This window comes from Eleutherodactylus coqui, chromosome 2 (genome assembly GCF_035609145.1).
Source record: "Eleutherodactylus coqui strain aEleCoq1 chromosome 2, aEleCoq1.hap1, whole genome shotgun sequence".
NCBI classification, from domain to species: domain Eukaryota; kingdom Metazoa; phylum Chordata; class Amphibia; order Anura; family Eleutherodactylidae; genus Eleutherodactylus; species Eleutherodactylus coqui.
The window spans coordinates 265,891,629-265,958,379 of NC_089838.1; the positions used below are offsets into that span (position 1 = coordinate 265,891,629).

The following is a 66,751-nucleotide window of genomic DNA, read 5'->3' on the forward strand; positions in this document are numbered from 1 at the left end:
GAGTGTTGCCATCCCTTTGAGTGGGAGAGGCTGTAAGTTGAGAGAGACCAAGGGAGGAGGTGAGCGATAGAAGCTGAGAGGCAGATGGGGAGTTTGAATCATTAGTGGGGATGTTAAAATCACCTAAGATGAGGGTTGGAATTTCACTGGATAGGAAGTGGGGGAGCCAGGCAGCAAAGTGGTCCAAAAACAGGTGAAGAGCACCTGGGGGGTGATAGATAACTGCTACTCACATGGACAGCGGTTGGAAAAGTGAGTGAGAGTACAGGAGGGATGACCTGGTAGGTACAGTTCGGGGAGAGAAGAGCACCTACTCCTCCGCTACACCTGTCATCTGGTCTCGGAGTATGGGACAACTGCAGGCCATTGTAAGACAGTGCAGCAGGGGAGGCCGTGTCAGACTGCTGTATCCACATTTCTGTGAGAGCTAGCAGATTTAAAGATTTAGCGGTAAAAAGTTGTGGATGGTGGGGAGTTTATTACATGCTGACTGGCAGTTCCAGAGCGCACATTTAACGGAGTCAGGGAAGGGTATGCATGGGCTAGCAGTTGGGCTTGGGGATTTTATTAGTGAGTCAGGTAGGGGGTGATAGCTAGGAGCAGTGGAGGGTGGGCCAGGATTGGAAGAGATATCCCCAGCAGCTAATAGCAGCAGGATAGAGAGGGTTAGGAGATTTATGAGGATAACTGTTATGTTTGTTAGTGGCATTGGGGTTTGAGGCTAAGAAAGAAGGTAAAGAGTGCATGCGAGCTGTGCATAGGTGAGGACAGGAGAGAGGGGCTAATGTGAATAGAGCGCCCCAGAGGTTGGCACTTGAAAGAAGATCTGAAACTGAGAGCAAGGATGAGAACAGAGGTGATAGCATTAGCAATAGCTTTAAAGTGTAAAGCATTTAGGCAGAGTTTGTGACCTACCTGTCTCCTACCCTGTTGAATTGCCATGGTCAAACTGCATCATACTTCATCCAGCCATACTTAATACAGCTTATATTCGCTTGGCATGCTTGCTTACACTGATATTATAGTGAAAGTTAAAAGGTACAACTAGGAAACATCTGGGAGTGGCTAATCAGGTTCCAATTGACTAGCCAGCTGACTTTAGCATTGCAAACCTAATGACCAAAAGGAAGGGGGGTGGGGGAGTGAAATTTATTGCTCTCCTTAGATAAGGAAAGCATCTCACAAGGATGGGTGAACGATGCCATTTAGGGGAGGTGGATGGCAGAAATTACTAAAAGTAAAGTTTCATTTAGCCACAAATGAATGTACCGATGCAAACAGATGAAATGCAAAATACACAATTCACAGCAAGCAAGCAGCACAGATGATTTATGCGAAGGGAGACAGCAGAGGGAGTTCAGCTTAAAAACATTTCATATTACCATGCTGGCCACACTGCCACCATATTTCACTACACTCCTCCACTGGAGGCGAAGACACCTGAAATTAACAAAATGACATGGTCTAAGACTCCAATTCATCTGCAGCCACCCCTAGCCAAAAAAGAAAACTTCCACAAGAGTTAACCAGACTAAAAATTTTATTACAGGAGAAAGCAACAACATAAGAAACCCTGAAGCGTGAACAAACATAAAAAAGCAAAACTTTGCTTACATTAACTGCGTATAAATACCAAAAGAAAAGGCACAAAAAACCACCTAGCTCTCGCGACCATGACCATAGGGATACGGGGGAATGCCGGGACATCTGCTTATGCAGGCTTAAGTTTGGTTGCCTTGCCCTGTTGGCCCCTCGGCCCAGCAACACTGGGGGAAGGGGGGGTACCAGCCATAACCCACCTCTGGAGGATCGTGACCATAATGGCGTTGGGTGGGTGGGCGATGATAAACAACACACCTGGAGGGTCAGGGAGAGACATTCTGGTAATGTTGCCCCTCAGTTCCCTGCTGGCTGGCAAAATGCTCTTCTTGATGGGTTGTCACCCGAGAGGCAGTGGGGCTCGGGTGCTGGCCATGGGCCTGCAGGGGGCTGTAGTCACCTGAGCCAGTCACACAACTATAATAGGCCACTGGAGGCTGGGCGCACCCATGAAGCCTTGGGGGTAAGGCAAGGGCAATGTTGCCCTGTGCCTTGACCGGCGGAGAGGTGTTGGTGCACAGGTTGCAGGAGGAAAAAAAATACCCAAGGTGGGGGGCCCTGACTCCTGTGGGGGAAGTTGTGTTACTACAAGAATGCTGGGTTGACTGGTTGGTAAGGCTGAATCGTCCACAGCCATGAGGGCCTGTCCTTCGGGTGTCTGGTCTGAGGCCCCCTCCTGAAATAAATCCACCCCTTGTTGGCTTAAAAATGTCACCAAAAATGGGGACAGGTCAGGCATGAGTGGATTGCTGTGACTGGCTAGAGCAGCAGCAGATGGCAGCAAGGTGGAATAGGTGGCCCTCTCCCTGAAGCGCCGCTAGGCGTGGAGACTCCAGTGGGTCAGTAGCCAAAAACACTCCTCTGTTGGCTCTGGGCCCAAAACAGACCCAAAAAGAGTCTCCATGGCCACCTTCATTCTTGGGATGAAGTGGGTGGGGAGTGCACGACAGCTTGGGTCGAGGGAACTGCAATACAGCTCCGACCAGTCAACCTCTATCTCTGCCTCTCAGGAAACCAAGGACAGCTTGGTCAACCCAAGAGCAGGGAGAAAGGTGGGCCGAAGGGGATCGATTGCCCCTAAGGGGGAGGGCCCTGTTCATACTCATCCTGCACAGGGCTAGCTTGCCCCTCCTCCACTCCCTGCTCCGACAAGAATCCAGCGAATGGTGAAAAGGTTAATGCAGTTTCCCTGCCTGCTGGTCCCAGGCTGTTTTTCCAAAAGCTCGTGCTCCCGGTGGACGTCCTCCAGTGCAGGAAAACTGGTACAGCTCCTATGGGGGATAAGAAAAATGTGATTACAAACCAGATAGACCTCTTGAGGGACAACCACAAATATGCATAAGGCCAGCAAAGGCATCAAAATCTACAAGGTTAAATCTCTCTGTACAGGCCTAGGGGGTCTGAAACGGGGGTTATATGGTGTTGCTTAAACGCTGGCCACATCCAGGCAAAAAAAATTTGATTGGCCTGAGGAAGGCTGGGAGAAAAGCACCACAACCACACGCACTGTTGCAGGAGGACACGTTTAGGGTCTGCAAAGGGCAAAAGAGATTAATGCCAGGGTGAGGCAGACCATAGAAAAGTAGACTATGCCATAGGCAGATGAATTAGGGCAATACCATTGTGACACCATTAAACAGTTCCATGTCCCAACCAGTAAAAAAGTGTGTCTTTTTTAAATATGGCTGTGTTTCTGTAAAAAAAAAAAAGATCTAAGCCCCATGTTGGTGCTTTGTGTCCCCCCTCCCCCCCCCCCTTCCCCCTTCTGCTTGGGAACAAGTTTAAAATTTCCTGACTCTGCACACCCCTTTTAGCAAATCTATATTAAAAAGGTAGGGGAAAAGGGTCATCCAAATGCGTACAAAATATAGTCGCTGCTCTTGACTTTACAAACTAGGGGCCACTGCGACAAACGCGGCAACTCTGGCCTGAGAGCAACAGACATTTTTGAGGGAAAAGACACCCTCCACTATACTTACGGGGGCAACTCCATCATAATGTCCAGAAAGCCCAGCAAAGGAAAGTATTTATATGGCTTTTTGGGCTGCTGTCCGGGTGGCATGGGTCGCATATACTCCCACCAATACTGGTCCCTCGCTGACTTCCAGTTCCACTGGACTCCCTCAACTAGAGATTTATGATACCCAACAACAGCAACACACCCAAAATAAAGAGGGGGAAAAAATACAATATTACATCACAACATCCAATGCAAAATGGGGCCTACAATTTCAGGCCATAAGTTGCAAAATACTGGAAAGACGCCACCACACACTGCATGGCCTTATTTATTCCACAGAGGGAATAAATTGCAAAAGTGCTTAGTGGGGACCATAAAAGGAGCAGTGCAATGCACAAACACACACACTAGGATACCTGCTATTATATTGGCAAACGCATCCACACAAGGGTCATGCCTAATCAATTTTGGAGTATCTCACAGTAAACTTTAACAAGCTGGGCACGTGCCAACAAGCAACACCACATTATGTGAAACAGAAGGCAAAAAAAACACCTACCAAAATCTGAACGCTCCTGAGATGATGCCAAACGCCACTGGCTAGCGTGCACCTGCGGCGCAACTTCACGCCATAATGCCTCCTTGCAAGCGGTGTTCTTATACCCTCTGTTTCTGGTATCCCAGAGAGCGAGCCTGGCTTCCATGGCTGGAATTGTCCTATTCAGGAGGAAGAGAGGATGAAAAACAAGCAGCCATACACTCCACAAACATGCAGGCAAGTTGGTGAGGACCTGGAGGAGGTATTTCCAGCAGCCCTTTAATTGTGTGTGCCCACAAAGGCATAGCTGTGTGCATATTTAGTGACTCATTAGCTTCACTACAGCAACCGCTGCGCGGGGGGGAACTAACACCTCTGGGAGATAAGGAGCGAGCAATTTGGAGAAGAGCGGCTAGCTATTTGGAACAGCGATAAAAAGACGTTAACATACTGCGCCTACTGTTTCGCAGATTCTCTAGCAAAGCAAGTGCTGCCTTGTATGGGCATCCTTCTAGACAGCGAAAAAACACCTGTCATTAGAGCTGCTCTGATAGGAGTCTATGGTAGCCACCTGTGTATATCGGACAAAACATACTTTCCTACCTTTTTGCCCAACATCTATACGTCGGACGTATTACCATCGCATATGTTCTATTTTCAGCAAGTCGCCATTTTTAGGCACCGTATAATCACCCATGTGAATGAATGCATTGAAAAACACTGCCTCAGATGGTCGCGTATATACGGTCGGGCATAAAAACGCGCCGTATATTCGCTTGTGTAAATAAGCCCCAACGCCCAGTAAAATATTTGCACAATCCAAGAAACACTGAGGAATTTTTGCAGAATTTTCTCTTGAGTCTAACACCAATACTAATATACAAAGTAAGTAGTGCAGGAATAAGATCCCTCAATAATAGATGTTGGGAGATAATAAAGTGTGAAAGACAGGAGACAACTTTTTTCAACTTTTACTCAAGGAATTCAAAATAACATAAATCAGCCAACACTCGATAAAATCCCAGGCCTGTTTTGGCCTCTTTATGCCAGTAGCACTTGGCCATTTGGGGAACAGTCACTTAGTGCAACAATATTCAATGCCATTCCTCTCTAGCAGGAGGAGCACAATATTTGTTACATAGGTTGTATAATGCAGTGATTCTCAGGATGACAGTTTCAATATCCCAATTTCCCCTCTCTTGTGCTACAGCTAGTAATTTGGTGCCTGGTCGGTGGTCTCCTTCCATCCCCACTGTCACAGATCTGTTGCCCTCAGCCCTGGTCATATGCTCAACAAATATGGCCTCTCAGCTGTCACAGAACCATTGTTGCTCATAGCATGCATATCACCCACTTTTGCACCACTTGTATGAAAGCGAGATGATTAGCGTACATTCAAGATGCCTCCAGAGCCACCCATCCTGGACTTTGAGGGGATGTTCGGGACTTTTACAGACTTTCACTATTGATGATGTATCCTTAGGATAGGTCACCAATATTTGGTTGGTGAGGATCTGCCTTTCAGGATCCCCAGGCCCACTCTCACTGCGAACCGCATTAGAAGTAAATAGTGCTGTACATATTGCAGCAGTCCAGTTTGGTACTAGAGGCACAGTTCCCATTGAATTCAATCGGAGCTGTGCCTGTAGTACCAAATCAGGCCCCTGCAATGTTGACAACATTATTTCCTTTCAGTGCTGTCTGCACTGATGGTGGTCCTGGGGATCAGCGGGGATCTCCAGCGATGGACCTTCGCCAACCAACTATTGATGACCTATCCCCGAGGTAGCTTATTAATAGTAAAAGTCTGTAGGTAAAGGTAAAGTCCCCTGGTGCAAGCACTGAGTCATAACTGACTCCTAGGGTGACATCACATCGCAACACTTTCTTGGCAGACTGTCTTTGCAGGATGATTTGTCATTGATTTTTCCAGTCATCTTTTACCTCTCAGCAAGTTGGGGATTCCTTTACCGACCTGTGAAGGATGGAAGGCTTAGTCAATCTTGAGCCAGCTACCTCAACCATGTGGTGATTGACCCCAAAACCTTCAGGCCGTGAGCAATAGCTTAGGACTGAATTTCTGCTGCCTTAACACTTTGCACCCGTGAAAAAACACTCCTGTCACAGCCTTATACGTCTTGTCAACTTAAGGCTCTTTTGTCAACAACCACCACTCTTTGGGTGGAAAACCACCTCCATGTATACGCTATCCACAGGCCCACATGAACATTGTGCAACAGACATTTTCCTTCAAACCCTATCTGCAAAACTAAAACATTCACAAAGCAAAGTATGGCAACAGAACATACACAATTTCGATTAATAGATGGGGGTTACTTCACTCCTTACAAGATTACAACATAAGAAAATTGACAGCAGATAAAGACCACATGGTCCATTTATTTATTTCTTAGGATAGATCTAATCTTATCCCAGGCATGCTTGAATTCCTATAATGTTGATTTTCCAACACCATTTACTGGATGTTTGTTCCAAACATCTACTGCTTTTTCAGTAAAATATTTCCTGATATTGCTTCAGATTTTTTTCCCCAGTTAATCTTAGGTTATGCTCCCTTGTTCTCGTGTTTAGCTTCCTAATAAAACGCTTCTCTCCTGAACTTTATATATATCTTTGACATATACTAAGGTTTACACCATGTACCCTCTCTTCCATCTTTCCTCCTGTAACATATATAAAGGTTTCCATCATGTCCTCCTCTCCCTTCTCTTTTCCTGTAATATATATAAAGGTTTCCATCATGCCCCCCTCTCCCTTCTCTCCTCCTGTAACATATATAAAGGTTTCCATCATGCCCCCCTCTCCCTTCCTCCCTCCTGTAACATATAAAGGTTTCTATCATGCCCTCCCTCTCTCTACTCTCTTTCAGTTATATATATATATAGGTTTCTACCACATCCCCACCCTTTATTCACTCCTCCTGTAACATATATAACAATTTCCATCATGTTCCTCTCTCCATTCCTACCTTCTGTTTACATATATAAAGGTATCCATCATGTTCACCTTTCCCCTTTCTCCTCCTGCAAGATATATATAAAGGTCTACATTATGTCTTACCTCTCCTTTCTTCCTTCGTGTAACATATTTAAAGGTTTCCTAAATGTCCTCCCTCTTTTTCCTCCTGTAACCAACATAAAGCTTTCCATCATGTCCTTCTCTCCCCCTGTAACATATATAAATGTTTCCATCATGTCCTTCTCCCCCTTCTCTCTTCCTGTAACATATATAAATGTTTCCATCATGTCCTTCTCCCCCTTCTCTCCTCCTGTAACATATATAAAGGTTTCCATCATGTGTCCCTCTCCCTTTTCTCCTCCTGTAACATATATAAAGGTTTCCATCATGTGTCCCTCTCCCTTCTCTCCTCCTGTAACATATATAAAGGTTACCATCATGTGTCCCTCTCCCTTCTCTCCTCCTGTAACATATATAAAGGTTACCATCATGTGTCCCTCTCCCTTCTCTCCTCCTGTAACATATATAAAGGTTTCCATCATGTGTCCCTCTCCCTTCTCTCCTCCTGTAACATATATAAAGGTTTCCATCATGTGTCCCTCTCCTTTCTCTCCTCCTGTAACACATATAAAGGTTTCCATCATGTGTCCCTCTCCCTTCTCTCCTCCTGTAACATATATAAAGGTTTCCATCATGTGTCCCTCTCCCTTCTCTCCTCCTGTAACATATATAAAGGTTTCCATCATGTGTTCCTCTCCCTTCTCTCCTCCTGTAATGTATTTAACAGTTTCTATCATGTTCCTCTCTCCGTTACTTCCTCCTGTAACATATATAAAGGTTTTCTTCATGTTATATATACACACACACACATTTCCATTTTTTCCTGCAGGCTGGTCACTAAATCTGTAACGGACACACTACTGCTGACGGGTGTAGCAATTTGGAGTGCAGAGACAATAATCATACCTAGACTCTTAAACTTAAAGGCTTCTCTGCAACATAGACAATACTGTTCTAAATGGCACTTGTTAGGTGGGGGCTTTGTTATAGACTTTCCACTGAGGCTTGAATTTAGGCCTCGCTCTGATCATTGAATCTGTTATAAAGGTGTAAAGGTAAGTACCGTTTTGCTTTATTGTTGATGCCATGTTTATTGTGTTATGATAACTGTGGCTTTAAGAGAGTGCAGGAATGAGAACCAGTTCCCTGAGCGGGAAAGCTACCCCCAGTTGCTGCAGCTATGCTGTAGTGAGCGGAGCTGGGGATACTCTCCTGGATGGTACTGCAGTGCACATCAACAGCCCTATGGGCACTGACTCCTCATCAGGAAGGAAGGATTCGGGCAGAAACCAAGCTCCAGAGAGACAATTGCCGCCTCCTCCCTCTCACCGGTCCCGGAGACCCGGAACAGCCAAAGACTTATATTCCCAATGACCAAGCAAACACTGCAGTTGATCCTGCTAAATTGACCTAGGAAACCCGATAAATGAGTGGAGACTCTTGAATTATTACCGCTGTAGCTGCTTCCTCGCACTCGGTTATACGCGCAAAGACTCATCAGCCTGGGAAATTAGATTTTAGAACCGCCATCTGTTTACATTTTGTTTATTAAAGCTAAGAAAGCAAAGATGTCTGCTCCGGAGCCATATGTAAGTTATACCCAGAGTTTCCATGTTGTAGCGACTACTAGAATTTATTTCCTAACAGTGTCCTTTCCTGAACCAGTATGATCGGAGCTAGGACACGAATCCTTGTTGGAAGCCCTGCAACAAGAGCATTATGGTGGCCTCAAAGGTGCTGGCCTGACACTACTGATCAGAGAGTACAGCCTTCTGGGTACTTATCATACCAAACCTGTCCTTGTTTACCAGGGAGATCCCGAACCAGATACCCGGGCGCCTTCACAAAGGCATTATGGCTGATTTTCATTTTGACATCTGAAAAATAAGTATCAGCTAATTATGCTTATTTTTATCTCTGTCCTTCTTTTCTATGTCCACAGTATGGTGCATGTGCTTACTGCAGAGTCATCCTACTATATGTATAGCTTGCAGAAATACTAGATTTGCAACTCTATTGCATATCCACTACATCCTTTGCAGGCCTTCAGAATAAACATATTGGCACAACTGCAAAGTCATATGCTTGCATCACTATCGATTCAATATGCAGTAATTGCACACCATAGCATACTTACAGATTCGCTGTCACTATACTACATTTGAAGCTGGCATAATCACTATTTGCAGCTCTGCATAATCACTGCATTTTATTTGCAGACCTGCAGATTTATGGTATTAACAAGACTGCAAAGATATTACCCTTTAATATCCTAGCCGCATTGTAGCCCACTATGCAAATAGCCCTACAGAATCTCCATAGTATGCTTGCAGCTCAGTTGAAACAATGTATTTGGCAGAACTACAAAGTCATTTATTCATGTATCCCACAGAATCGGGTTTATAGTCTTCAGATTCATTACAGTATATATTTGTGCCACAAGAATTTTAATAGTTTGCTACCGTCCAAATCATTGCAACATGATTTTGTGTTTGCAGCTCACAAAAGCAAAGGATTATTGACTGCCCAACACCGATTTGGTTTTAAATGTCAAATGTATCAGGTGACAAAACTGACAGATTATAATAATCTCTATCATCCCAGATACAGGTGACGCCTACAGGTGTTGCTCTTGTGCTGTTCCTCCCACTGTGGTGGCACGGGTATACACTGACACTTCCTTCCTGGACCAGAACCGTAGCCATAACTTCTCAACCCCCACCCCCCACCCATAATTTGTTGGAGAGTTTTTAAAAGTTTTGCTAAACTCTTCTGATATGCATTAAATGACTTCCTTATTGCAGTACTGGCTGTGGAAAGAAAAGGTTAAACGCAGTAGAGCGGCTTCCTGCCTGATCAGTATGGATGCAGAGTGACATCACAATTCAGCCAGCAAAGGATGGGAATAATGAGGAGGAGGGGAGGCAGCGCAGTGTTTGGAAGCAGCCACCACGCACAGAGATCTGCAGTCAGAACCCAGCAGCTCAGGCGCCTGGTCCCCCTGCTCTGACACAGCTCTGTATGACTGTCACCAAGGTAAGTTGAGCCAATGCTGATGTATGCGGAAGATGGAGAAGGAAAAGGAGGGGGAGAGACAGAGACAAAAATAATACATACAGGGAGGTGCGTGTCAGCATCCTCTCCATCTGGAAAGATTAAAAGCTTTTTACCTAAATGAATTTACAATCTCTGGGGTAAATATGTGTTTAATGGGGCAGTAAAGTACATTACATGGGATGTGGGAAGTCATCGAGGTTATATCCATGGACTTTTGAGACTGCAGAAAGCTTATGCAGCTCTATGATCCCACCGCGCACAACCATGCGACAGAGTACCCAACAATCAGCCAGTAATCTCTTGGATCCGAACCAAGCAGAGGATTAATCAGGGAATATCACATAATGCTGCTCTGCATGTAGTGGTGTCTTATAGGCTCCCCCCTCTGTTAATCTTTAGGCATCTGTAGGGAGAACACATGGAAATCTAACCTAACCATTTGTGCAACCTGCTGCTTAAAGCTTTGTGACGGGGCGTGGGTGAAGAATTGCTGAATTTCACGAGGAGGGGGAATAGTTGGGTTTTGAGTGGCGCAGCAGATTGTAGCGAATATGTCTTAAGAGTGTAATGAAATGGTGTTTATAGATGTAGCAATTGTTAGCATGATTGGTACATTCTGAAAACATTGTAGTTGAGTTGTCGGAATGCATTAAATATCAAGTTAATATTTGCTATATCTGTAGATATGTCTTTGAAAACAGTACAGTTGAAAGCTGGTAAAACTAGTTGTAATAGGATGTGATGGATCTTGATATGTTGATGTTTAAGTAATAAATATACTAATTGAGATACTGGCACATGATTGCGAATAGAGGAGTGGACAACAAAGGAGAGTTGGAAGATACAATGATAAAAACGTAGATGAATGCAAAGAAAAATAGTTGTGGGCACTCTGGTGCATTTAGGAGATCTCAACTTTGTTGGCCGGTAGAGCTATAGAGAAGCAAAAGTCATATTGACTCGTCTACGCAATGTGAGAAATAATATGAAGTCTAGTGTCCGAGAAGTTAGATACCAGAATTAGGGAGGAGTATAACATAGGCTTTGGTTATTCCATTTCAGAGTCGAGTCACATTATTATGACCACCAGCTAATATCCAGAATAACCACTGTGTGACGCACAGACAGCACTAGACAGGCTGGAATTGACTATAAGGTGCTGGTAGGTTGTCTCAGGTATCTGGAGCCATGCTGACTGCAGTGCATACCAAAGTTGCTGCAGGGTACGTGGGGGGAGGATCCATAGAATGAACACGACATCAAGGTGGTCCCACAGATTCTCAATTGAGTTCAAGTCTGGGGAATTAGGGAGCCAGAGAAGTACTTGGAAGTGTTGGTTGTGCTCTTCCAACCAACCACTGTCGGACATTTCTTGCCGTAGGACATGCTGCATTGTCTTACTGGAAGATTACATCTACACCATGGAAGACAAAGCAGTGTATACGAGTGTACATGATCTGCAAGGATGGATTCATTCATCCAAAACAGTTCAGAGTGCCTTCTACATGGATGATGGGCCCAGAGACTGCCACGAAAAAAGTCTGCAGACCATAACACTTCGGCAACCAGCTTGTGTTCTTCTAGCAATGGTTACAAGGTGCTTGGTGCTGACTCGCCAAAGTCTATCCATTCAGTGAAGCAGAAAACATGACTCATTAGAGAAGGCAACCCTTTACCAATCAGCGGTGGTCCAATTCCGATACAGCCATGTAAATTGAAGCCTTTTCTTCCGATGCAACTTTGTTAGCAGTGACCATCAGTCTGCTTTGCAGCTCCATACACAGTAGAGTTCGCTGAACTGTTTTAAATACGTCTGGTTAATTTTCATGGTGAGCTACCCTACTGTAGCGTATCAGTCAGCCCTTGCGCACCTTCGTAGCCAACGTTCACTCCTCACATCAATGGCGCACGGTGCTCCGCAGTCTTCTTGTTGGTTATTTCCAATGGTGTCATTTGTCCATTTCACCACAGCAGCACATGAACAGTTCACAAACTGCGCTGTTTGAGAAATACCATCAACCTTTGCCCAATAGTCAATAATCATCCCTTTTTGCAACTCTGATAAATCACCCCTTTTACCCATCACAATGACAAGTAATATGTGAGCAGAAAGCCTATTGCACACCTTATATACCCACCAAGCCAGCCCATGATACGTCACTTTCTTCATGGGCCACGTGCTACCAATATCGAAAGTAAGAGGTGGTCATAATAATGTGACTCGACTTTGTAGTTGTATAAGCTAAACAAAGAAGATTGCTGTAGCTTTAAATAAACTAGACCACTTGTGTTTGGTGGATGTTCTGGATGAAGAGAACTACCAGGGAGAAAAGGGTGAATGTAGTGGGAGGAAAGAGTAGGAAGTGTAATGGAGTTGTATAGAGTGATGAGCTTGATCTGTGATATATGGTTGTGTTGAGAGGATAAATGAGCTTGGTCACAAAGATGTACCATAATGCATACTTGGATAGTGTAGAGAAGAACTGAGTAAATTGTTCAACTTGATGTCCTCCAGGTATTTCGGACCCCCCCCCCCCCCCCACATAGGATAAACATAGGATAAATGAAATGATCCCCACCCACTGCATGTGTATCTGAGATAGAGAAATGAGTTTGTGAGCTCCATTGGGGACAAGAACTGATATGCAATGATCTGTATACAGCACAGCGATATATGTTGGCACTATGCAAACAATGGTAATAAAGACAGTGGCTGGTATAGAAAGGTATGGATCAATAGAGTGGAAAATTCAGCTGAGCCACCGAAAACACAGCAGATGGCTGAGCTAGTTTTGGAAAGAACAGCTGATTCAAGGAAATATGGATGGATTGGTAAGGGAAGCTTACTGATGTATTAACGCTAGTGTAAGAACAGACAGGGAATGATGGGTCTAGAAGACGTGACTGTATAGTATATAGGAAAGGGGGAAAGTATCAGCAATTCTTTTGAAAGTAGAAGATAAGAGATTGTTGATAAAGCAGAGAACTGATTTATGAAGGTATAGTTGGGTATTGTATAGGTTCAACAATGACATATTATGTTTCAGGAAAGTGATTTAAGTCGAAAAATTTGATTTAGGTATATGGAGTGAGCTGAATCTGAAAAGGCATGGATGAAATGTAAAAAAAATGAGTTAGAAGGAATAGTTGAGGGGAAAACCTAAAGTATGGGCCAGGGCAAAGAAGCAATCTGAATTTTGTAAGAATGCAAGAGAAATGTATGAGATGGCTCACAGATAAGGAATATATAGAGGCAGCTAGAGAGGAAATGCTAAACTAGCTAAAACCTATGTAAACTAAACTACTGCATTTCACAGTAAAGGCTCATTCACATGAATGTATGCAGGTTTCGGTCACGTAAATACGCTGCGTGACCGAAAATTGCAATCCCCTGCGTATTTCAGCCATTTCTGTGGGTTTTTGTGCACGGAAATATGCTGTGTATTTACGGGGTGCAAAAAAATATACAGAAGGGCCCATTGTCTTGCTGCACAGGCAGCCTGCATATTTGCACCGGCCCATTCACTTTAATTGCTTATTTAGGCTTGTAAGGGCTTCTTTAGATGACCGTATGCACGCTTCAGCGCAACGCATTTGCGAAATGAACTAGGTAGATTTGCGTGCATATTGAAACACAGTACTGTACTTTTTGCGAACGCCGGGCCCATTCACATGCGTGTGCAAAACATCACTAATAGCCCTGATTTAAAGGGCTATTTCGCCTAATGAGGTCTAGATGTCTTGTATTTTTCACAGAATTGTGTATTTGTGCACCTGCCATAGACTTCTATGGGGGCCTTTGCTGCACAATACGCTGTACGATTCCCTAGGTTCCATTTTTATGTTCTCGCAAAACATGTTTTTGAGAATAAACTCATTGACATCAATGGGTTCTATTCTCTACACATTACATGCATATACTTTATACACGCAAAAATGCATGCAAATATGGTTGTCTGAAGAAGCCCTAAGGACGGCCTCACACAAGCGTACGTGCAAAAACGTATTTGTGCAGTGAAGGAATCTTTTCTGTGCCCATAGCTGCGCAATTGCTGTGCATATTTGCTCAGGCACTGCTCATTCACACGGGCGGGGAAATCACCCCGCCCTGATTTAAAAGGCTAATTAGCCTAACAAGGTGCTGTTGTTCATGGGTATTTGCAGTATTTTGCGCATACCTGCACGTACATATGTTGACTCCTATGGGGACCTTTGGTGCGCAATAAAATAGAGCATATTGCGGGGTTTTTTGCACAAGTGAAATGTGTGCGCAAAAAAGACCTGTGAGAATGCACCCATCAAAATCAATTAGTTCTATTCGCTGCGTATTGTGCGCACAAAAATTACCCACACAAATACACCCATGTGAGGCCGCCCTAATACTCACCAAAGTAGGACATGCTACATAGTTTTTCACACAACTGAGCATCACGGGAGAATATGAGTGTAAGGGCTTATTTAGACGACCGTATATCAGCTCGGTTTTCACACCGAGCCGATATACGGTGTCCTTGTCTTCAGGGGGAGGGAAGGATGTAAGAGCCAGGAGCAGGAACTGAGCTCCCGGCCCTTACCCGCCCCTCGCCACTATTTGCAATGGGAGGGGTGGGACGGGGGCAGAGCTAAGCGGCGGTACTTAGCTCCGCCCCTGTCTCGCCCCCTCCTATTGCAAATAGTGGCAAGGGGCGGAGAGGGGGCGGGAGCTCAGTTGCTGCTGTGGCTCTTCCATCCTCCTCCCCCTGCAAACAAGGACACCGTACATCGGCCGGGCGTGAAAACCGAGCTGATATACGGTCGTCTGAATATGGCCTAAAATATACACACGTTAAAAACTGCACAAATATGCCAGTGTGAAGGAGCCCGAAGAATTGAAGTGCAACTTCATCTTTGAGCTACATGCTTCACAAAATATATTGTTCTCATAGTAAATTGAGGACCCTCAAACATGCTGACTGTCTGGGGACTCTGCAAGCTAACTACAGGCTGTCGGAAAGCACTGTCAGAAATCTGTAGTCAGCAGGGGGCAAACAGCTGTGTGACTTCTTAATTCCTGTCCTAGCCTCTGTAATGACACATACATCCGATTCTGGAGAAGATTTGTAGATACTAGAATACAAAAAACAGCAATAAAAAATACATCTAAAGAAGCGGGGCTATACTTTATGGAACTTTTTTATAACTTTTAATAAAAGTAATAATACGAAAATAATTCCCCATAAAGTGTTTTGCTCAATGACCATGATGCAATGCAGCAATGTACATAATTTCCTAGCTTGTGTTGACCTCTTACTCTTACAACCCATCTTGACACCATAAAGTACCATAGCATCAACTTTTTCCCTTCTTCAGCAATAAAAAGGAATCTTTCCTGCCTTTACGCCAAAGGCAGATTGGCCATAGACTTTACAGGAAGAAATCCCAGTAGGCTGGTCAAACAGGGGTTGGTGTCAGCACCTGGGAAGATGCCCAAACCTTTGGCACTCTACTGGGCACACTTCAGCTGAATTAGGGTTCATGGAGCTCTTGCTACAGACCTTGCTCTCCTGCTGGCTCAGGAGGTCAAAGGAGCAACTGCAGGCTGGATGCAATGGGGGACCTTTTATTATAGAGAGCAGTGCAGTGTGGCTACATAGCTTTGGAGGTGGTGCTAGCGCCTGTGGCACCATCAGGCGGCATGTCTTCTAATACCCCCCTCTGCTTTCTTTTTGGCGTGATAGACAACTGAGCTGGTGCAATTGTGCACTGTGCTGAGCTCATGCAGCCTAAAGACACAAGCAACAATCGGATGACCTCTCAAAGCACAGATCTAGCACCAAGTAATGCTTATGTTGACCTCCTCTGCTAATAATTTGGACCCACCTACAACATGAGACTTCTTTCATAGTCATCAAAGAGCAACGGAGACCCGACAGAACTAATAGAAGTGCAAAAATAGTTTTCCCTTTTAAAATATATACTAGGCATAACTTGCTTTGGGCTCCATTGCAAAATCTGTAACAGAGCCCCCAACTGTACTACTGTATGGGGCTTATGGGTCCCTTGAGGTTCCTGGGCCCAGATGCAACCGCATCCTCTGCGTCCCCTATAGTTATGCCCTTGTAAAGTTATGGAAACATATGCATGCAATGTGCGCACTTGTTCCTAATATAAGTACAGCCGTACTATTGCAGTATATACCTGACATATCTTTTTCCTTACAGTACCTATGTCTCCTGGAATACAAGTCTGTATTAAGAGCGTTAATGCATTAACTCTCTGCTGCACTTGCATTAATTACAGTGCTAACAACCTGCCAAAGGCCCTCTAGGTTTCATGATTGCCTAACTAGCAATACTTTCTTAATACCTAACTTGGTATCCATTTGATTACGGACTTGTTCATGCCAATATTGCTGAATGTTTAAACTGAAATGAATAAATTAGTCCTTATGTAGCCATTTAAATAAGGTCGCACAACAACTATGTCCTCACTAGGGGTTACTTGTCACCTTGAACGTTTGTCTCCCCATTGTACTGTATATACATATATTGGAAATGCTGCAGTGAGGAGGTTCTTTATACTGCCAGTCTGCAGCGATCAGGCAGAAAATGTGACATGACGTAGATAGAGTGCTCTGTAAGGTGACATGTGCCTTATTGGTTACCCTATTACCATTATGCGTCCAGTCCTTGGCGGTCATTAACCCTAATTGTATACAAAGACCATCTAATAGTGGTTCGTTTACTGGATGATTTCACTAATGATCAATAAATTGAGTAGCTGTCAATGTCCCAATGACTGTGTTTATTTGACCATGTAAAACCTAAGCAGACAGGAAAAAAGAAGATAGCAGATGTAAGTGGGAGTTAATCATCAGCCATTAACGATCAGGCATCATTAATAATGTATGAGCTGGGCAAATTGCTTATGGAAACATAGATATAGAGCGTTCGGTTATGCCTCTGCCTTTCCGGGTATTGCAAGGTCGTTTCTTAAAGGAGTTAATTGAAGAGCTAAATATATCTTAGCCACAAAAAGGCACATTTGCTAGAAGTATTTGGGTGGAGACTCCTTGGATTGAATACTTAGTGTATGTGTTACAAAGCGAAATATAAATGCAGCTCAATAAATACAGCACACGACATGCATTAATGTCTAGAATGCAGATCTGGGGGGACTACGCTGTAGTGGTGGGGTTTGTAGGGGTTGTTTTCCTCTAATAATCAAGGCTAGATAGGTAGGGACCTACTGCATGTACTTGTACTGATCCTTATTTTCAAGCCATTATCAGGGGTGTAGCTCTAAAGGGGGTAGAAATTGCACCTTCGTCCTGGTACCCGAGGGGGTTTAAAGGCTTCTTTGCCACGTAATCAGACACCGGTATTATAAGTTGCACATGGTAGGTGGGGGCCTGGTACATTACATTATGCTCAAAGCCACAGAACAGATATAAAACTTGTAGAACTGTTTTAACTGTTGTTCATCTATGAGCAATAGGTTGTTTACTGTGAATGGAGGCAAGCGGCCGGATTGATCTCTGGCCCTCTCCACCTCCATTCACTAAACAATTATGACTCTTGTATGAAAGCATAAGAGCGATTATCACCCAGACGATTATTTTCAAGGTTGCTGTGAAGCCTTGTAAATAGTTTTCCAAATCTCTGTATAGATGTACCAGTAGAACTGGCAAGATAACTTGCCATTGAAAAAGTCAATAAGATATGTTCACATTGTCCAGGCTTCATATAGCATTTAAAGGGGTTGTCCCGCGCCGAAACGGCTTTTTTTGTTTTTTTTCAATAGGCCCCCCATTCGGCACGAGACAAACACATGGGATGGGTTAAAAAAAAAAAAAGTTTAGTACTTACCCGAATCCCCGCTCTGCGGCGACTTCTTACTTACCTTACCAAGATGGCCGCCGGGATCTTCACCCACGATGCACCGCGGGTCTTCTCCCATGGTGCACCGTGGGCTCTGTGCGGTCCATTGCCAATTCCAGCCTCCTGATTGGCTGGAATCGGCACACGTAACGGGGCGGAGCTACGTGATGACGCGTAGAAGGGGCGGAGCCAGAACGCCGCTCGTGCTGAGACCCAAGAGAAGGGAGAAGACCCTTCTGCACAAGCGCGTCTAATCGGGAGATTAGACGCTGAAATTAGACGGCACCATGGAGACGGTAACGCCCGCAACGGAGCAGGTAAGTGAATAACTTCTGTATGGCTCATATTTAATGCACGATGTATATTACAAAGTGCATTAATATGGCCATACAGAAGTGCTTACCCCCACTTGCTTTCTTGGGACAACCCCTTTAAGAGTTCCTTACTACTTTATTGTCTGTATTACATGACAACAGGTAGATCCATCTGACCTAAATCATTTTCCATTTGTGCTCTAATTGTGACCTAAACTATTATAAGTCTTCACTAGATGGTAACTAGATTAGACAAAGCCCAATAAAGGTAGACTTATCCTTTAACTGCCTTACCATATATGTTCTTCAGTTGTCACTTCACTGGTATAAATCTTGTTTAGATGTCAATTAAATTCCTTAGGTTGTGTTGCGTCCAAGCCGGAAGCTAAACAATTTGCCAGATCAGACATAATTATTCGTCCAAATGGGATGGATATACACACAATATATTAAACGCAGGAAAAATGCAAAATATAAAAGGGAAATCTGGCCTGAACTATGAATGCGATGAGACCCTATTAAAGCAGAGCATTAGCACTGATGAGGGCAACCTCACATCAGGGACCAGGGCCAGCTCCAGGTTTATATGGGTCCTTGGGTTACAGAGTTTCTGTGGGCCCCTTTGCAATGAGTCATGACACATGAGGCAGTAAATCTGCAACAGTGCATAAGGTACTTTTACTGGTAGATATCAGCTCCTAGAAAGGTGCTTTGCACGTATGTAGTACTTGTATACATGCTGTTTAATAATGTGTTCAAAGATCTTTCCTGTTATAGAAGTCAGGCTTACAGGTCTGTAGTTCCTAGATCCACCTTCTACCCTTTTTTTGAAGATAAGGACAACATTTGTCCTTTTTCCAATCTTCTGGAACTTCTCCTGTTCTCCAGGAATTTTCAAAGATTATGGTGAGTGGTTTAGCAATTACCTCTGCTGCTTCCTTCAGTATGCAGTGATGTAATTCATCTGGACCTGGAGACTTGAATTCATTTAAGTTCCCTTATCTCTGTTTATAGGTAGTCTGCATTATTTTATTCCTGTAATAGCGCAGTGAAAATCAGTTGACGTTACATTTACTTTCTGTGAGAAAACGGATACAATATAGAAATTTAAGTGTTCAGTCTTCTTAACCTTATTTTTAACAGATTTTAACTACTTCATCCTGTACACATCCAATAGGATCTTTGACTTTTCTTTTGCTTTTGACAAACCCACTGAATCCTTTTTTCTTGCTTTTGGCCTCTCTTGCAAGCCTCACTTCGTTATCAGCTTTAGCTATTCTGACACTTGCCCTACAGTTTCTATAGATCTGTCCCCCTCTTTCCATTAGATAAACATTTCTTTTTTCCTTTTTAGTATTTGTTAAAGTTCTGTGTTTATCCATACTGGTCTGGTCTCTTTAAATGCTTCCCATTCTTTCTTCTTTCAGGGATTGTTAAATATTGTTCTTGAGATTCTGATTTTGTAAATTTTCCCTTCCTCCTTGGACATTTCTGTCCTTAAGAACATCCATCAATTGAATCCTCCTTGCCCTCTTTTTGAGTCTATGAAAATCTGCCTTTCTGAGGCCCAACCTTGTTATCCCTAATTCAAGGATAGCGTGATCACTGCCTCCTAAGGTCCCAGCCACCTTTACTATTTCAACCATTTCCTCCCTCTTGGTAAGAATTAGGTCCAAGATAGCAGATCCCCCTGTTTTCTTTTTTACCTTTTGGAAGATAAAGTTGTCAGCAAGAGCAGATAAGAATTTGTTGGACCCATTACTTTTACCTGAGAGAGATTCCCAACAAATGTCTGGATAGTTAAAATCTCCCATGATCACTGTCATACTTTTTTGAGAACTTTGCCACCTGATGTAGAAAGAGTTCATCCATATCTTCTGCTTGTCCAGGCGGCTTATAGCAAATGCATATAATGGTGTCATTTCTGTTGTACTCTCCTTGTATTCTTACCCAAACAATTTCTACAGAACTACCATGCTCTAAAGCTTGAATCTCTGTGGAGATTAATGTTTTCCCAACATACAACGTAATACCTCCTCCCCTTTTATTAGGTCTGTTCTTTATAAATAAGTTGTATTCTTCAAGCTTTGTATTCCAACCATGTGTATCACCCCACAAAGTTTCTGTTATGCCGATGACATATTTTTCTTCCCATCTTAGCTCTTACTCTCCTTGTTTATTTCCCATGCTCTGCACATTTATATAGAAACATTTTAGTTTGTGATCGGTGTCTCTTGCTCCTCTGCTTTCTTTCTGAATTTTTTGTCTTTGTTTTTTCTTTCCAATTCTAATAGTAAGGTCCTTAATTGTATTCATTAGCTGTATATTTTTTCCTGGCCTTTTACTTACCTTCCACTATTGTTCTAGTTTAAAGCTCTCCTGATGAGTGTAGCAAGGCGTCTGACAAATATATGCTTACCTGTCTTTGTAAGGTGCAACCCGTCTCTAACAAGGAGTCCGTCATATAGGTAATTCACTCCATGGTCTAGAAATCTTAATCCTTGTTGATGGCACCATCAACGTAGCCAGTTTTTCACCTCTAGAATCCTTTGTCCATCTTCTTATTCCATGGCCATCCAATGGATGGGAGGACTATCTGTGTTCCTAGTTTTTTCATTTTTCATAGATCTTCAAAGTCTCTACAGATAGTTACTAGGTCTTTTTGTTGCTGTCACTTGGCCCTACATGTATTAGTAGGAATGGGTAGTAGTCTGTAGAACAAAGAGCAAAGTCCTATCTTGATGTTCATCTTTGTTCTCCTGCATGAGGGTCTGGTAGCGGTTCCTGAGCAGTATGGTTACTGATTGCCTCCTGATCCTTCTGCTTTTTTAGGTCACTTGCTTCTATTCCTCTGCTTCTGTGGATACACAAAAAAAATATTTTCTTTCAACATTTTGAAGAGTTACTTCTGCTCTGTCAAGAAAATCCTCATGTTCCTTAATGTGTTTCAATGTATCTATTCTCCCCTGAAGATGTTGCACCTTTTCCTCCAATAGAGAGACAAGCTTACTTTTCTGGCAGGTGAAGTTTAGCTTTTCCTCTGGTAGGTCTGAAAACATATAGCATTCATTTCAGCTCACCATATGGCTCCTCTCCCTTTCCATGTTGCACTTAGTCAGCTGATGACCACTTCTAAACTTCTAATAGTCAAGAGTTTCCCTTAGGTAACCATCTGTCGGTAATCCCTCTACATTGCCTGCCACTGAGGAAGTCCCTAAGGTGTTATCTGTTGGGAATCCTCAATGTTTAACTATCCCTTCCTCTCTCCCCTGCTACAATATCTCATGTGGTGTATGGGCTGATTTTCCAACAGGAAGGTGTTTTTGCCTAGCCAGTCAATCAGCCATAATGGAAGCACATTTATTTTGGGCCCACCTCTACATGAGTGCTGGTTATTTTCCTGCAGGTAAGTACCAGTGGTGATACTTTTTATTGTGGGGTCTATTCACCTTTGCCTAGCTCTGTAATATATATATTATATAATTTTCATCTTCTATATATCCTTCCCTATCCTACAATTAGGGACAGGCTAGGTCTCCTAGGTTTCAGACCCTATTGGGATGATCAACCTGCTTTTAGGCAGGGCCATTAGAGAGAGCATTCCCACTCCTATATTGGTGTTTCCCATGTGTTGGTGCCTTAAATCATTTATATGTTGGTGCATTGCAGACATTAATTGCATTAAGGTTTGGCATGTTGGTGATGTCCGTTAGGGTCGCCATACTTAGGCTATGCCCAAATGTAACAAACCAGTTTTATGTGCTGAGCTCACGGATTAGTCTGCTGGTCAGCTTTCCTTCTATTCTTTCTCCTCCACTCCAAGCTTACTATAATTGACAAGTCTCTCCGTAATTGTGAGTAGGGAGGGAAGTCGGAGACCTGTCAATCATGGTGATCCCTCTTAAACATTACTTTTCTATTAAACCATGATTCAACTCACTTGGGCTCCCTCCATACTACTTAACACCCAATCTTAGCTTTCAGATGTTCAGTCGGCATGGATTAATTATTAATTAGAATTATTGTGAAAGTGGTAACAGCTGTGACCTAAATTTAACAAAGCCCTCAAAGTGATAACATAATACATTTTTTTTGTTGATTAACATAAATGGGGAGTGTCTGCATAAGAAATAGTTGACCCCATAGCAAAATTTTCCCAAAGCCGATGTGCATCCCCACCTGCCTGGCAAAGCATTTTTGCATCATTTTCAATCCTTCCCTTTGGCAATAAGTCAAGAAGCTAGAGGTATAAAGTAATTTTTTAGAGTTTTCTGATAATTGCCATGAACAAAACAGCCATTTTGAAATATCAATTTTTTATGTACCCTAAACTCGGCTTTGACTCAGACTACATCAGGAATAAGTAATAGTTGATGTTCCCTGTTCAAGATCTAGCAGCATGAGTATTAAACATAAGGAAGAAAAGTGGCAACATATACAGGTGCTGATTTTCAATCCCTCTGGGGTGAAGATAACAGAAACCACAACCATAAAAGTAGGTGATGATAATTAGCATTGCTAGCACTACAATGTGTTTTAACCCCAAAAAGGGGTGGTCTTCAGGTAAAATCAGAGTGCTAGTCTTCATATGATCCAACATAGCTTGAGTCTCTAAATCCTTAGGATTGTGGTCTCTAAAGACCAACATGCATTTGTTGAAGTTGTGCCCATTTGTTGAACAACTAGCTCAGATCACATTTGTACATATTCTTTTTATCTTTACTATTGTTCAAAACTTCACCTAGATTGCGCCCGTGTATCTCCGTTCCTTTTACTTATTGGGTCTAGTTTTGATTTGTATTGAGAGCAAAAAGTGGCTGCAAAATTTCTCACCCTGAAGCAACTAGCACATCCATGCATTACATAAACAGTTCATTGATTTAAATAAGAACAATGTAATATATAATTTTTCCTGTGGTGGCGCTGTTGGGAAATCGAACACTTGCTAGCAAATTTCTCAACAGTTTATAGCTGATTGTTGGGATTGCCAGTAGTAGGAAAATTTCTAATAAAGACCCTTCTAATAAAAAAGGCATTTCCCAAAGAAGGAAACCTCTTTAATGATGCATTTCAATACACTGCCTGAAATAAGAGTCCAGATTAAGGTTGCCAAATAGAATTTTTCCTTTTTTTGGACAACATACCCAAAAATCACAGATGGACAACATTTTTTATAAACCAATTGTAAAACCAAAAGGATGATGATTACAATTAGAGATGAGCGAACGTGCTCGTTTAGAGCAATTACTCGATCGAGCATCGCTTTTTTCGAGTAACTGCCTAATCGGGCGAAAAGATTCCGGGGGTGCCGGGGGTGAGCGGGGGGGGTTGCGGGGTGGAATGGGGGGGGAAGAGAGAGAGCTCCCCCCTGTTCCCCCTGCTACGCCCCGCTCCACCCCGGTGCTCCCCAAATCTTTTCGCCTGAGTAGGCAGTTACTCGAAAAAAGCGATGCTCGATTGACAATTGTCCTAAACGAGCACGTTCGCTCATCTCTAATTACAATCATAATGGCCTGCTAAAGTACCACCAACCTAATCTTTACTCCTTCCAAATTTCTTCTGGCCTAGTGCTAAACTCTGTTGCTCCCTAAGATTTGCAGTTTTCATGTATTGGTATAGCCTGAATAAAAGGTCTCATAGTATGCCCTTTAGGTTTAAATCTCATGCTTGCACCCATTCATAGATTTTTATTACTTTTAATAATAAAAATTGGCTCACTACCTGATAATGTAGACACATATTTTTTGTACTGGTTGACACTTTTCCATAATGTGTTTTTGTCCTAGTTTACTTTGAAAGCACTTATTTAGACTGATGCATTAGATGACACATGGAAGACGTATTACAGGATCAGTGGATGTATCCTCCTGACAGATTGATATGTAGCACAGACTGATCAAGAGCGAAGTTTTTCTCAATCCTAATTTTCAAAATCTGAATTTTTTGAGTTGTATAATCATCTAATCAGTTTTTGATTGGGACAATATCACCATGCTGTAACCTTGGAAACAAGGCTTTTCTTGATTCATTTTGCTATATATATGCTCCCATTCCTATGAAAGTTGCTGCTGTGATATTCCCTGTTCACAGTCACTCATATACTATATGTGGATAGTGACTTAGAGGGTCAAGCACAGTAAAGGTGGCCCGTACCTTAGATATATATCAGCGGAGCCTGACAATTTCCGCTGATCACCTAATGTGTACAGAGGCCTCAAAACTCTCCCCAGACAGCAGATCAGGGGAGGAAATGATCAGGCCGTTGGATTTCAACTTCCCAATCTATTTGTTTTCGGGAGATAAGCCATTGCCTAAAGTGTCTGACAGCAACTTTCTGTCTTCTCTAGATTCAGAGCACATGCACACTTGGCTGAGCCAAGCACACGTGTATGGGGTGTCAAGCAAAATAGCTGTCGGTGAAATTATTGTTCAACCGCAGCTATCTAATGTGCATGAGCAGTCTAGAAGATATTTTCCATATTAATGACTTTCTCACTTGCTTGTCCTTTCTGAGATACATAGGTTTTGCACATATCATTACAAATAAGTCACATTGCATATTCCATCACTGTATAACCATCAGCAAATCTGCAACCCATTAGTAGCAGTCATTTCTTTAGGTAGGATATAGTCTTACAGGGGAATTATGCATGCACAGCAGAAACATGCACTTATGTAGCATGAAGTGAGATGCTTAACAGCAATTTGCTTACAACTACTGCTTACACTGCACATTTGGACAGATTGGAGATTTATGAAACTGTCTAAAGGAAAAGGGTTTGCTGATGAGACGAAAACTGCGCAATAGGGTTGATACTCCTGGTGGGTCTTGAACATGGGGAAAGATTTGTCCTTGCTACATAAATGGTCAAAACAATGGAAACTGCAGTTCAATATTTCCAAATGTAAAATAATGCACGTGGGAAAAATAAATCCTCGAACTGAGTATCCTATTGGCTGTTCTGTGTTATCCAGGATTGCAGATGAGAAGGATTTATTGGTTCTGATTTCTGATAGCCTCAAAATGAGTCCACAGTGCAGTCAGATAGCATGGAAAGTAAGTAGGCTATACCTTTAGCTCTGCTGCACAGCTAAAGGTATAACCAGTTGAAAGAGGGAGATTGTGATCCCGTTGTATAGAGCTCTAGTCATAAGATATTTGGAATACTGTCTTCAGTTCTGGAGACCTCCTTTCCAGAAGGACATTGATAAACTAGGACAAGTCCAAAGATGGATTACAAAAACGATGGAAGGTCTCAAGATCAAAATTTATCAGGAAAGATTTAAACACTGAAGCTTGGAGGAAAGAAGGAAAGGGGGACATGATGGAAACCTTTACATATGTCACAGGAAAAAAGAAGGGAGAGAGGGACATGATGGAAACCTTTATATATGTTAAAGGAGGGAAGAAGGGAGAGGGAGGACATGATGGAAACCTTTACATATGTTACAGGAAAAAAGAAGGGAGAGAGAGGACATGATGGCAACCTTTGCATATGATACAGGAGGGTAGAAGGGTGACACGATAAAAACAATTAAATATGTAATATGTTAAGAGGTAAAAAGGTTTAAGAGTAAAGTGTTTTTATTAGAAAGCTAAACACTAGAACAAGGGGGCACAACCTGAGATTAGCTGGTGCAGAGCTCAAAAGCAATATCAGGAATTATTATTTTATTGACATAGTAGTAGCTAAGCATAGATCAATCCTAAGAGAGACATAAAAAGGAAATAATATAACGGCAGACTAGATGAACAGTGTGTGGGGTTTTTTTCTGCTGTAAATTTTCTATGTTTCTATGGGCAACCAAGACAGATTTTGCATTGGGAGCTAGGATCTTCGAAATACACCTCTATTAATTTCAATTGCATATTAGATCAGCAAACAGGTAGGTAGGTAGAGCAGTTTGCAAGTTCATCCTATAGGCTCCAAACTCGTCTGGCCGCCGTTTTGAAAACGTAATCTTCTCTGTCAGCTTTGACATATATAGGATAAGCCTCTTAGAGGTGGAGGGAGATAAGAGAGTACCATGGGTCAAGTCTTAGTGTTAGGAGTCACTAAAAGATAAGCGATTTGGCCTTACTACAGCCTGACAAAGACTGCTCTATTTTCATTTGATGATTGTCTCCGAGGGGATAAATTTAGGGTTTGCGAAAGCTCGGAGCAGGTAGCTGGCACAGACTCAGCTGATCTTCATCCAAATTTTTATCTCTGCAGATTCTTTTTTCTGCTACTTGGTCTGGAAATTTCCACTGGTATTAAGAATCAAAATTAAGAGGTCAATGGAAAGTAGATACTAAAGCACGTAGCTACCTGCCCAGAAAATGAGATCTTTAAGCTGCTTTATTTTTGTGAATGACTGAAGCATTAATTTCAGTTTGAAGTTATAAAGGACACATTATAAGGGCTCATTGTGAAATACTGAAGAACGACAGCAACATAATATAATTAAAGGGGTTGTCCGAGTTAAGGAAACCCCTGTCTATGGGTACCCTATGCATTAAAATAAAAAATCAGCAGTTACTCTATCTCTGCTCCCCCACCAGTTCCTGCCACCGGTTTCAGGTTTCGTTATCTGTTTACAGCTATGACATCTTGTAAACCGTCTGTAGTAGCCAATGACAGTGCTCAGCCATGATCGCTGGACACTGTCATTGGCTGCTGCAACTTGTTTGCAGAGAGGCTCAGCAGTGGTGTAGCTATAAAGGTTGCAGGGGTCAAAGTTGAGACCTGACCCTAAATTGGGGGGCCCATAGGACCCCCTCGCCACAGTGTGATGTCTTCTGTGTGCCCCCTGTCCATTCAGTGGCGTATCATTTCAAACTTGCTTCCACCGCCCACTGCTCACTGACAGCCTGGCAGCATGGAGCCAAATCGTCCTCCCTGTTTGCAGCACAGCAGCGCACTTCCTTTCACTGTGAACAGCTACGTGACTGAGCAGCGCCAGTGGGGGGTGACAGGAAGTTTGCGATAATGCACCGCTGGGTGGACAGAGGAGTTATGTTTAAGGGACCACATTTTGGGGCACTATGACCATAAGCAGTCACATTTGGGAAAACTTGTTATAAGCGGTCACATTTGGGGGCATTATTGCTAAAGGGGCTACATTTTGGGGCACTTATTATAAGTGGCAACATCTGGGGCATTATTACTAAAGGGGCTACGTTTAGTAATAAAGGGGCTACATTTAGAGACACTGTTACTAAAGGGGCCACATTTGCGGGCAATATTACTAAAGAAGCTTTATATGGGGGCACCATTACTAAAGGAGACACATTGCAGGGCAATATTACTAAAGGGGCTATATTGGGGGCGCTATTACTAAAGGGAGCACATTTGGGGGTATTATTACTATATGGTGGCACTATCATTACTATTAAATGCCATATCCAAGTCATTTTTTTTCTGATTTGATGCCTGCAAATATTTAAAGATCCTATACTTGCCTCTCGTTATTCTATCATGATACGGTGGTAATATGGAGCATGGGGGGGGGGGGGGAATCAGCATGCAAAGTGAGATAATGGAGACCAGAGGACAAACAGAGGAGAGGTGAGTAACTGCTGTTTTTTTTATTTTAATGCATGGAGCACCCATTGACAGGGGGTTTCCTTAACTCCTATATGCATGGCTATTACTTCTGAATATATTACAATGACCTACAAGGGCAAAGATTGCTGTTTATTCTCAGTGGTGCATAAAAGAGGACCTGACAGCTCTCCTGATGTGTCTGCATTAATAAACACTTGTTTTCCCCATGAAATAACAATTTTGGCGCATCTTTTCGTTGGACTCTGCTGAAGATGGACCTATATATTCTCAGCTGGATATTGCCATTCCCATTGTCGATTGGTAGTAGTTTTATATGGTCTCAGCACTGACTGTACAGTGTCAGAGTGTACAGACATATCCTCTTCTAAGGCTTTCTTCATGCATATTTTAAACTGTGCTTATGTTTTGTTTTTTAAATACATTTGTAACATACGTCTTTCTTATGGCTTTTTAATGTCCTATAGAGAAGCCTATGGGAAAAGTGCTGAAAAAAAAATACCATGTCTAGAGCATGTGTGTTTAGAAAAAAAACACACCTGCCCTTCCCCTGTCGCCCCCCCAAAAAAGCTACAAACCAAAATGCATTGCTTGTAGTGCCTTCCATATTTTTCCCTATAGACTTCAATGAAGCATCTGATCACCAAAAAGTGAACAAAAGACATGTGAAACCACCCAGAAGAGCTTTTACCAACTGATATTAGTTAATTCTCCAAAGTGCTAAAATATTCCTTTGAGTGGATCAGTCCTCTCTCCTGACATGTCTGTTTTAGCAAATACTCATATTCCCTTTGAAACAGTAATCCTGGAGCATCTTTGCTTAGAACTGTGCATTTCGCTTTTTCTGTTATTCCTCCTGGAAATATATGAATAAGTTGAGAACTGGGCATTAGCATTCCCCTTGTCAATGGGATATCTCAATTTCCACTGACAAGAGAAATGTTAGTGCAAAGATTTGAATTTATTCCTACAATTCCAGGAGGAATAACAAAGGAACAATAAATTATGGAGTTCTAAGAAAACCGCAAACTTTTGTAATATACTTTTCTCATGACAGACTAAGGCCTCATGCTCACGGCCAGGTCGGATTCTGCCTGTGAAATCTAGCAGCGGAATCAGACCTGGCGCCCCCCAGAGACCCCATACTCACCTCTCCGGATCTGCGGCGAGAGTGGCTTCATAATCTGCTTTTTCACTGAATCTCGCATCAGGTGAACATCGCACGATTTTCTCGCCCATGTGAAACCCAAAAAATGGGTCCAAAAATCTTAATGCTATGTGGGAATAGATAGGGCAAGGTCTATCTTCCCACAGGTTTTTTTTTTCAAACTTGTGTGCACTAGCACGGAGTTTGAAAAGTCCGAAAAGAAAAAGACCTGCAGAGCCAAGCATAGTTGCGCATAGATTTTGGCACATTGCACTCTATTTGGGTGTATCTAGCTTTGTAGTGTTTAGTGCAGTTAACTGTGTCAGTAATTTCGTGCTATGATACCTCTCTCAACGGGAGGACTGCTGTGCTAGATAGTGAATATGCTGTGTGTATTAGCCTCAGGAACACTTCACTAGGTCATTATTTTAGGGGGCTTTTGGTATGAATATTTAAATGGCCAGGAATATTTAAGACCAAGGTCATTGCAAGCTGAAATTGAATTGTGTTTTAGAAATGCCCATTTTATTGATTTTAAGCTATTATACGGGGCAGTGAAAAGTGGGGCAGTCAATGAAATGTGCTGGAAGCTGTGATGGATAGACAACAATACATACCATGAAAGAGACTGTAATGTCTGGTATTATATGGACTCTTTTTTCTTGAAGACTGTAGAGATTACAATGGATTCATTTTAGAATTAGGGCACACAAAGCTGCACTGTGCCATTACGTAGAGGCAGTGCAGACCTCTTGCACATGGCATATGGTTATGGCTCTTTGCATGCAATTGCAATGAAGCTGTCAGAGATTCATAGTGCTTTTCTGTGGGATTTCATGCAGAATTTATTTTCTGTTCAACTTGCTACTATTCCAACAGAAAAAAATGTCTCCTGCTCCATTGCCATATTATGGAGGTATTCTCTCTTTCAAGTCTAGCTTCAAGGTAAGAATACAACTCAGTGACACCCAAAGTTCCTGCAGCTCTGTACTACTTAGTGTGTTCTGATAAAGCCTAACCATCTTATGTCATGGTATACGATGAAATGTAGTGATTATGTATATAAAATGTATAGTAATATAGCTCTGTCTACAGGTAGTACATTCTTGTGTCTTGTTCTCATGGAATCATGCTTCAGCATTGCCTTTGGGTTTAAAAAATGTTTATTAAACTTTTTCCAATATATAAGTATTAAATATAAAGTATTGTTCAACAATGAGGGGGTAGGGAGTGGTTAGGGGAAAATGGGCAGTGTAGTAAAGTGATCGTCTTGTACATGGTGGAGAAAGTGGAGAGGAGGGTGAGGATACACGGCATAGACATATCAACCCCCCAGAAAATACGTTTCAGGACCCAGAGGGGTAATGGTCCGATAAAGTCTTTGCCTGATTTCCTGAGATATCCGGACTGCGTGTAGCATTAGCTGACAAATTCACTTGTATTCTGGGCCCGGAAGCTGAAATGGGTGAGAACGGGGTGTCCTGTGAGACACCCGCAAGAGCTCTTGTGTACAGGATGCGCCATCAGGGTCCCTCCCTGCTCCTCCAAGGTGAGGTCTCCCCAAGGTATTCCCGAGACACAACCCCTGTCCCGACACCCTGTATCGGCATTGCCTTTTTATGGTACTACAGTTTTTTTTTGGATCTCTTTGTGGTGGTCTAGAGGGGAACCATAAGGCACCAGGGTTTGGGTGCAACTGTAATTTGTGAGCCCTTTAAAGCTATGGTATTAGCTGGTGGTGCAAAGAGGTGCAAATTCCAGGTAGGACTTTGTCTAAAGTTTTAAAGGAAAACTGCTATTTAGTAACTAATGACATTTACAGTATTTTAAAGCTCATTAAATGGAGAATGTAAAGTTTATCTGTAGTCATGTTGACATGCTATGATTCTTACACTTCCCACCATACGCTGGAGTATGGCCCATGTCTATTGAATACACCAAGTGGGCAACTGGCAGGACTGTACACTAAGAAGGGAGGACTTCATATGAAAATCAGAATATGCCTTTTGGTGTGAAGTTTAGGCTTTGTTCGGCTGGGTTCACACAGGGCAGATTTGCCGCGGATTTTCCGTGTAAAATTTCGCTGCGGCAAATCCCCCTGCGGCCTCTAATCCCGGGATTAGCCAGCCATGTGGACAAAATTTGTCAAAAATCTCATCCACACGGGGCGGCCAATCCGTCGCAGAAAAGCCGGGCGGATCCAGCGTTATGGCGCGGATTCAAAAGATGCAGCATGTCAATTTTTTTTCCCCCTGCAGCCTTGCTCTTCTCTATGAGAAGAGAAAGCCGCAGTGGAATCCTGGTGGCAGAACCACTCCAAGACCCACAGTGAAATGCAGCGGGTTTTGAAGCTGCGCTTTTCCAACAGAATTTCCGCGGTTTTTCGGTGCGGGAATTCCGCTGGAAATCCGTCTTGTGTGAACCTAGCCTTAAGGTTCTCCCAGGCTTTTCAGCGCATCATGCCACAAAGAATGCCATTATTGACTGTTAAAGGCAGACATTTGGCATCATCCCTTTAAAGATCAACAGTGCGCAAGTCCTCTATAAATGTATGTCGCCAGGTGATCTTTTGCCTTCCCCGCTAATGCTTTCCATTTTTTGGATTCCATGAGATAGCAATTCCTGCCGCTCTTAACTCAGGAGTCATAGAGTGTGTGTAGCAAAACCTAGTTGGCATTCAATGACTCAGGAATAGAGTAGTGGTAAATTTTCTCATTTGTAACCCGAAGACAGTAAATGACTTTGAACAGGTGATGAACACGTCATTGTTGAAAACCATCAAGTTGCCAGTTGATACATTTGGTCGCTTTCAATGATAATGTTCAGAAGTCGTATCTTCATTTGTAACAGGAGTGAGGCAGTAGCCCACATAAGGTGTAGACGTTGGAAGGTTGCCCTTGACTTCTCCATACGGCACTGGACGTCATGTTCAGCATCTACATCATTTATGATTGTACTACCCAAGTAAAGAAACTGGTCAACTTCTTGCAGAGCCGGTGTTTACAAAATCCGTAAAAAGGTACGGGGAGTGTAGACTTTTTATATCCAGTGTTTTTGTTGGTTTCCTGTAGTTACGTAGAGGTAGAAGAGAAGAAAGTCGGTAATAGAGATGGGGTAAAGCAATATCCTTCTATTGAACCTAATGTGATCTATTCATTTCATGGTCAAATCGGACTATAAACTCAACATCAGGTTTGCAGATTGTAAAGTGGAAACATCTGGAAATGAATCAACTGATTTAGAATAAAGTACAGAATATGCTTATAAGATGACCTATAGTAATGTGGAAATGAAAAAGATTCTGTCAAGGCAAGAATAATGGTAATTTTCTGCATAAGATGTAGAGATGTAGCAAAGTGTAACTTGATTGTAATAACGCTCTGCAACAACTGATCATAAGGCATTCAAAAGCTATTGTTATCTTATCTCAGCACAACAAAAGCCATTGAACAGCAAGTTAAATAGTAAATGAACAGTGCAAAAAAGTTATCATAATGCATTAAAAGTCAAGGTAAATTTTTTCTACATGTGTATCGTGAACAGACAAACAATTCCATTACATTATGATGAGGTCTCGGCATTTGTATTTATTATCAGGGTCCTCTGTCGATACGGGAAGCTGTTGTGGCAACAGGTAGCTTGCATGATGATGAAGCTGAACATTTTCCTGCTGGTTGAGATTTTTCCTAAATATAGAGGGAGTAACGTTTGGCAAATTCTGTCCAGTTGCCCCTGGGCTTAATCAAATTCTCCCGTGGCACAGACCACCTTCTCCTAGGCCTGTCACTGACCAATATCGGCACTGGAAGTTACATGCTACAGCAGCACATGTAAATTCATGGCTGCTGCCAGTGTACGAGGGATCAGCATCGGAGCATAATACAGCAGTGTGTGTTGTGCTTTACTATGAGATTGGCACTATAGATAAGTTGTTCCCCTTCCAATTTCTGCGGGTTTAGACTACGATATAATGTGCATTGGGGCGTTTCGTCTCTCTCCCGAAGCAGATGTAAGGATCGGCAGTTGCATTTCAAGTGCCCAATCCTTTTGTTCTCAGGGAGAAAAGCTGCCGCCTGAAGTGTCTGGCAGTGGCTTTCTCCTCTCTTTACATTCAGAACACATGCATTCTCAGCCAAGTTCAGTGTGCATTTTCATAGGGATATTGGGTGAGATAGCAGTTGGCTGAAAGAGCATTTGGCAGACAGCTGTCCAATACCTTTATACTGTGGGATAAATAACGAGGTTGCCAGATAAAAGGTGTCCTTTAATGATAGAAATCTATGGCATATCTATTTATATGCCATATGTGTTCTATTGGCGGAGGTCCAACCGCTAACACTGCAACACCCCATAGGGGTACCTCGTACACTTAACCTTCCCAGCTCTTTACATTAGTTAAGTGCTGTCTCGTCATGGCAGCACTTACCAGGCTCTGGTCCCAGAGGAATGACACAGCCAAGGCGAGAGCAGGATTGCAGGTCAGCTTCCACACCCCTAGGATAGAGAATGCCAATAAACAAGTTGATGGGGGTAGTAGTAATCATCACTTGTGACGCAACCGTTCCCACACACTGGTATGCTCTGCAGTGGAGAAAACAACACAGACTTGTGTATAGTATCTCGGGTCCCCAGGAACGGTTAGGGCCCGGTATAACTTTAAAAAAGTTTATTAATTAAGTAAACAGATATTAAAGGCAATGCAGCTACAATTTTCTTTAAGTCCCAGCAGGCTAGAGCTCCGAAGTCAGGGAGGATACACAGGATAAGAAACAGTCGTACAGTCCACTTTATCTGTACGGCACCACTCCTGGACTGGAAGCACTCAAGAGGAGGAAGGGGGTAGGGGTCATTCCGCAGACTCTCTGGCAGACAATTTATTTAACGCAAAAGACTTAGCAATAACACCCCGCACGGCAGACATGTGGGTGTGTCTCTGTAGAGTACCTGTGTGCGGTGATCCAGACTTTGGACAGCCGCACAGGAAAAGCCTGTAGTGTGGACTGGTACCTGTGCGATGGGTTCCTCTATACAGAACTCTCTCGCTCTCACTCGCTACGGCATATCTCTCCTCTTCCTCCATCTTCACCTACATGGAAGCTGAAGGTGCTTCCATGTGGCTCTGTGTTGGCACTCTCTCAGTAGACAGGATAAAAGACAGACCTCTTCCCGCTCTCAAGCACTCACATTTATACCCTCACTCTCACTACATGACATGACAAACTGATACATTTACATGCAGGCAATGATTTTATTACTGTTAACCTCTCAAGGACCACAGCTGTGCAACACACACACTGGATGTGACAGGGCAAGCTTTGCACAGTGCATCTACATAGAAGAAAATGTATGACATTCATGGAGGGGGCCAGAATGGTGATCTGGGCCACTACAACACCTCTTTAGTCTGAAGAATGGGAAACCTGACCTCCTGTTTCCAGTGTACAAATGACAGCACATTTGTATTAATGTCATTGTGAGAAACAGTCAAGAGAGTGTGCCTTTCTCAGAACTGGTGATGCTCCCATTGGTCGTTCCCCCAAGAGCAGAGTAGTAAAGAGTTGAGTTTACATCTACTGTATTCATTCCTTGTTCATTTCAAAGGTGGGTGGCTGTTGGGGGTGTCATTTAACTCGTCCATCTCAAGCAGCAGAAAAGCTAGAATTGCCCCTAAGTATGTTGTATATTCTGTGTGGGGGACAGTTTAACGTTAACTTTAACTTTCTAAGCATTTGTATTTCCTAAGAAAAAGGCCAGATTGGCAGTACTCCCGTCTCCCCATGCTATATAAGTAGCTGTGTACTCCGCATAGTTCAGAGTATGGTTGCATTCCGCCTGCAGTCTTTTCTGGCTCCCTGTCAGTGTTTGGCACAGATCTGAACAACCCCCTCACCCAGCTGCAGCTCTATAGAAGTCTCTGAATAGGATCTTTCTCTGTCTTTCCGTCTGCATCGGCTTCTGTTCGCTCTGCCATCATTACAAGCCTTTCATAACATGCAGCTTTAGAGGCAAGACAAGAAGGGGGCTGCTTGTTGCCAGCTCTCAGATCTGTACTAAATTCATATTACAGACCCGGAGCTGATGAGAGTCAGATCATACACATGGAGTATGAATTAGAGGAGGCTTTATTCCACTCATTCTTATTGTGCAATCAACTGGCTGGAGCAAAGAACAAAGTATTAACAGACCCAAAAATAGACTACGGTTGGGATTTTCTCATTCATTTCTTCTTATTTACTAGAATAGTGCCACTATTGTAGATGGCTGTGTCTGGTATTGCAGGTCAGCAACAATTCAAAAATAATTTGTAGTTTGTAGTTGCATCTAGGATCTCAGGCTTGGCTACGTAAATCTAGAGAGAGACTCATTTAAAGCCAACGTGTAAAACGAGAGATGTTATACCGGGTGATTTCTCTCTAGGAAACCCAAATATTCCACAATAAGGGCTCATTCATACGACCATAATTTTGGTGCATATTACGGCCACGATGCACAGCTGCGTGCAGCAAGTATGGTAGTCCTGCCTAGGAGGCTATCTCATTAGTAAAGAAAATAACAGATATAGAGTACACGTTCACATGTAGTGGAAAGTCCACACCAAAATCTGCACCAAACAGATAGGCTCACCACGAAGAATCGCGGCATGCCGCGATTTAGATCCCGCAAGTGTAGGATCGCTATGATTCTCCGCCTGTGGACGCTGCGACTGCGCTTTTTATAGCAACGCTATGGAAAGTGTTCATTGCATTACCTGCGGCCGGATTATTGCCGCGGGTAACGCAATGAACAATCGCCCATGGACAGGTAGCCTTAGTCGGTGACTTTTAAGAACCAGAAGCCAAGTGTGTACATGAGAAATACCGCTATTTCTGGCCAGTATGAGAAAATAAAACGCCTCTCTGCTATTTCTCACTCAGCTTCTCCTCTCTATAGACTACTATGAGCAGCAAGTAATGCGAGCTGTTAGCCCGTCTTCTCTGCAAAAATGAATTTCGGCAGTTTTTCAGAGTGAGTGAACAGTTTAGGAGAGAAGTAAGAGGAGGAACGGACCCTGATAAGTGGAGAAAGAAGCATTTTTCTCTATAAATTACAAAGTTTCTTCTAGTCTCCTGTACTATTGATTTAGACAACGTTTGTTGAAAACTCAATGTCTATGTAAATTACTGCAGAATCTGTATATCTAATGTGTATCAGACTGCTTTCATGTCTCTATGATCCAGTTGAATTATTATGAATTATTATCCTTTGCTATGGAAACAACATTTCTGTGAGACTTCCTTTCTATCTGACTGTGGGCCATTAAGCAGTATTTCACCAGTTCTCAGATCTTATTATTCCAGTTAATTACATAAGATAAGTCATTTCCTACTAGACAGGTCTGTATGTTTCCAATATGCCATAATACATTTGTCTGATGGCCAAGGCTACAGCAGTAGATGGCAATGGGGTGTTATCTATCTTCACTCAACAATACCCCTCTTGTTGTATCATCTTCCATCATGTCATGCCGTATTGGCGCTCATCTCTACTTCCCTGACTAGCAGATTGAGGATGCAGTGCCACTGCCTGCTTTGCTTCCTGGATTTACATCCCATTACAGAGTACAGTTTCTACCTTAGGGAGAGTTAGAGCACATGGAAAATAATATGCCTAGAGATACAGCTTGTAGTAAATATACAGTATGTTCTTCATCTAAAGTCACATGCATCTCGTGAATTTTTCATTAGTCTGTACCAAACTATCTTCTGACTGTTGTGTTGTGAAAGTTGATGCCATCATATAGATCTAGGGAGCATTCATATGGGCCACTTTGGTAAAAAAAAAAACCACACACAACCACATCTGGAAAAAACATATGCCTTTTTGCCACAATTTTGCTGCGTTTGCATTTAAAAACCACGGCACCATTGGAATTTTGTCTGCTAATAGACTCTGTAGAAGCATTGTTCTGTTTTCCGATTTGCATAAATAAAAATTTACCCATTCTGGCCCACGTCATAGGCTTCTCATCCACTCAAACCAGCAACCTACTGCACACTGATGAGGGGCAAAACCCCCAAAACAGTCTGTCTGTACATGGTTGTCTTTTCCTTCTGGAGAAGACTCTGACTTTGGCTTATATTTCCAGTTTTTGTTACAACGCCAGTTAAAAGGTCTGACATTGACTTGTAGGAAATCTACGTTCTAATAGGTGGCGCTGTAGAGGCATGGTTCCATCTCCCTATTTGCATAAACAGTGACAAAACTGCACCATTTTTTCTGATGTGGTTTTGGGCAGTTTTTCTGCAAATAAAATGCCCGTGTGAATGCATGCTACTAATCATAATGTGACTCCAATTTAAACACAAATCCTGCTCCTTCCCAGACATACTCTATAAGAAAGTAGATGGCGGGGACTTCTCTACAAGTGTTTTATGTATTGTATCTGGCGGAATATGGCATGCTTTAAATGTTTCTACTTATTTTACACATTTGTATAGTGCATACTTATTCTGCAGCACTGTACATCATTTGTTGCCCTTATTGGGACTCTGTCTAAATTTGCTTATTAGCATGTTTTTGGAGTGTGCGTGGGGGAGGGGATGGGGGGGGACTAGAGTACCCGGAGGAAACTCATACAAATCCATGTAAGTGTGGGATTTTAACCCAGGACCCCAGCTCTAGCGCAGCAGTGCTAACCACTAAGCCAACAGCTGTCTCAGACATTGCATAATTCATAGGATTGTAAAGCCAAATGTTTCATTTCAAATATAGCGCACTGTATCATTAGATGCTGGTTAATCTTGCCTAATGGATACAGGATCTTGTAACATAGATTTTGGTTTTGCAAAAATACGATTAAAGGAAATCTGTCACCTAGAAGTAGCATCCTGGACCAATCCTAACCAACGATGTGGGATAATCAGAAGTCTAAGCATACTTTCTTATTTTTGACAGTCGCTCAAATGCCTGGAAATCACAATTATAAATGGTTCACTTGCTGTGCTGGCGTGGTCTCCCTCCCCGGGGTGGGCTCACTCCCCTTCCATCATAAACCAGACCTCTTGACTAACGATTAACATCTCCAACTCCCTTGAATCGGAGATGCTATGTGTTCCAGATATTGCAATTGCATTGCACATCCGGAAATTGGCACATGTGTAGTGACGTATCCTATTATGATGATCGGCCTCCCTGATGTATGTTCTGATTCCAGAAAGCACAAGTGCCATGTATGAAAAGTATGGCGGCTCCAGCTCAAGGATACTGGAGACACCAATCATTAGCAAAGGAAAGTGGTTTACACCAATGGAGTGGAAGAAAGCATGTAGCAGTACAGTAATCCCAATGGACGGTTTACAGCTAATTAGCATACGCCCATGCCTCAGGAAAATGTGAATTTTAGGGCATTGGACTCACTACGAAAAATTAGCATGGTTAGACCACTCTGTATATCATCGATTTTAGGATTGGTTTAGTATGCTAATTCTATATGACAGACTTCAACCCCTTACAAGTGCCATACATGTATGGGTAAGAATGATTTGGAAAAATTAGGATAGCGCTGCCAGAGTGTACTGAGAAATCGTGAAGCAGATGTAAATGCAAAAATTATATCTCACTCACCCGGTGTCTAGTGAAGATCCTGTTTATTAGGATCCTCACTAACACTACTTGTCCAGGTTCTCTTATAGATATGTGTGCGCCTGTGCCTTTTATCCCCTGGTGTCCTGCTGGGCCAGTCAGCTGGGGAGCCGCGTTCCTCCTCCGTCTCTCAAGCAGAGAGCCGCTCAATCCAAATGCATGCAAACCAAAACAAAATAGGTCCGCGCTCCGGGAATATGGCACTTCGATACTTTAATCTCCACAACGCGTTTCATCCCTTTAAAGGGACTTTTTCAAGCATTGTATGATGGGGGCTCAGAAGCCAAGTCTGCTCCATACTTGGTGGGTGTTGGCTGTCTTTGACAGCCGATGCCTGACTGCAACAGTTGGGATCGTAAATAACTCTGATCTCGGCCATTAACAGTTTACATGCCACCGTCAGTACTACCAGTGGCATTTAAATAGCCTGACAGAGCCATTTAGTCAGATGATCGTTAGTTCAAGTCCCCTATAGGAAATAAAAACAGGTCAAAATAAGATGAATAAAGTTTTGTTTTAATTGATACATTAAAAAAATCTTAAATTTAAAAAACCTTTCCCAGTCATCGAATCAAAATACAAAACAAATTGGTAGCACTACATCCATAAAAATCCAATTTATTAAAGTATTACTTTATTTATTCCACACAGTGAACAATGCCAAAACTGAGTTTTTGTCACCCCCATCGCCAAGAAAAAAAATTTAATAAAAAATGATCAAAAAGTCATATGTATCCCAAAATGGTGCCAATAAAAACTACACTCGCTCTGCTAAAGGGCTTATTCAGACGGCATATATCAGTCGGGTTTTCACGCCTGGCCGATATACGCTGCCCCTCTCTGCAAGGGGAGGAGACAGGACGGGAGCTAGTGCACTGAGCCCCTGCTTTTCCCCCCTTGCCACTGTTTGCAATAGGGGGGGGGGAACAGGGCGGAGCTAAGTTCAGCCCCATCCCGCTCCTCCTCATTGCAAACAGTGGCGAGGGGTGGAGAGGGGCAGGAGCTCAGTGCACTAGCTTCCGTCCCGTTCCGCCTCCTCCCCTTGCAGAGAAGGGCAGCGTATATCGGCCGGGCGTGAAAACCTGACCGATATACGACCGTCTGAATAAGCCCAAAAAATGAGCCCTTACATCTCAAAAGATTGGGACAGAAAACTATTTAGAAAAAAAAAAAAGGAAATATTTTAAGTATTGTGGTACAACATAAAAAAAACTATATAAATTTCGCACAACCGTGATTGTACTGACCCATAGAAAAAGATAACATGTCATTTATACCATATCATGAACACCGTAAAAGCTTTAAAAAAAAACTAAAAATAACCCTGAAGTGTTGAAATTGCGTGTCTTTCCATTTCACCTCACTTAAAAAATTTTTTAGGTTTTCCAGTCCTAGTAGAAAACAAGCCTCATGCGGCTATGTCACTGGAAAAGTTCAAAAGTTATCTTTTTTTTGAAAGTGGGGATGGAAGTGATGAAGAAATTGTGGATTGATTACTAAAATGCCTCTGACTTTTTATAGCTTTAGCTTTATATTGCACTAAGGCTACAACATGTGACCATTTAACCCTTCGATGTTGTGGTCAATCATTGCATTGTGTGAGGGATGTAGGATGCAATACGGAGTCATGCTATTTGACTGTTAAAAGGAAATGTTGCTTTCAATGACTGTTAAATCTAAAGATATGACAAATATGAGCTCAGGATGGGGTCTTGCTATTTGTGGGGATCCTTCAGCCCGCTGTGCTTGCCATTGTGTTTGCACATCACTAACAGGAAGGTCAGTCCTGATGACAAAGGAGATAAGAACGAGTCTGGCGTAGTGATGAATGCTATACTAAATGCTGGTGCAGAGGAAGTTTAGTCTAAATATAGAGCATTCTGTACATTTTGGTGGTTATACTATGTTTTTGATAGTGATCTTGAAGCAGATTGTTATACAGGCAATGGTTAATGTTTTGTGTCAGTGGGAGATGCTACAAAGACAGAACCATTCATTGTAAAGAAGTTTGTAGGAAGGGGAGTAACAGGAGGGTAAGGGGCAATAGACAGTGAAGCTTTTGTCACCCCTCACCCTAAGGCACAGTGAATTCTTGAACATGCCTGTGATACAGACCATGCTTTCATCAAGGGTACTCAGGGTCAGGACTAAGCTGACCTTGAGCCACATGCTTGAATGTCATACATCACCATGCAACATGGATTATTCTTATAAGGAGCTCATATTTCTAGAAATAAATGAAGAGATGGAGTACTGCGCATCCAGCAGACCCAGAAAAACATTGTCTAAATGTGAAAAAAGGGAATGGGTAGAATGATCATATTTAAATTAACCACTGGTCTTGGACATACAATGATGGCTGACTAGCAGATACACACTGTGAGATTGCGGGGTTTTTTTTTCATGCGCGGATGATTCACAGTGCATCCGCGTGTGAAAAAATGGAATCCGCGATCTCCCGCAAGCAAAAATAAATTTTATTGTTGATCTGCAGTGCATCCACTGCGGATATCCACAAGAGAAATCGGCACAGGCCGTGGACATACGGCCAAGGCCTCATGTCCACGGGCACGCACGGATTCCCAGTGCAGAAGCCTGCAGATTCTGCAAGACAGTTTTTCTCGACTCCAGTTCTCTGGGCGTAACTAAAGGCTTAGGGCCCCCTCTATCTGTATCTGTACCCGTACCCATACCTAAACCATCCTGCACAGAGGCATAACTTGAAGCTTCTGGGCCCCAATGCAAAACCTGTAACAGGGCCCCCAACTATAATGCTTTATTCAAAGTACTGGGCTCTATATGGAGAAGAGAGGCCTTATGCGCCCGGGTGCAACCGCATCCCCTGCACCCTCTATAGTTACGCCCCTCCCGCTTGCATACATCCACCTGATGCCTCCATAGAGACTGGAGGCCAGCGTCCTGTGCAAGCACATGGGTCACAAGCCTCTAATCTTCACTGCTCACTGGCTCTTCTTTTTTCTGTGTCTTTGGAATGATTGTGTTTTACATGCTAGGCAGCAGGTAATGCAGAGTTAAGTTGACCATACACATTAGAGATATATCTGCCAAACCTACCAATTTTGACTGGTCCAGAACACCATGATAAAATTATGTGTTTTATCTCATTTAATTGATGCGTGAAAATTTACATGGGTCTAATTGTTTTACCTGCAGATGTCATGGCGTCCGCAGTACCGATGCTCTAAATTCCGAAACGTGTACGGCAAAGTTGCAAGCCGAGAGAACTGTTATGAATGTGTCCCCATTACCAAGAATGTGCATGATAATCCCTTCTGTGCCGTTAACGCCAAGTTCCTAGCCATTGTCACCGAGAGTGCAGGAGGGGGCTCATTTCTGGTTATTCCCCTTCATCAGGTGAGTGTCATAATGAATGTATTCGCATTAAACTTTCAGTTCCTGCCTATAGCTACAATAGTTTTCCAAAACTACAGATTAGCTTGATGGGGTATAACTCAAATTCCTGGTCATGTACTTACCTCTCCATCAAGACAAGATGGTATCTCTGGCCTGGATCTTAGCTGCAACATAAAGTATGGAGATTCCTAAATGCCAGTTGTAGCCTATTGATAATAAATGCGGGAAAATCATGTTGAATTCAATTTCCCAGCATATAGATCAAACGTTTCCAGTCATTCTCGCAATTAATTAGAGCAATTCTGTTAATGACAATAGGAATTAATTTTTGTTTAGCTAATTTAGTAAAATTCCATGGCAGGCAAATATGAATTGCAAATCATTGAACGTACGTAGTTAGTATTTGAGTGGAATAATACAGAAGACACCGTGTATATATCTCTCATCTGTATCATTCAAATACACCCATCACACATTAAAGTATCAAACAATATTAGACAGTACTTTATAATCTGTGTGCAGGTGGAGGGAGGAGCTACTGACAGGTGTATCTGTCTGTCCTCCTCCCCCAGGTCTGCATGGCAGGGGGTTCACCTGTGAAATCTTCTGTGCCTCCCCCAGACTGGACGCATTGAGCCCAATCACCCCAAGGTGTGTGGGCACCAGGGCACTGTACTGGATATTAAATGGAACCCCTTCATTGAGAATGTCATCGCCTCCTGCTCCGAGGACACTTCGGTAAGTCACGCTCCTCATTAGAAAAATCATGACACTAAAATGCTAAGATTTTCTTATTTATTGATTTCTACTTGTAATATACTTAAAGACTATGTACACCTTTTACAATTTTTTTTTGTAATTGGTTTTCATTAAAAATTTCTGATTATTTGATTTCTATGCTTACATTGTTTTTTAAATCACTGCAGACAGCTTCTGAAAAAGGAGAGGGGAGGGGAAGCTGAGTTTGTGTGCATTCATGATAGAGACCAGCTGATCAGTGCTGGGAACACCACCTAACCAGAAACTTGAATGTAGGAGAGCCTGCAAACCAAGTATGAGGCTTTCTATATACATGAGAAGGAAAACTCAATGCACTTTTTTTTTCGCATCATTATTTTCGGCTGGGACTTAATAAGATTTGTGTGTATTGGTTTCTCATGCACAAGGGTTTCCATAACCTTTTAATATATTCAGATAAAGCATGACATAATATATTCATATAGTAAAGGAGAGGCATTCCTCTCCCTTTTATTTTAAAGAGGACCTGTCAGCTCTCCTGACATGTTTGTTTTAGTAAATAGGTGCAGACATGTCATAGATCCTCTTGAAGATGTTACTTAAGTGTTGTCAGATTACAAAATGAGTTTTTAAAATTCAATCCAAATCCGTTAAAACAAGAAAACTGGAGGTAGTTACCCATCCTCTGACCCAGTGATGCAGCACTACAGCCCCACAGTTCTCACGGTCTTTGTTGTGGAATAGACACTATGTGACCGATGCAACCAGAGGCCATGGCAGTTGGATGCCGTTATCCTGGCATATCCGCTCACAGTATCTGAGCGGTAATGCCAGGAGAATGGTTGGTTGTTCCACAACAAAGACTGGGAGAATCACGAGTCTGCAGTGCTGCGTCACCAGGGCTAAGGACTGGTAGGTACTGCTGGTTTTATTGTTTTAACTGATTTGGATCAAATTTTAAATACTCATTTTTCAACCAGACAACCCATGAGGCATTCCAAAGGACAAATCATAAGTACTAATGAGATCATAGATTTCTTCCGCTACAGATAACGCACCTGTATATGAGGACGAGTCAAATTCTACAGCCAGAGTATGGATAATTTTTATTTTAATAATTTTTCAGAAAAGGCAAATATGGTATTTTTCAACAAAATTTCCCTCCTTTTCAATACCCTTTTTGACCATCTTTCAACAAGGTTTTGCATTCCCTCTTTAAAAAGGGTTTTTGACTGAGCTGCAAGCCATGAATGCACCGCCGTCTTCACCTCTTCATCAGACGTGAATCTTCGTTCAGGGGACCAAACAGGGGATAGTCTGATGGGACAAGATCAGGACTATAGGGAAGATGCTTTAATACCTCAACATGATGTTTTTCCTGATAATGTTCCAATACTGGCCCTTGAAAATCCTAGAAAATTGTAAGCATCAATTCTCCAGCTGATGGTTGATTTTTTTTTTAAATTTTTCTTGGCTGGTGTTTGAGGATGTTTCCATTCCATACTCTGCTGTTTACTGTCAAGCTTAAAAAACGGATTAACTGCAGTCACAAATTAACTAATGTAACAATTTCAAACTGCACAGCAGTAACTTGGGAGACAGCGACCTACAACAGAAAGCGCTGATAAGATAGTGTGGCCAACAGAAGTTTTAATATAACTGGAGTGCGGATAAATTTTGACTCGCCCTCGTATCATCTGAGTCTGCTATAAAAAATTTTATATTGTAATTCTGGTACTATAATTAAACATAAGAAACTAAAATGAAATTCTTTCCTAAGGTGAGGGTATGGGAAATTCCAGATGGCGGACTCAAGAGAAACATAACTGAGGCAGTACTGGAGCTCTATGGACACAGTCGAAGGGTGGGACTCGTAGAATGGCATCCTACAGCTAATAATATACTGTTCAGTGCTGGGTATGACTACAAGGTCAGTAATGCTTCAATCTATTGCTTTTTTTTTATGTATTAAATAAAATGCTCCAGATTCATTTGAATGATTATTGCTCCTATGTAAAGCATGTCAGCCATAGTCACTGGTACGGCTGTGGGACGCTTGTTCAACTGACTGTTGTACCATGTAAAGATAACTTTCGGCAAATCCACTATCAGAGAATTACTCTGATTTCTGCTGCAGAGTAATTCAATTGGGCTAATCCATAGATTTCAGTAAGGAATCGGCAGCAATGATGAACATGCTGTGGATCTTGAAATTCGCTGTGCATTATTACATGTGGATTTTTTCCAGTGTGTGAATGGCATATAAAATCTTCGCTTCACTTGTATTAGTGAAAGAATGTCTTGAGATTCTGTCAGGACTTAGGTGCAGACTACCCAACATGTGGACATGGTGATAAGGTCGTTGTACACACGCGACGGTTGTTGGCTAAACAGCCTATTTTAGCAAAACCAGTTGATTCTAAAGGAGGATGGAGCATGTTGGACTTTACCATGTCTGATCATTTTGTTCTCAAGGGAGATTAGCCGCTGCTAGAACTATCTGGTAGCAGCTTGTTCTTCTCTCTCTATTGAGATTGCCTGAACGCTTGGCTGAATGCCTATGTATATGGTGGGTTGGGAGGCATAGCTTTAGACAGAATGGTGGCTATCTAAAGTGCAGGACTAGCTTTAGAGTTTTAGCATTGTTAGGTAATGTTGATTCAGTTTCCTTGATGGTGAACTGTTCTATTCAGATACTGATATGGAACCTTGAAGAAGGGGAAGCTGTGAAGATGATAGACTGTCACACAGACGTTATCCTCTGTATGTCATTTAACACGGATGGAAGTCTATTGGCCACGACCTGTAAGGACAAAAAATTGCGCATACTGGAACCTCGCTCAGGACGGGTGCTGCAGGTAATTACTTGGCATAACTTTATTTTTCTATTATGCTTATTCATCCACTAAGTCAACTTTGAGGGACATTTGTTGGCAAACGTTTCTTAAAGTGGTATTCTGGAAACTGGGCAATATATTTCCTTAACGTTTCCACTCATTGCCATTGTTGCAATCGTCCATCTAAATCATCAAACTGGAGTCCAGCACTTTTTTTTGCGGACCTGCTCCATCGCTGCATTCCAGACAGCTACAGATTTCCATATTGTTATTTAAAATGGGCACCATGGGGTGCAAAAACTACATCTCCCACAATGTCCCGCTGCCAGTTACTGATGAGTGTACATCCACAACTGTACAAACTGTGTCGCCCCTACAGAATGTGAAGGCACTGAGCATGCCTTGACTGGTAAGACAGTGGAAAGTACAGGTCATTGCCGTTAGATACCAATGGAGAACTGAGTGGGGAGGGGGGGGGGACCACAGGTAAAGCAATATCTGTGCCGCTTTGAAAAATAAATTATAACATTATATTGCACAATTACATGTTATCACCTTATGAAGCATATAGCTTTCACTTTGAATTGCTGAAACACCCCTTTAATTTGACATTCATACATTACACCATTTTACAGCATACTAAATAAAAATAGCTTCATAAAAACTTTTGAGGTATAGTAACCCATTTCAGAGCCGTCACTAATTATATGGGGACAAAATATAGGCATAGAGTATGCCCTAAGCCCCTCAACCCCCGATTTGAAACCTAACCAATGCATGCAGTATATCTGCAATAGTTAGCAGTGACGTCACTCGCTCATTCAAATGAGAATCTGCTTGTCTAATAGGACCCTTACTTGGGGCATCAAATTCTGCTTTCCAGCTGTGACATCTGCAAAGGGGAAACAAAAACAGGTTAACAGCTGACAACACACACCGACCGCATTTATGGACCAACCCATATGAGACACGACCGCAAAATATCAATCTGTCTACCAATATAACGTACAGGGGGTTGGAAGAAGGGAAAATGCAGCTTCCAGGTAAGCTGAAGGAGATGACTGTTCCTCCTCCCTAATCTTCCACTTTACCCCTCCTTTGCCCCATTTTTACACCAATCACGGGCAATGCCTGTTCCCACGCAAAATCACTACTCCCCCCTCCCTGCAGGCTGCGGCATTTTCGATAATTTAGCTTGAAAATTTCCAACTTATGTCGACAGTTCAATTTACGTTAACGTGCGGGCATTCAGGTCTTGGGCAAACCCGTGGGCCACCCATGTGGTGTCATATTATGGTATTATGCAATGTTTGTATAGGAGAATATCTTGTTAATATGGCATTGGATGAAATATGCTGCAATTCTTTTCCTATGGGTTTCATACAATAGAATAGAACAATAGGTCTGTATGATTCCTTATGACAGCTCTATACAGTTCAGAGGTCTTACAAAGCCATAACACGAGCGCGTGCATGAACCCTGACTGTAGTCTTCTAAATTTCTAATGCTTGAGGATTTGGCTATAAAATTAAATTTTGGCTATATTTATAGAGTGCGCCAAACAATGTATAGTCAAGTAATTCAGCCATAGGCAGCGTTTCAGTGTCACTAATCTACAGATAAGCCCTTAGTGACGGCCAATATGCCTTTTTACTGACCTCACTAATGGGCTTTTAGTTTGCACATACATCTTTTTACAGCCAGGCTCCTGCTCTAAGCACCAGATGCAGAGAAACCTCACATCCTGGCAGTTTAACCTATTAAATGCTACAATAGTTAGCTACTACTGCATGTAGCCATTAGCACTTCACCCATCAGCACCCCGCAAAATAATTGCATCATAATAATGGGTTCCCATTGCAGCTGGAAACCTAACAAAGGCCTCCATATCTACCATGTAACTCAGCCTATTAGGCCCCGCCTCCGGCAGGGTCTAATAGTCTGCTGTCATAGGCTTAGGAGAATGCACTACATAAGTAATGCAGTGTATTATCCTAGTGATCTGGACCCATCTGACCAGGCAATATTTTTCCGCTGCTCAGTGATGTAATTTTTGCACTCTATTGCCCGCTGGAGTCTTAACATTGTTTCTTTTAGACAGCAATGACACTGGAACTGGTTATCTAGTCTAATAGCCCATCTATGCTAAGAGACCATGAGCTGTGTATGCAGACATGTTAGCTGATGCACCAGCATTGTACTTCGCTGCCATTGGCTTAAGTGTGCACCACCCTTTCATTTGCACGGTTCTTGACATTCTCTTCCGACCCAGTTTGTCTCCAAGTTGTTAAGTACACAGGATCCCCTTCCTTTGGATAGCTTTCCTTGATCACACCATTCTCAGTATACGCTTGACAACTTTGCATGAGGAACCCCTAAAGGTTGGAAGCTTATGAAATCCTGACCCCAGCTAGTGTAACATAGATCACCAGGCCTCAATCAAAGTAGCTCAGACTACTAGATTTTCCCATTCCAATGTGGATTCACACCACAACCGATCCACAGAAAACTTGTCACTTGATTTTATGCTGCACTTCGGGGTCATGTATCTAATTTCTATACAGGAAAGCTACAATTGTGAAAGAGCAGAGATGTCTCATACATAGTGGCCATTCAAAGGCTTTCCCAATATAGATGACATGCAAGTAGAAGTGTATCCGCGTTAATTTTTTTTTTTCAAATTTTGCGCTGGAAACCTCCGTTCACAGTGTACTAAATGTTATTTTTAATATGACCCTCTTCATTATCCTACGTTTTTCCTTACTAGGCAGCAAACTGTAAAAACCACAGGGTGACACGTGTTGTTTTCCTGGGAGACATGAAGCGTCTACTAACAACAGGCGTCTCCAGGTGGAACACAAGGCAGATAGCATTATGGGACCAGGTGAGGAAAATTGTGACTCATACAACAGCTTGAATTCTCAGTAAAAGATTCCCAGACTTAGAATTCAGTGTAAAATATAGTCAGAAGTCTTAGGGACCTTTCACAGAGACAGAATTTTTCTGCATTCTGCACCTCATGCTGCGGTAAATTCCGCACAGATTTTGATGTTGATCCAGGGATTATTCTCATTGCCAGATTGGAGTTGGGAAGAAATTTTTTTTTTCCTTTTTAAAATGGGGAAAATTGGCTTCTACCTCTTCTTTTTTTTTTGCCTTCCTCTCTATAAACATTGGGGCGGGGTAATAGGCTGAACTGGATGGACATAGGCCAGAAAAAAGACATAACATACTATGTAGAATGAAAATGGTGTAGATCTACCAGCAATTCCACATCAAAGTCTGCAGTGAGACTTGTGGATTTTTATGGGGAATTGGCAGCAGCAGATTAAGGTGCGAATTTACAGTGAGGAATGTAGAAAAATTACACTTGCGTGAAAGGTTAAAATTTCATGCAAATGACCATTTGCTATGGGTGATATCTGCCAAAAAGTTGATTAGCCGTTCACTTGCTACATGATCAAGTGCATTTAGTTGCTCACCTGCCATATTGGTCTACTGTGTTAAGAGCTGAATGACTTGTACAATGGACGATCTTAATCTCGTGTATAGCTAGTTTAATTTTAGTATGATGCTCAGTCTATAGTTAGCCTGCCTATTGGTATAAGATAGGATACATTATTGGAAACATTTGTATGCAGGAGGACTTGTCAATGCCATTGGTTGAAGAGGAAATAGATGGGCTTTCTGGGCTGCTCTTTCCTTTTTACGACATGGACACACACATGCTGTATCTGGCTGGAAAGGTAAGCTCCCACCTTATTATTTATCTTATCCCACGCAGCACAATCCATAAACTATTACCTCCAAATACTGCCTACCTGATTCACACATTACTCCTCTAACATCCTGTACTTCTTGTTGACACAGTTTCACATCATTATCAGAACACACTATCAAAAGTAATTGGACATCTGAGCAAGAATCAAAAGTAGCATTCATTTACATATGTTAATACTTAGTGGAGGCTCCTTAAGTCCTAATGACATTGAACGCTCTCCATAGCATACTTTCTACTAATGTCTGATATAGTTCAGCTGGTATTTCCCTTCATATGTCCTGCAAATGTCTGGCAAGTTCTCTCAAATATGATGCATGGGTCCATGTGCTATGGTTCATTGGACAGTTGAGTAATGGAAGAACATTGTATAGAGTGACAAATCATGCTACTCCATTTTCAAATCATGTGGAAGTGCCTGGGTGTGGAGGATACCTGGGGAATGCCTTTTGCCTGAGTGTGTTGTGCCAACAGTTAAGTATGGCAGAGTCCATTATGGTCTGAGGATGTTTTACGTGATATGGTCTTAGTCCATTGGTTGTAGTGACAAAAACCATGAACACGGAGATGTACCTTGAAATTCTAGACAATGATGTGCTGCCGACAATGTGGCAATACTCTGGGAATGGTCAGCAATACTTCCAACAAGACAACGAGCCTTATTACAAATCCATTGGTTTGAGGATATGGATATTCCACTATTGGACTTGCCTGCACAAAGTCCTGATCTGAACCCTACTAAACATCTTCGAGATGAACTGGAACGTCAGGGAAGGAAATATGAACGGCGTCCATTTTCTTTAAGAGAACTTGTCAGACATTTAAAGGATGAATGGAGGGAAATACCAGCAGATATCAGTAGAAAGTATGCCACAGAGAGTATCCAATGTCATTAGGGCCAAAGAAGCCCCACTAAGTATTACTATATGTAAAAAAAATACTACTTTTGATTATTGCTCAACAGGATAGTGTACTTTGTCATCCCCCATTCTTGGCTTTCATCAATCAACTTCATTCAATCAGCTGTATGACTATCATCTTCTTCATTTCTGTCGACCTCCTAGTATTGATGGTTCCCTTTTTCTTATGTAAGGGAGATGGGAACATCCGGTACTATGAAATAACAGTAGAAAAACCGTTCCTGACATACCTCATGGAGTTCCGTTCTGCTGCACCTCAGAAAGGCCTTGGTGAGATACAAAACAGTAATATGGGGAGGGAGCATAGAAATCGATTATAGAAATGTTCTCAATGAGAAGTGATGTAAACCATTACAAGTGTTATATAGAAAATGAGATGGCTAGATGAAGACGGCTATACTTACCCGCATAATTACTTTCAAAAACATCACTGTAGGATGTTTTCTCGTAGGAGTGATGCCAAAACATGGACTGGATGTGTCAGCATGTGAGATATTCCGCTTTTACAAGCTCATCACTTTGAAGAACGTAATAGAACCAATATCTATGATAGTTCCAAGAAGGGTGAGATTGTATACATGCATTCAGTGTTGTTACAAACATACTAATCTAGACAACTGCCCTAAGTTAAAATTTATATTTTTATTTTCTTATAGTCGGAAACCTATCAGGAGGACATTTACCCTATGACACCAGGAATGGAACCCGCACTAAATCCTAATGAGTGGCTAAGCGGCATCAACAGAGGTGAACGTGGTGTAGGGTTCAATTAAAGCTAGGGATGTAGATGGACACATCAGACGGATTGTATGTAATGTCTCAGCGCGAAGATACACATTTGGAATCGGATTAATATACTGTATTAGAGCACTGTATTTTATATAGCATTAGTATGAGTCATTTCCTAATATATACCTATTACCCATATCATTTACTTATAAAACAAGGGCTAAAGGAAATTTATATTGATCATTAGAATAATCAGAGTCGGAAAGGGTATCATTTCTCCTTAAGGAGAGCATCTAGAAGGTGAGCGAGGAGACTTAAGGGCCATGCATGCTCCTCTGGAAAATTCTATGAATATGCAAATTAGGCAACTCAGAAACCTACTGCACACTGATAAGGGGCCAGAACCCCGAAACAGCTCTCTGTTTATGGATTCTGGCTTGGTTTTCAATTTCCAATCAGAATGAAGCTTTAAAAAAAAACAAAAAACGCTGAGATGTCCAGCCAGCAGACCCTCCTGACACAGAAACCGATGCCTTTCTAAACTACAGGGCTGTGTGTCTCCAGCGTGACTGAAGAGTATTTTGCCTCGAAACGCTGTGTGTTTTTTAGCTGTTTTTTATTTCATAATAAGTAGCACTTTCTTTTTACATTTATATAAGTGCACATTTTTCCTAAAAGGGTTGCGCCACTTTGCGAGCCACTTTTAGACTTTCTCGTTCCACAATCATTACTGATCAACCACAGAGGTTGTACAGTCATTGGTCTGGCAGCACTCAAAAATTGATGCACATCTCCTATCTTGCCCTATAGAAAACAATTCACTTGAAAAACACACCTCGGCACTTCACCATTGGAACTTTACTGGAGTAGCTCCACTTCCTTTTTTTGCCACTACTGTTTCTTAATCATTGTTATAAAGACCTATATAAAGGGTCAGACATTGATTTGCAGGAATGCTGCCATCCAATAGGTGGTGCTACAGAGATCTTGTCCCATCTTCCTTATTTGCAACAATCAGAGAAGAATACATATGTTATGGAATTGTGTACTTTTCTCATATACAAGTGTAGGTACACCAAAGGTAAACTTTTAGTTAACAGTGATTCCCAACTACCGTATGTGACCGACCTTTGCGCAATATATTATACTGTATAGTGTAAAAGCACTGAATGTTTTGCCAACTATATCTTTAAGCTGGTTGAAATCAGTTTATCATCTCTAATATAAAAGTGACAAGTCTTGTCTAAGAACCCTCATTGAGAATCACTGGTTGAAACTAGCGGTATCATATGGGCAAATGAGACTCAACAATGACATCGTACAATACCCATCTGGTAGAGGTTTATGGATGCATGAATGAACATTGCTGCATGTGGATGGTGCTATAAATGGACACTCTTGCATTTACCTTATGCACGTGGCACCTGTTGTGATATACATCAAAGTGTTCTTCCAGTTTAGCACATTAGAACATTTGCCAGGAATTTCATGTAGGAGTAAGCCTACAATATCATCAGTGACATCAATTATTCTGTGAAGTTTGCAGGATTTATGCAGAAATGGCAGCTGACCCCAAATTCCCTGCTGCATACTTTACATAAATTGTAAAAAAATATGCATGAAGCCAATATTTTATGTCTCCCATCACAATTAACAGTAACAAGGGTTCTGTTCATAATATGTGAGTCTAGGATAATTATTTGCAGACAGTAGGATACGAGCATCATGTTTGCAATGGTCCTGCCATGAATACATATACACAAGACAGAAAAACAGAAAAAACTGGCTCACGAATAATTGTAAATCTAGTGCACAACATAGTAACAGTGCATAGACCAGCAATACAGATGAACTTTATCATTGACACGAGTCTCATCTCCAGGCAGTTTTTTTTTGTGCATATACACACTGAGATCATCTGAGAGTAATTGGACCACTTTCAATAGATCCTGTTCTGATGAGTCTTAAAGAGGGGTACCGAAAGGAGATCAAGGCTACATTCAAAGCACCAGCGAGAGATAAGAAGAGTTTAGTGGTAAATGGCATCGATCTACTAGAAAATGTGCCACCTCGGACAGAAAATGAAGTGAGTCAATATTAACTTTTTATGTTGTATCTAAGAATATCTTTTCAGAATTGAAAAACCATTTCCGCATCGTTATGAAGGGATGACAGCCATATTGGTTTCTATGCAATTTCAATTTTAAACCATTAACAAGGACTTACATAAATACCATTATACTACAATATATTTTAACCCCTTAACGACACAGGACATACGGTTACATCCTGCACGCTCAGGGTTTGGATGGTAGGAGATCTCCGCCATAAAACGCGGGAGTCAGCTATTTCTTACAGCCAGCACTCGCCACCAATAGCTCTGAAAAGCCGTACAGCTCATCGGAGCTGTTAACCCTTGAAATGCCGGCATTTAAATCCCCTGGACGATGTTTCGGAGTCCCCTACGCCCCCTCCCCCCGCAATGAGATCGCAGGGAGCCATTTGAGTGTCTGAAAGGCCTTAGGCATGGCTTGATAGGCATTCTGCTAAGACAGACCAAGACATGGCTTGATAGAATGCATGTCTGAACACAGTATGATGTAATGCTAAGTTCTTGTTCCCTCTGGAGACAAAAAAAAGTTAAGTAGTAAAAGTTCTTTTTATAACCATTTAAAAAAAAGTAATACAAGTTAAAAAAAAAACAACCTTTTGTTATATTTATAATAAGAGAATCCCAAAAATATCTATTTGGTATCGCTGAGTCTGTAAAAGTCCGATCTATAAAGGTAATGCATAATTTACCCCGCATAGTGACCGGTGTCAGAAAAAAAGATTTGGTCATCCTGTCTCCAAGAAAAAAAGGTAATAAAGTGTTCAAAAAGTCCATATGTACTTCAGAATAGTAACAAAGGAAACTACAGGACGTCCCGCACAAAATGAGATGTCACACAACTATGCTGCCGAAAAAATAAAGTTATAGCTGTCAGAAGCTGGCGGCAGAAAATAATTTTTAAAAATAAAAAATGTAGTACAGCAAAATGAAGAAAAAATCTATATAGCTTTGGCATCGTAGTAATCGTACTAACCCATAGAATAAATTTATCAGGTCATTTTTGTTGCAGTGTGTACGCCATAGAAACATGACGTACCCAAAGATGGCGGAATTTTGTTTTTTTTTTTCCATTTCCCTCCACTAAAAAAAATTGGTAATGTTTTTCAGTACATTACATGGTACATTATATAGTACCATTGAAAAATGCAACTCGTCCTGCAAAAAACAAGCCTTCATACAGCGATGTCGATTAAAAAAAAATATCATAACTATTATGTATTATTTAAGGGGGGATGAAAAAACAAAAATGGGAAAAAAAGGTGACAGTCCTTAAGGGGTTAAAAGGATCCTGTAATATTGTGCATGCACTGTAATCTGCATGCATCTTGTTATAGAGCAGGAGGAGCTCAGCAGCTTGATACATACACTTACATGCCAAAAGTCATGGGATGGCTGTGTGTAAATTGCTTATGTAGTGGCTTGGGTACACCCACAGCTAGTATACCTTGTCAGGTGTTATCTTGTAAGTGAAGGTGAAAACTGGCCAGTGTGCTCATGACAAAGTGACATGAATTACCAAAATTAAAACGAGGCATGGTAGCAGGTGCCAGACTAATGGGACAGTACATCTCTGAGGTTGTACGAATATTTAATATTCCTCAATTCATTATTAAAGGCATTACCACCCACAGTGGCTGCCCACAGATGCTTAATGATTGTGACAGGCGGCATCTGGCTAGAATTGTCTGTGCGAACAGACAAGCGACTCTGGCAGAAATCACATCCACGTTCAATGTAGGAGGCCCCACACGCAGGTCAGTGCAGCGTTCTTTAGCCTTCATGGGACATGGAAGCAGAAGACCCAACGCCACAAAAGGCGCGTCACCTCACCTGGGCTCATGAGATTGCTTACTGGACCCTAGAGAACTGTCAATATGTGGTGTAGTTCAATGAGTCACAGTGCCAATTGTTTTGGGTGGATGGTGCCAGTTGTCAACAAGGCATTGTGCAGATTGTTGGTGGCTCCATATTAGCTGGGTTGTGTCCTCCTTGCATGGGTTGGGGTCACTGGTCTGTCAAACACATTACTAGGGATGAGCGAGTATACTCGCTAAGGCACTACTCGCTCGAATAATGTGCCTTAGCCGAGTATCTCCCCGCTCGTCCCGAAAGATTCGGGTGCCGCCGTGGGGCGGGGAGCTGCGGGGGAGAGCAGGGAGGAACGGAGGGGAGATCTCTCTCTCCCGCCCGCTCTCCCCTGCTCCCCGCCGCAACTCACCTGTCAGCTGCGGCGGCCCCCGAATCTTTAGGGACGAGCAGGGAGATACTCGGCTAAGGCACATTACTCGAGCGAGTAGTGCCTTAGCGAGTATACTCGCTCATCCCTAATCATTACCAATGCACTGTGCTATTGGGCCCAAGCTGTCCAGACTTGGTTTGAGGAGCATTCCAGAGAGTGCCTGCACGTTACCCTGATATGAGTCCAATCGAGCATTTATGGAATGTGGTGGAGAGGTCCATTCGCAGCCGAGATCCTGCACCTACAAATATCATGGAGCTGTGAGTGGCTATGCAGGCAGCATGACTCAACATCCCTCCAGACATAATCTATCCACTTTTGTAATCTATGCCATATCAAATTGCTGCTTTACACAGAGTTAGAGGGGTCCTACATGATATTAGTTTATGTCTCATGACTTTTGCATGTCATTGTATACCTTTTGTACAAAAAAAAATCTATAGAACTTATAATTTATTGAAATAAAGCTCTTCTCATTCTGGGTTTAGCAGCCGAGTGAGTGCGTACAGAGCTAGGAGCCAATTACTAATAGTTTCTCTGAAAATAAGACACTGACTTATATACATTTTTTGCCCCTAAAGAGGCACAGTGTCTTCTTTTCGGGGAGTGTCTTATACTCACCTGGCCCGTGGCTTCTGAGTCCCTCGCGCTGGCCTCCGGCGCTGCGGCAGGCTGCCGTGTCCCCAGCGTTGATACAGCACTCTCTTTCTGGTGACGAGGCTTTCAATACCCCACCTTCGGCAAGCGAGTGCTGTGATTGGATCACGAGCACTGCTGGCTCAGCCAATCAGAGCCGTTGCTCTGATTGGCTGACCAGCGGCACTTGTGATCCAATTAGAGCCAGCGCTCAATAAACCAATCCCAACCAATCATTCAGTGATGTCATTCACTAAATGGCTGTAAAAGATCAAGCAACGGTTCTGATTGGCTAAGCCAGCGGCACTCGTGATCCAATCACAGTACTTGCTTGCTGGAGGTGGGTTATTTAAAGCCCCATCACCAGCAAGTAAGTGCAGTGTCAAAACTGAGGAAACGGCAGCCTTTCATTGGCTAGGTGAGTATTGCTGTTTTTGTTTTTTTTCATGTAGTTTAGCTACAGATTCTTTTTGGGGGAGAGCTTATATTTCAAGCCCCCTCTTTCCCCCTCCCCCCCCCCCCAAAAAAATGGTGTAGGGCTTATTATTGGAGTAGGGCTTATTTTTGGGGAAACACAGTAGTAGCAGACGATTGCACTGCAAAACTGAAAATGAGCAGATTTTATCAAATAAAAATTTCTAATTTATAGAAATTTTATTGATTTTTTTTTTTTGCACAGAACTATCAGGGATATTTACAAAGGGTTTACACTAGAATACTGGTGCAGAAAAAAAACCTTTTCATGTATTGGGTGCACCGTACACTGGGGGAAATTTATACTAAAACCATTGTTAGAAATGCCGGCCTTAATAAATTTCCCCCTATATCTCAATCTGCTCATCTCCTACTGCTCTATAAAGTATGCACATTGCACTAGATCCACGTGACAGGTTGCCTTTAGGCCTTATTCACACAACCGTTTTTACACGGCTAATTTAGCCGCAATAAAAAAATCGTGACCATCTGAAGCATTGGTTACCAATGTATTTATTCAGATTAGCAATTTAGAGCCACGTAAAAACGCCATGCCAGGGATAATGGGACACCGGTGACCGAATACTGTAGTCTATTTTATACGTGGCCGGAAAAGAAAGGTCTTGCCCATCTTTTGGCCAAGATAGGCTTCAAAGGGAGCTGAACAAAAAGGGAGGGGGAGGGAGTTCATCAGCACCCAGCGTTGCAAAACGCTTACTGGTGCCCTTTATTTAGGCATTAGAATTCTTTCCTATAATTTATGCCAAACGAGGGATTTCCGCTCTGCCAATGGACGAGAGAGCGCGCATTTTGGCCGCAACTTGATGGGAGCTTTATCTTTTTACAGTCGTTTTTTGGCTTTGATGTGGCCAACATGAAAATGCAACACTCAAGTGAAGGAGGCCTTAAAGGGGTTGTCCCGCGCCGAAACGGGTTTTTTTTTTTTTCAACCCCCCCCCCCGGTCGGCGCGAGACAACCCCGATGCAGGGAGGTAAAGAAAGCTTACCGGAGCGCTTACCTTAATCCCCGCGCTCCGGTGACTTCAATACTTACCGCTGAAGATGGCCGCCGGGATCCTCTGTCTCCGTGGACCGCAGCTCTTCTGTGCGGTCCATTGCCGATTCCAGCCTCCTGATTGGCTGGAATCGGCACGTGACGGGGCGGAGCTACACGGAGCCTGCATTCTGCACGAGCGGCTCCATAGAAGACTGCAGAAGACCCGGACTGCGCAAGCGCGGCTAATTTGGCCATCGGAGGGCGAAAATTAGTCGGCACCATGGAGACGAGGACGCCAGCAACGGAGCAGGTAAGTATAAAACTTTTTATAACTTCTGTATGGCTCATAATTAATGCACAATGTATATTACAAAGTGCATTATTATGGCCATACAGAAGTGTATAGACCCACTTGCTGCCGCGGGACAACCCCTTTAAGGAGGAATTTGCTTTAAATTTGTAACACTTGCTATCCTAATAAAAGCATAGCTATCGGTAATAGGCTTTTGCAGAATATTTCTCTGAACACTGCAACACTCAACACATTGTATAGACTTGGCATGTAGTTTATTACTTTTGCTTGACTGTGCTTTTCACCTGCTCACTTACCTGTACCCTGCAGTTGCTGCGGATGTTCTATCGGCAGCAGGATGAGATCCGACGTCTGAAGGAGCAGCTGGCCCAGAGAGACCTCCTCATCCGCCAACTGGAACTGGAACTTAGAAACCTGAGGAATAGTCCCAAAGACAGCTAGCCACCCTCGTCATCACTAAACAGATTGTACAGGGACAGACAACGTCTTCATGTATAACAGCTCTTGAGGTTTCTGTATATAGACTAACTAGCCATACAATGCCTTGCAAAGGTATAAAAAGGCTTGTGTACCCAACTGCACTAATTGCACAGATTATCTATTTATCCAGCTGGGTTCCTCCATATAACCAAATGGAACCAACTCCTCTTACACTTGTTTAACAGACCCCAACCAATCTAGATGGATGACTTCCAATAACTATATTCAAAAAACACACAAATAAGATCAATGTGGGAGGAATTTAGGGTCTCATAATGTAGAAACGTCTTTCAATCTCTTCTTAATGGCCTTGGGGTGAGATTTTAGAAATTATTTATTTATGTAACCAATGACGATGGAGATTGATTCCTCCTTTAAGAAGCAGGGGTTTTTATAAGTCCATAAAGCCATAAGAAAGCACTAGGGAGCGTATCCCTGTCTTCTACCAATGCATTCTCCATTCTCATTCTCCTTTATCCTGTAGTTTTTCCCATCAAACTATATCCTTTACACCCTCTTACACGCATGCTCATGCTAGTTAGCCCATGATTCTCACTTCCAGCGGAGCACTTTAAATCCAGCGGACCTGACTCTAGCTGGTTGGAATTTTATTTATTGCTAATCATCACTTCCTATGCAAAGTGATTACTAAAATCATTAATCTTCTAAACAGACTATGGACGTTTATTTCAAAGAATGTACTGTAACTGATGCTGAGAATAAAGGTTGGGAACAGATGTGTGTGTTTTCTTCTGAATGTAATGTAACTTGTAAGAAAATAGATCTGTACAATTTATGGCATGTTTGTATTTCAACCTTGAAAGCTCAGAATCCCATGTTGAATGTTACAATATAGCTAGACATGTGGAGTGGAATTATGCCTTACAAGAACTCATTAGACAAAACACTATCGCTTTAGGTAGTACATTCGTGTTATAAGGTCTCTTCATTTTTTTTCTCGAGAATAAAAGCAGATGGACACATTTTTTAGAAGATGTGGGCATTCTTCGGGGATGAGTGAGACATATCATCATTGACATTCATCGTCCGTTGAGTGAGACATGCGGTGAAGGTGTCTTGGACATGCAATGAAATGTGTGCTCATGGGTGTGACACTTCAAAGAAGGTCGAACGTCATGTGAGACTGAACCTAATGGAGCTTCAGCCATGTGCCAGCCGGTCCGACAACATTTTTGTCTTTCTTGATTGGGTTTCTGCATGACAACAATTTTGAAGTGGTTCCTCATGCTCCCGCTTCACTTGACCTTGCACCTACTGATTGCTTTTTCCAATGATAAAGCCCGCTCTCTGTTATCGCATGGTTTTTAGTTTTGCCGCTCTTGTATCAGCAATTTTCCAGTGGGCAAAATAGACCGCTACAGAAGCGTTTGCAGAAGCCAAGCAGTCATGGCGTCAACAATGTGAAAAATGTGTATGCCGAGAGAAAAATTATGTTTAGAAGTGACTATACCTTCGGCTTTCTGAGGCAAGTAGTTTTTTTTAAGAAAATAATTAAGTGACCTTAGAACTTGAATGCACTTTTGATAGTTTCATTGGCACTAGAAAACCCTGAGACCATGAGGATTCCTGTAGTGTTCTAGTAGTATGCCACTTGTGCAAACAGGGATGATATTCTGTAAGTGGCGACTGGATGGCTGAATGTTCAAGCAGCTGGATCAACATCACTTTGATTGAAATCAGGAGTACACACCACTATAACTGCAAGCCAATAGTAGAACTCATCAACTCTGATAGGATTTGCTACCAACATATCTATGGAAACACATGGCAGTGTCCCAGCTTCTCTCATACAGAAACATAACTACAACATAACGGAAGTCAATGCAGTCATGCTGCGGATCACAAGTAGTCGCAACCCGAAGAATGCAAGAACTCCAAAAACACAACCACATTGACTTGTATTATGTTGCGATGGAGCAGTACTGCATTGTGATACAGGTTGTGTGGCCAAAGATCTCAAAGTTGCCATGCAGCCCTAACCTAAAGATATTCAATTTCTAATATCAGAACTGATAGACTATTAGGATCCACAGAAACTACTAATGTGTATACACCCCCAAGGTTAGTAATGCCACCAGAGTCTTGTAGATGTTTATCTCTAAATGTACACAACAGATGTTTTTCGGAGCATTTCCCCAACTAAATCTGCACGTTACATGTAGAATTTGATGCAGATTTCCCCTTTTATATGGTAAAGAGTAAAACCAGAAGCAGAAAATCTGGCACAAATTATACCAGATGCACTTGCAAGAAAAAAGTAAAGTAAATCCTTTGGAATTACCTGAATTTTTGCATTGAGTACTAACAAAATATGATCTGATTGTTGGCTAGATTAAAATTATAGACAAATACAAATCTAAACTAATAACACTAAAACCGTTGTACCATGTATTTTATTGAACACCTTAGGTCAACCTCCACAGAGGTGGGAGCCAAATATGTGAGCCCTTTTATAACCTGTAGGTCCTCTTTGGCAGCAGTCACCTTCACAAAACATTTCTTGTAGCTGCAAATAAGATCTGCAGTGTGTTGAGAAGGAATTTTGTACTATTACTCCCTGCAAATGGGTTTTATTTAATCAATATTTCTGGCATACCCTGCGTGCACAGTCCTATAGTGGTCATGCTACAGCATCTCATTAGGGTTAAATTTAGGACTCATGCTTTGGAACAGCCAAGTCAAAGGATTCATCGGTTGGTTTAGTTTGGGTCATTATCTTGTTGCGTCGCCCAACCTTTTTTTGGAGCTTGAGGTCATGGACTGTTGTCCTCACAGTCTACCATAAAGTGTTTTGTTACACCTTAGAATTCATTAGTCCCATAATGGTTGAAAGTCATCTAGGCCCTGAGTAGCAAAGCAACCCCAAACAGTAATGGTCCTCCACCATATGATGTTATGTAAAATGCTTTTTTTCCCTCCAAATAGCATCATGAATTTTTGCTAAAGTTCCACTTTTGTATCATCTGGCCAATGAATATTTTCCCATAAACATTGTGGAACGTCCAAGTGGTTTTAGGCAAATTTGAGTCAGACCGCAATGGTTTTCTTTGGACAGCAGCAGCTTCCTTCATGGTGTCCTTCCATGAACATCATTTTTGTTCATGTGTCTGCTATTAGAAAAACACTGAACAGAAGGTTTTGCATTTTATAGTCTTCTGTAGGTCTTATGCTGCTACCTTTGGGTTCTTTCTTCCCATTGAAGATTGCCTGCACTGCTCTTGGAGTGATCTTAACAGGATGCCCACTCCTAGTGAAAGTAGCAGCAGCCCTGAATTTCCTCAGTTGGTTGATAATTAGTCTAACCATGGATTGATGTACACCCAGATTTTTGGCAATGCTTTTGTAGTCTCTTCCAGCTTCATACATTTCTATAAAACATCTACTGAGGTCTTCTAAAAGTTATTTGCATGGAGGTATGGTTGACACTAATCAACCTATCTTGAAGAGAATATGCTTGTCAGTAATCAGGTTTGTGTGCCCTTATTTAATGTCCAGAGCACCTGTGAAAACCACACTTATTTTGATTGCGGCTGCCAGACATTTTCACTGCAGGGAAAATATACAATAGGGCAACCATTCACAAGAATTGCCATCCTAAAATGCAAGAAGACCACAAGGTCATGCAGAGCAGCTCTCCATTCTAGCCATGGAGAGAGTCCTGGGAGGAAACTGTATTCTGTGACATATCTCCTTATAAGGACCCTGGTCTATGGCCGTGACAGAATATCACTAGCGATATTCCACCGCGCGGGAGGAGGGGGGAGCACTGACAGGTCTCCGTGATGAGCCTATCTAATAGATAGGCTCACCGCGGCAAATCGCAGCATGTCGCGATTTTAATCCCACAAGTGGTGAATCGCTATGCTTCTCCGCTCGTGGATGTCTGGCTGCGCTTTGCATAGTTAGCCTATGGAAAGCTTTTCATAGCATGATCTGTGGGCGATGTATTGCCGCGGATCACGCATGACTATCGCCTGTGGACAGGCTGCCTAAGGCTTCATTCACATGAATGCATATTGGCCGCCGTTTTCATGGCCGGCCGATATGCGCTACCATGAGTCAACAATGTGATGCAGCAGCCAAAAAGGCAAACACAATTCTGGTATGTATTAAGAGAAGCATAGAGTCTATATCATGTGAGGTAATTATCCCCCTCTACTCTTCTTTAGTCAGACCTCATCTGGAATACTGTGTCAAGTTCTGGGCACCCAAATTTAAAAAAGACATAGGACATGATTTGCAGTCCGCTCACCATCTCGGTAACTCTTCTCTGAACTTGCTCCAGTTTGTCTATGAGGAACAGTTAAAGGATCTGGGAATGTTTAGCACAGTGCAGAGGGATCAGCCCTATTCTCATCTGCACAAAGAAAAACTAGAAATGAGATGAAACTGTAAGGGAGGAGACACAAGTTAGTTAGTAGAAAAAAGGGGGGAAAGGGAGGCAACGGTAAAAACGCCTATGGGAAAGAGGCCTTAGGGTGCATTCAGACAACCGTATATCAGCTGGCTTTTCACGCCCAGCCGATATACGGTGTCTCTCTCTGCAGGGGGAGGAGGCTGGAAGAGCCGGGAGCAGTGCTTTGAGCTCCCGCCCCCTCTCTGCCTCCTCTCCACCCCTCTGCACTATTTGCAATGAGAGGAGGCGGAGCAGGGGTGGGGCTAAATTCCGGGAATTAGCTCCACCCCCGCCCCACCTCTCCTCATTGAAAATAGTGCAGTGGGGTGGAAAGGAGGCAAAGAGGGGGCAGGAGCTCAAAGCACTGCTCCCGCCTCTTCTAGCCTCCTGCCCCTGCAGAGAGAGACGCCGTATATCGGTTGGGCTTGAAAACCCAGCTGATATACGGTCGTCTGAATAAGCCCTTAGGCATATGAACACTGGTTATAATGTTGACCCAACACCCTTAATTGAAACACCCTTGTCCAATTAGCTCTCAGAGAAGTCATTAGCACAGTGATTAAAACCCCATTTACACACACAGATGATCGCTCAAAATTCGTCAGAAACTGATCATTTTGATCATTTTGCATTAGCTACTAATGGGTTAATCAGTCCATTAGTAGCAAACTAGCTTCATTTGCATTTATTTAGAGAACAGCGGGTGTTATGTTCTCTAAATGCATCGCTATTGTTCTCTAGTGGGACAGCAGCTGAAAGAATGTAATCAGCACTGCCTGCAGAAAACTCTGTGTGCGGTCTCTCTTATCAGAGGTAAGTGCACTATGGGCACACATTTACAAGCAACGATCATCGCTCAAAAGATAATCGTTGTGTGTAAAAGACCTTTACTTTTGGTCCTGGCAGTATACAGCATATGCTTACTTTGTGTCTTCAATAAAAGACATGAATAGTACAACAGTTTGTGTGTTTAGTTAGGATTTGTTTTTCAAATTCACAATTAGACGAACCCAATCAGATTATACAGTGGATATAAAAAGTTTACACACCCCTTTTCAAATGCCATGTTTTTGTCATATTAAGAAATCTGACAAAGATTTCTGACCCAGTATCTGTACAATTCCATTGAAAAATTAACTGAAATCTTCTAGGGTGGTAAAATAATAATTAAAAAAAACAAATAATATACCGTTTCCCTGAAATGCAGACCTACCCCGAAAATAAGCCCTAACATGATTTTTCTGAATTTGAGTATGCTTGAACTATAAGCCCTGCTCCAAAATTAAGCCCCAGTTACAATTAATTTTAAAAAAGTCAATTTAAATACTGTTCAGGCAGCTATACATGTAAAAACGTTATATTAATTTTTGCTCCAAGAAATTTCAGACACTGTCTTATTTTCAGGGAAACAGGGTAGTTGTATAAATATTACACCCTAAAACTAATACTTTGTTGCTGCTTTCTTTTACAGCATTCAGTCTCTTTGGGTAGGTGTCTATCAGCACATCCTGACTTGGCAATCTTTGCCCACTCTTCCTTGCAAAAGTACCCCACATCTGTCAGAGAGCAGCTCATGTGTAGCGCCCTCTTGAGGTCAACACACAGATTTTCAATGGGATTCAGTTCTGGGCCATTCCAAAGCTTTGATCATCTTCTGGCAAAGCCATTCTCTTGGTAATTTGGAGGCATGTTTTAGTTTGTAGTCTCGTTGAAAAGTGAAATTCCTCTTCAGTTTTTTAGCAGAGGCCTGAAGGTTTTGAGCCAAAATGGATAGATAAATGAAACTGTTCATAATTCCCTCCACTTTGACTAAATCTTCAGTTCCAGCAGCAGAAAACCAGCCACAAATCATATTGCTGCCTCGACCATCTTCACTGTGGCTATGGTGGTCTTCTGGTGTTGCGCAGTGTTGGCTTTGCACCAAACATACCTTTTGGAATTATGCCCAAAAAGTTCAACCTTGATCTCATCAGACTAGAACACATTCTCCCACATACTTTTGGCAGGCTTGATGTAGGTTTATGGCAAAATATAGCCGAGCTTGGATGTTTTTGTTAGAAAAGGTTTTACCTTACCACCCTACCCCACAGCCAGGACATATGAGGAATACAGGAGATGGTTGCCACAGACACTACACAATCAGTACTTTCCAGAAATTCATGCAGCTCCTATAATGTTGCTGTAGGCCTCCTGGACCAATTTTCTTCTGGTCTTTTGATCAGTTTTTGAGGGACCTGTAGTGCCAAATTATCACGGTCGTGCCAAATTTAATCCACTTCTATATTACTGTGTTCATTGTGTTCCCTGGTACTTGTAATGTCTTGGAAATATTTTGGCACGCCTCTCCTGACTGATACCTTTCAACAAGCAGAACCCTTCATGTGTTGTAAGCTCTTTACGGCTTTTGCCGAAAAATGCAACTAAGAAAATGTCAGGAAAATCCTACTACCGTAGAAGAGCTGAACTTTATATGGTGGAAATCAGAATCACTTTGACCCCTTAACACTACAGGACATAAGTTTACGTCCTGCAGGGTACTTAACGCAACAGGATGTAAACTTACAGCCTATGGATAGCACAAGATCAAAAGCTGAGCTATGCTATCCCACAGCGGGGGCCGGCCATTACTGATAGTAGGCCTCCCATTGCAACAGTGGGGATCCCCCGCTGTTAACCCCCTACATGCCGTGATCTATGTAGATCGCGGCATGTAAAGGGTTCACAGAGGGAGCGCTCTCTATGACATCCGATGCCACATACTGGTGTTCCGGCTTGCCATTGCCCTTTATCACTATTGTAAGCGATAAGGCATGGCAGTACAGAAGTTCTGCAGTGCATTATCATAGCCGTTTGGGTACAAGACCCTTACAGGGACATAAAAAGTAGAGAAAAAAAATGCTAAATTAACAAAAAAATCCCCTTTTTGTCCACTTTTTCCTATTTGTATAAAAAAACAAAAAGTTAAGTAAGGCCTAAAAAAACGGAGGCAAAATGCTTTTCTTTTCTTTTTCCTTCCAAAATGCGCAATAAAAGTGATCAAAAAGCCATATGCACCCCAAAATTGTACCACTAAAAACTACAGCGCGTCCCACAAAAAACAATCCTCTACAGAGCTCTGACTGCGGAAAAATAAGTGTTATGGGACTTTGAAAACTTTTTTCCTACATCATTACATTCATTGTGCAAAAGTGGAAAAATCTAAAAATATATATAATTTTGGTAGTGTTGTAAATGTAATCATACCAGCCCACAGAAAAAAAATGTATCATGCCATTTATGCTGCATGATTTAGGCCTCCTTCCCACGAGCATGACGGGCTCCGCCGCGTAATATTACGCAGTGAAGCCCGTCACGGCGCCCCCCAGAGCCCCTATACTTACCTGCGGGAGATAGCGTGAAAACGCTTCCCCGCCCACCGCCGTCGCGTCATGTGACACGCCCACCGCGTCACGTGACGCGGCCGGCAGTGTCATGTGACGCGCCGGCCGCGTCAAATGACGCGGCGGTAGGTGGGGAAGCGTTTTTTCACGCTATCTCCCGCTGGTTACAGCGGGAGATAGCGTGAACGGACGGCTTCCATTGACTGCAATGGAAGCCGTCAGCGTGTACAGCCCGTCCTCACCCGCAGCAAATAGAGCATGCTGCGGGTGAGGACGGGAGAAATCGCGGTGCGTAATTCCGCGGTGGAATTACGCATCGTGAGCATTGTGCTATTAGGTTCAATAGAACCTAATAGCAGGGGGCCACGCAGCGGATTTTTGCCGCGAATTTACGCGGCGTAAATCCGTTCGTGGGAAGGAGGCCTAAAACTGGTAGAATTGATGTGTTTTTCTCTCCCTGCCAACCAAAAATAAATAAATAAATAAAAGGTTTTACAAACCTTATACGAACAAAAAAGTGGTACCAATAAAACATACAGCTCGCCATACAAAAAACAAGCCTGCATCTGGCCACGTCGATGGAAAAAAAAATTACAGCTTTTGAAAAGTACAGATGAAAATTCCCCAAAATCGTTGCATCCTT

The 66,751-nt window shown here is 42.4% G+C and overlaps 1 protein-coding gene across 1 annotated transcript; it reads left to right on the top strand.

Moving 5' to 3' along the window:
* Nucleotides 1-9,984: 9,984 nt before the first annotated feature.
* On the top strand, nucleotides 9,985-59,048 carry CORO2B (coronin 2B). The gene is made up of 12 exons (XM_066592949.1): nucleotides 9,985-10,172; nucleotides 41,857-42,057; nucleotides 42,679-42,795; nucleotides 44,576-44,725; nucleotides 45,489-45,653; nucleotides 48,400-48,516; nucleotides 49,274-49,378; nucleotides 50,504-50,600; nucleotides 50,782-50,894; nucleotides 50,987-51,077; nucleotides 53,006-53,145; nucleotides 58,141-59,048. Exons 1-12 carry the CDS (start codon nucleotides 10,002-10,004, stop codon nucleotides 58,270-58,272), a joined length of 1,599 nt encoding a protein of 532 aa, XP_066449046.1. The 5' UTR covers nucleotides 9,985-10,001; the 3' UTR covers nucleotides 58,273-59,048.
* The last annotated feature ends 7,703 nt before the right edge of the window (nucleotides 59,049-66,751 follow it).

Excerpts from the sequence above, each read along its gene's own strand:
- CORO2B (XM_066592949.1), top strand. The coding sequence starts at position 10,002 with ATGCAGAGTGACATCACAATTCAGCCAGCAAAGGATGGGAATAATGAG. Across the intron at positions 10,173-41,856 it reads TCTGTATGACTGTCACCAAG|ATGTCATGGCGTCCGCAGTA; the intron begins GTAAGTTGAGCC and ends TTTTACCTGCAG. Across the intron at positions 48,517-49,273 it reads AGATAGCATTATGGGACCAG|GAGGACTTGTCAATGCCATT; the intron begins GTGAGGAAAATT and ends ATTTGTATGCAG.